Below are 72089 nucleotides of genomic sequence, written 5' to 3'. Positions count from 1 at the left end.
TGTGGCAAGGTGCTTACAGATTTTTTTTTTTCCGGTTTTTGACATTTGTCAATCCGGTTTTCTCATTTGGGGGTTTATTGCTTAATTACTTGTGGTGCAATCTTACTAAAGCTTAGTGGGTATACTGTAAAAATTTCAGAAAATTTGAAGCAATTTTAAGCAGTTTGTGTATGCCTTTTTTTCTCACAGTACCATTTTTGAAAATTGTATTTTTTTTTATTAAATAAAGTTTTTACCAAGCTTGCTTGTCTCATTACTAGCCTGTTCAACATGTCTGACATTGAGGAAACTCATTGCTCAATTTGTTTAGAAGACATTGTGGAACCCCCTCTTAGAATGTGTCCCACTTGTACTGATATGTCTATAAATTGCAAACAGCATATTTTGATTTATAAGAGTTTGGCACTGGATGATTCTCAGACAGAAGGAAATCAGGTTTTGCCATCTAGTTCTCCTCAAGTGTCACAACCAGTAACGCCCGCACAAGCGACGCCAAGTACTTCTAGTGCGTCTAATTCTTTCACCTTGCAAGATATGGCCTCAGTTATGACTACTACCCTCACAGAGGTTTTATCTAAACTGCCAGGGTTGCAAGGGAAGCGCAGTAGCTCTGGGTTAAGAACAAATGCTGAGACTTCTGACGCTTTAGCCGTATCCGAAATTCCCTCACAATGTTCTGAGATAGGGATGAGGGATTTGCTATCTGAGGGAGAGATTTCTGATTCAGGAAGGATGTTCCCTCAGACAGATTTAGATATGACGGCATTTAAATTTAAGCTAGAACACCTCCGTTTATTGCTCAGGGAGGTTTTAGCGACTCTGGATGATTGTGACCCCATTGTAGTTCCAGAGAAATTGTGTAAAATGGACAAATATTCAGAGGTTCCTGTTTACACTGATGTTTATCCGGTCCCTAAAAGGATTTCTGACATTGTTACTAAGGAGTGGGATAGACCAGGTATTCCGTTCGCTCCCCCTCCTGTTTTTAAGAAAATGTTTCCCATATCTGACACCATGAGGGACTCATGGCAGACGGTCCCTAAGGGGGAGGGAGCTATTTCTACTCTGGCTAAGCGTACAACTATACCTATTGAAGACAGTTGTGCTTTCATTGATCCTATGGATAAATAATTAGAGGGTCTCCTAAAGAAAATTTTTGTTCATCAAGGTTTTCTTCTTCAACCTTATAGCGTGCATTGTTCCTGTAACCACTGCAGCTGCCTTCTGGTTTGAGGCTCTTCAGGTGGAGACCCCACTAGATGATATTCTGGACAGAATTGAGGCTCTTAAGCTAGCTAATTCTTTTATTACAGACGCCGCTTTTTATCTCGCTAAGTTAGCGGCAAAGAATTCAGGTTTTGCCATTTTAGCGCGTAGAGCGTTATGGCTTAAGTCCTGGTCGGCTGATGTGTCATAAAAATCTAAGCTTTTGACTATCCCTTTCAAAAGGTAAGACCCTATTCAGGCCTGCACTGAAAGAGATCATTTCAGACATCACTGGGGGGAAGGGTCATGCCCTCCCCCAAGATAAGTCAAATAAGAAAAGGACCAAACAAAATAATTTTCGTTCCTTTCGAAACTTCAAGGGTGGTCCCACTTCCTCTTCCCCTGCTGCAAAGCAAGAGGGGAACTTTGCTCAATCAAAGCCAACCTGGAGACCTAACCAGGCCAAAAAGCCTGCTGCTGAAACTAAGACAGCATGAAGGGGTAGCCCCCGATCCGGGATCGGATCTAGTAAGGGGAACATTCTCTCTCTTTGCTCAGGCCTGGGCAAGAGACCTTCAGGACTCCTGGGCCGTAGAAATTGTAACCCAGGGGTATCTTCTAGATTTCAAAGATTCTCCTCCAAGGGGGAGATTCCATCTTTCTCAATTGTCTGTAAACCAGACAAAAAGAGAGGCGTTCTTACGCTGTGTAGAAGACCTTTTTACCATGGGAGTGATCTGCCCAGTTCCGAAAGCAGAACAGGGACAAGGTTTTTACTCCAATCTGTTTGTGGTTCCCAAAAAAGAGGGAACCTTCAGACCAATTCTAGATCCTAAACCAATTCTTAAGAATTCCATCCTTCAAGATGGAGACCATTCGGACTATTTCTTTCATGTAATTAGCAAGAGTCCATGAGCTAGTGACGTATGGGATATACATTCCTACCAGGAGGGGCAAAGTTTCCCAAACCTCAAAATGCCTACAAATACACTCCTCACCACACCCACAAATCAGTTTTACAAACTTTGCCTCCTATGGAGGTGGTGAAGTAAGTTTGTGCTAGATTCTACGTTGATATGCGCTCCGCAGCAGGTTGGAGCCCGGTTTTCCTCTCAGCGTGCAGTGAATGTCAGAGGGATGTGAGGAGAGTATTGCCTATTTGAATTCAATGATCTCCTTCTACGGGGTCTATTTCATAGGTTCTCTGTTATCGGTCGTAGAGATTCATCTCTTACCTCCCTTTTCAGATCGACGATATACTCTTATATATATACCATTACCTCTACTGATTTTCGTTTCAGTACTGGTTTGGCTTTCTACAACATGTAGATGAGTGTCCTGGGGTAAGTAAGTCTTATTTTCTGTGACACTCTAAGCTATGGTTGGGCACTTTTTTATAAAGTTCTAAATATATGTATTCAAACATTTATTTGCCTTGACTCAGGATGTTCAACGTTCCTTATTTCAGACAGTCAGTTTCATATTTGGGATAACGCATATGAATAAATCATTTTTTCTTACCTTAAAATTTGACTTTTTCCCTGTGGGCTGTTAGGCTCGCGGGGGCTGAAAATGCTTCATTTTATTGCGTCATTCTTGGCACGGACTTTTTTGGTGCAAAAAAATTTTTTTTCCGTTTCCGGCGTCATACGTGTCGCCGGAAGTTGCGTCATTTTTTGACGTTTTTTTTCCCCAAAACTGTCGGCGTTCCGGATGTGGCGTCATTTTTGGCGCCAAATAATGTGGGCGTCTTTTTTTTGGCGTTAAAAAAATATGGGTGTCACTATTGTCTCCACATTATTTAAGTCTCATTATTTATTGCTTCTGGTTGCTAGAAGCTTGTTCACTGGCATTTTTTCCCATTCCTGAAACTGTCATTTAAGGAATTTGATCAATTTTGCTTTATATGTTGTTTTTTCTATTACATATTGCAAGATGTCCCACGTTGCAACTGAGTCAGAAGATACTTCTGGAAAATCGCTGCCTGGTGCTGGAGCTACCAAAGCTAAGTGTATCTGCTATAAAATTATGGTATCTGTTCCTCCAGCTATTGTTTGTACTGATTGTCATGACAAACTTGTTAATGCAGATAATATTTCCTTTAGTACTGTTACATTACCTGTTGCTGTTCCGTCAACATCTAATGCTCAGAGTGTCCCTGATAACATAAGAGATTTTGTTTCTAAATCCATTAAGAAGGCTATGTCTGTTATTCCTCCTTCTAGTAAACGTAAAAAGTCTTTTAAAACTTCTCATTTTTCAGATGAATTTTTAAATGAACATCATCATTCTGATAATGGTTCTTCTGGTTCAGAGGATTCTGTCTCAGAGGTTGATGCTGATAAATCTTCATATTTATTTAAAATGGAATTTATTCGTTCTTTACTTAAAGAAGTCCTAATTGCATTAGAAATTGAGGATTCTGGTCCTCTTGATACTAAATCTAAACGTTTAGATAAGGTTTTTAAATCTCCTGTAGTTATTCCAGAAGTTTCTCCTGTCCCTGGTGCTATTTCTGAAGTAATTTCCAGGGAATTGAATAATTTGGGTAATTCATTTACTCCTCCTAAACGTTTTAAGCAATTATATCCTGTGCCAGCTGACAGAATAGAGTTTTGGGACAAAATCCCTAAGGTTGATGGGGATTCCTTCAGACCAGTTCTGGATCTAAAAATATTGAATCGTTATGTAAGGATACCAACATTCAAAATGGTAACTGTAAGGACTATCCTGCCTTTTGTTCAGCAAGGGCATTATATGTCTATAATAGATTTACAGGATGCATATCTGCATATTCCGATTCATCCAGATCACTATCAGTTTCTGAGATTCTCTTTCCTAGACAAGCATTACCAGTTTGTGGCTCTGCCGTTTGGCCTAGCAACAGCTCCAAGAATTTTTACAAAAGGTTCTCGGTGCCCTTCTGTCTGTAATCAGAGAACAGGGTATTGTGGTATTTCCTTATTTGGACGATATCTTGGTACTTGCTCAGTCTTCACATTTAGCAGAATCTCATACGAATCGACTTGTGTTGTTTCTTCAAGATCATGGTTGGAGGATCAATTTACCAAAAAGTTCATTGATTCCTCAGACAAGGGTAACCTTTTTAGGTTTCCAGATAGATTCAGTGTCCATGACTCTATCTTTGACAGACAAGAGACGTCTAAAATTGATATTGGCTTGTCGAAACCTTCAGTCACAATCATTCCCTTCGGTAGCCTTATGCATGGAAATTCTAGGTCTTATGACTGCTGCATCGGACGCGATCCCCTTTGCTCGTTTTCACATGCGACCTCTTCAGCTCTGTATGCTGAACCAGTGGTGCAGGGATTACACAAAGATATCTCAATTAATATCTTTAAAACCAATTGTACGACACTCTCTGACGTGGTGGACAGATCACCATCGTTTAGTTCAGGGGGCTTCTTTTGTTCTTCCGACCTGGACTGTAATTTCAACAGATGCAAGTCTTACAGGTTGGGGAGCTGTGTGGGGGTCTCTGACAGCACAAGGGGTTTGGGAATCTCAGGAGGTGAGATTACAGATCAATATTTTGGAACTCCGTGCAATTTTCAGAGCTCTTCAGTCTTGGCCTCTTCTAAAGAGAGAATCGTTCATTTGTTTTCAGACAGACAATGTCACAACTGTGGCATACATCAATCATCAAGGAGGGACTCACAGTCCTCTGGCTATGAAAGAAGTATCTCAAATTCTGGTATGGGCGGAATCCAGCTCCTGTCTAGTTTCTGCGGTTCATATCCCAGGTATAGACAATTGGGAAGCGGATTATCTCAGTCGCCAAACGTTACATCCGAGCGAATGGTCTCTTCACCCAGAGATATTTCTTCAGATTGTTCAAATGTGGGGACTTCCAGAAATAGATCTGATGGCCTCTCATCTAAACAAGAAACTTCCCAGGTATCTGTCCAGATCCAGGGATCCTCAAGCGGAAGCAGTGGATGCATTGTCACTTCCTTGGAAGTATCATCCTGCCTATATCTTTCCGCCTCTAGTTCTTCTTCCAAGAGTAATCTCCAAGATTCTGAAGGAATGCTCGTTTGTTCTGCTTGTAGCTCCAGCAAGGCCTCACAGGTTTTGGTATGCGGATCTTGTCCGGATGGCCTCTTGCCAACCGTGGACTCTTCCGTTAAGACCAGACCTTCTGTCGCAAGGTCCTTTTTTCCATCAGGATCTCAAATCCTTAAATTTAAAGGTATGGAGATTGAACGCTTGATTCTTAATCAAAGAGGTTTCTCTGACTCTGTGATTAATACTATGTTACAGGCTCGTAAATCTGTATCTAGGGAGATATATTATAGAGTCTGGAAGACTTATATTTCTTGGTGTCTTTCTCATCATTTTTCCTGGCATTCTTTTAGAATTCCGAGAATTTTGCAGTTTCTTCAGGATGGTTTGGATAAAGGTTTGTCTGCAAGTTCCTTGAAAGGACAAATCTCTGCTCTTTCTGTTCTTTTTCACAGAAAGATTGCTAATCTTCCTGATATTCATTGTTTTGTACAAGCTTTGGTTCGTATAAAACCTGTCATTAAGTAAATTTCTCCTCCTTGGAGTTTGAATTTGGTTCTGGGGGCTCTTCAAGCTCCTCCGTTTGAACCTATGCATTCATTGGACATTAAATTACTTTCTTGGAAAAACTTTTGGCCATCTCTTCTGCCAGAAGAGTTTCTGAATTATCTGCTCTTTCTTGTGAGTCTCCTTATCTGCTTTTTCACCAGGATAAGGCGGTGTTGCGAACTTCTTTTAAATTTTTACCTAAGGTTGTGAATTCTAACAACATTAGTAGAGAAATTGTGGTTCCTTCATTATGTCCTAATCCTAAGAATTCTAAGGAGAAATCATTGCATTCTTTGGATGTAGTTAGAGCTTTGAAATATTATGTTGAAGCTACTAAGAATTTCCGAAAGACTTCTAGTCTATTTGTTATCTTTTCCGGTTCTAGGAAAGGTCAGAAGGCCTCTGCCATTTCTTTGGTATCTTGGTTGAAATCTTTAATTCATCATGCTTATGTCGAGTCGGGTAAAACTCCGCCTCAAAGGATTACAGCTCATTCTACTAGGTCAGTTTCTACTTCCTGGGCGTTTAGGAATGAAGCTTCGGTTGATCAGATTTGCAAAGCAGCAACTTGGTCTTCTTTGCATACTTTTACTAAATTCTACCATTTTGATGTGTTTTCTTCTTCTGAAGCTGTCTTTGGTAGAAAAGTACTTCAGGCAGCTGTTTCAGTTTGAATCTTCTGCTTATATTTTCTGTTTTTTTCTTTATGAGATTTAAACTTTATTTTTGGGTGTGGATTTTTTTCAGCGGAATTGGCTGTCTTTATTTTATCCCTCCCTCTCTAGTGACTCTTGCGTGGAAGATCCACATCTTGGGTAGTCATTATCCCATACGTCACTAGCTCATGGACTCTTGCTAATTACATGAAAGAAAACATAATTTATGTAAGAACTTACCTGATAAATTCATTTCTTTCATATTAGCAAGAGTCCATGAGGCCCACCCTTTTTTGTGGGGGTTATGATTTTTTTGTATAAAGCACAATTATTCCAATTCCTTATATTTATGCTTCGCACTTTTTTCTTATCACCCCACTTCTTGGCTATTCGTTAAACTGATTTGTGGGTGTGGTGAGGGGTGTATTTGTAGGCATTTTGAGGTTTGGGAAACTTTGCCCCTCCTGGTAGGAATGTATATCCCATACGTCACTAGCTCATGGACTCTTGCTAATATGAAAGAAATGAATTTATCAGGTAAGTTCTTACATAAATTATGTTTTTACCAATGATCCAGGAAGGTCAAAATATGACCACCGTGGATTTAAAGGATGCGTATCTACACATTCCTATCCACAGAGATCATCACCAGTTCCTCAGGTTTGCCTTTCTGGACAGGCATTACCAGTTTGTGGCTCTTCCCTTTGGGTTGGCCACGGCGCCAAGAATCTTCACAAAGGTGCTAGGGTCCCTTCTGGCGGTTCTAAGGCCACGGGGCATAGCAGTGGCGCCTTATCTAGAAGACATCCTAATTCAAGCGTCGACTTTCCAACTAGCCAGGTCTCACACGGACTTAGTGTTGGCCTTTCTAAGATCTCATGGGTGGAAGGTGAACATGAAAAAGAGTTCTCTTATTCCTCTCACAAGAGTTCCATTCCTGGGAACTCTGATAGATTCGGTGGACATGAAAATTTTTCTGACGGAGGTCAGGAAATCAAAGATTTTAACCACCTGCCGAGCTTTTCATTCCATTCCTCGGCCGTCAGTGGCTCAGTGTATGGAGGTAATCGGACTTATGGTAGCAGGGCTGGGGTGCAGTCTGGAATTCCCTGAAAGCTCAGGGTTTGTGGACTCAGGAGGAGGCCCTCCTGTCGATAAATATTCTGGAATTAAGAGCGATATTCAATGCTCTTCAGGTGTGGCCTCAGCTGGCTTCGGCCAGATTCATCAGATTTCAGTCGGACAACATCACAACTGTAGCTTATATCAATCATCAGGGGGGGGGGGAACAAGGAGTTCCTTGGTGATGATAGAAGTTTCCAGGATAATCCGATGGGCAGAGGCTCACTCTTGCCATCTATCAGCGATCTATATCCCAGGGGTGGAGAATTTTCTAAGTCGTCAGACTTTTCATCCGGGGGAGTGGGAGCTCCATCCGGAGGTGTTTGCTCAACTGGTACAGCTATGGGGCACACCAGAATTGAATCTGATGGCGTCTCGTCAGAACGCCAAACTTCCTTGTTACGAATCCAGGTCATGGGATCCTCAGGCAGTACTGATAGATGCTCTAGCAGTACCCTGGTCGTTCAACCTGGCTTATGTGTTTCCACCTTTCCCTCTCCTTCCGCGTCTGATTGCCAGAATCAAACAGGAGAGAGCTTTGGTGATTTTGATAGCACCTGCGTGGCCACGCAGGACTTGGTATGCAGACCTAGTGGACATGTCATCTCTGCCACCATGGACTCTGCCACTGCGACAGGACCTTCTGATTCAAGGTCCGTTCAAAGCATCCAAATCTAATTTCTCTGCAACTGACTGCTTGGAGATTGAACGCTTGATTTTATCAAAGAAAGGTTTCTCTGAGTCGGTCATAGATACCTTGATTCAGGCTCGAAAGCCTGTCACCAGGAAGATCTATCATAAGATATGGCGTAAATATCTTTTTTGGTGCGAATCCAAAGGCTACTCATGGAGTAAGATCAGGATTCCTAGGATTTTATACTTTCTTCAAGAAGGATTGGAGAAAGGATTGTCAGCTAGTTCCTTAAAAGGACAGATATCTGCTTTGTCTATTCTATTGCACAAGCGTCTGGCAGATGTCCCAGATGTTTGGGCTTTTTGTCAGGCTTTAGTTAGAATCAAGCCTGTGTTTAAACCTGTTGCTCCGCTATGGAGTCTAAATTTAGTTCTTAATGTTCTTCAGGGGCTTCCGTTTGAACCCATGCATTCCATAGATATTAAGCTTCTATCTTGGAAAGTTCTGTTTTTAGTTGCTATCTCTTCAGCTCGAAGGGTTTCTAAATTATCTGCATTACAATGTGACTCGCCTTATCTTGTTTTCCATGCTGATAAGGTAGTTTTGCGTACCAAACCTGGGTTCCTCCTTAAGGTTGTTACTAACAGGAATATCAATAAGGAGATTGTTGTTCCTTCTCGGTGTCCTAATCCTTCTTCTAAGAAGGAACGTTTATTGCACAACTTGGACGTGGTTCGTGCTTTGAAGTTCTATTTGCAGGCAACCAAAGATTTTCGTCAATCATCTTCTTTGTTTGTTGTCTTTTCTGGAAAACGTAGGGGTCAAAAGGCTACGGCTACCTCTCTTTCCTTTTGGCTAAAAAGCATCATCAGTTTGGCTTATGAAACTGCTGGACAGCAGCCTCTTGAAAGAATTACTGCTCACTATACTAGAGCGGTGGCTTCCACATGGGCTTTTAAAAATTATGCTTCTGTTGAACAGATTTGTAAGGCTGCGACTTGGTCTTCGCTTCATACCTTTTCCAAATTTGATACTTTTGCTAGAAAGGTTTTGCAAGCTCCTCTCTTGTCCCTCTCTTCATCCGTGTCCTAAAGCTTTGGTATTGGTATCCCACAAGTAAGGATGAATCCGTGGACTCGGTACATCTGGCAAAAGAAAACAGAATTCATGCTTACCTGATATATTTCTTTCTTTTGCGATGTACCGAGTCCACGGCCCGCCCTGTCCATTCAAGACAGATAGTATTTTTAATTGAAAACTTCAGCCACCTCTGCACCTTATAGTTTCTCCTTTTTCTTCCTTGGCCTTCGGTCGAATGACTGGGGGGTGGAGTTAAGGGGGGGAGCTATATAGACAGCTCTGCTGTGGTGCTCTCTTTGCCACTTCCTGTTAGGAAGGATAATATCCCACAAGTAAGGATGAATTCGTGGACTCGGTACATCGCAAAAGAAAGAAATCAGATAAGCATAAATTTTGTTTTTTCTCAATGTGGTGATGTTTCCACCTCTAAACCAATAGCCGTGTTTGTCATATGACAGTGTTCTGTATACTAGCACGGCATTTGTTTAGCGGTGGAAACGTCACTTCATTGGTAGGGTGCGCTGTGCCATGGGTAGCCAGAACCACTTACTGAGGCTGTAGTACAGACAGGGTAAGTTTATCACTCATTACAGAAAATTCACTTTATTTTTAGTGATGGTAAATCCTAGTGTTTTTTTAAACCTTCAGATTTATCATCACTTTAAAAATTAAATAAAAATGTGTATTTTTACTTTTTGCCTACTTTTTTTGGTATTCAAAATATTTCTATCATGTATAGGAAGAAACAGCTGTTAAACATGTTAATTATAATATATTATAATTCTAAAACAAGCATTTCCTGTTTAACAGCTTTTTATACAGGTTTAACCTTTTTAGAAAAATAAAGAAAAAATAGTTTCCTTTTAAAGGGGCATGAGTCAACTTTCATGATTCAGATAGAACAGGCAATTTTAAGAGACTTAAATTGATTTATATTATCACATTTACTTTGTTGTAAATAAACTGTGTATATATATATATATATATAGGTTTTGTTTAACCCTTTACAGGGATGCAATAATTTAAAATACTCAAAAAATATTTATGTACTTGTATGACCCTTTAACATTTGTACTACATTAAAAAAAAAAAAAAAGTTGGAAGTATCCATATACATAAAATCACATTTTATTCAGATGTTCGTTTCTTAATACAATACCATTCATCCACTTTGTCTCTTACATAGAAATATCAAAAATACATGTAAACAACTGCAAAATGTAAAACTACATAAAAGGTTTTAAAATGGCTATGAAGGATTTAACAGATTCTGATGAAGCTTTATAAAAATACATAATCTGTATAGCAGCACTTTCATGTTCTTTAGTAAATAGGACAGCTCACAAGCATTTCAATTTGTTACAAAGACAGTAGTCTATTTAAAATCCATTGATAGATTAGAAGCAGAATCAATCTCAACTGCGATTGCTTAAGATGCAAGGAAAGTGTCCACTGGAAGGCATAGAACATATTATTCACAGTTTGCTTATGAACAGCTGTATCTGTTCCTTAAAGGGACCCAATATAATTATGTTCATCAACAACACCTACAAACATTCAAAGTGAGTTGTATGTATGCAAACAAAATACTGCATTATGGTCGGGTAAATACAACATTTTAGACACTTCGACTTTTAATGCTCTTGGCAACAAGAATTTTGAAAAACAAACAATCAAGGTGTGTATATATATATATATATATATATATATATATATATATATTTATATATATATATTTATATTCTCTATACCCCACATGCACTCTCACTGCCAGGTAGTCAACTCACTGGACTGCACTCATTGGATTTGTGAAATAAAAATAGATTTATTTTGTTATCATAGTGACGTTTCAGGATCCATAGACCCCTTCCTCAGACCAAACAAATATATATATATATATATATATATATATATATATATACATACACATACATATATATACACACACATACACATACATACACACACAGGTATACCCCGCTCATACAGTGTGTTAGGGACCCACTGTAAAGTGAAACAAGACGGTTTTAGCTTTCTTTTCACTTGTCATTGTGTTTAAAGACTTGAACACATGTTTGAACTAACTTATATTAGGAGTGCAATAGCGCTATGTTTAGTTTAACACTAGCATAGCACAGTGTTCAATGAATACTGTACCTGTAAAATAGTGACAATTACTGTAGTAAAATTTGCCAGACTATAGCACGGAGACACAGATCGCATTGTAATGCTGTAAACAGAGTGAACTAAGCATAACAAAATGGTGCCAGTCACTTTTCTCACAATGATTACAGCACTGTTTCAAAATTCTTGGAAGTTTAACTTCAGCTCCGCGAAGCGCTGTAAAGTGAGGTATATCTGTCTGTGTGTGTGTGTATGTATATATTTATATAAACTTTCATGGTTCCAACAGAACATGTGATTTTAAGAGACTTCGCAATTTACATCTATTATCAAATTTACTTTCTTCTTTTGGTATCCTTTGTTGAAAGAGCAACAATGCAATTCTGGTAGCTAGCTGCTAATTGGTGGCTGCACACCTTATTGTGCTCAGCTCCTACGACCCACTAGTGCATTGCAACTCTGGAGCCAGCTTTAACTTTATTTTTAACCCCTTTACTAAGGTTAAACACATACATACATGCAAGCAATACTAAAATAATAGGTACATACATTATAATTCATTGAGTCAAGGCAAATAAAAATCTGCAGTACATAAACTTAAGGTGTAAAGGCACTTTGTTGTAAGAGTCTATAGCAAACATCAGTGCACAAATAGGAAACTTTACATGGATTCATAATGAAGCCAAAATATTCATTTCAAATCTGCATTTGTTTTCTTCAATAGCCCTTAATTCTTAGTGTTTAATATACAAATCTATAAACCATTTTCAGTGCAGTTTCAAGATTTGTTGAAAACTACTGCACAGTCAAATACATCATCAACAAATTTGTGAAACATGATGGTTGGTTTTGAGGCTTGCAGAAAAGTGGGAGGTACTGTCAATCTCTAAATGGCAAAGTGCAATAATACACAGCAGGAATTTCTCCAACATAGGTGTGTCCGGTCCACGGCGTCATCCTTACTTGTGGGATATTCTCTTCCCCAACAGGAAATGGCAAAGAGCCCAGCAAAGCTGGTCACATGATCCCTCCTAGGCTCCGCCTACCCCAGTCATTCTCTTTGCCGTTGTACAGGCAACATCTCCACGGAGATGGCTTAGAGTTTTTTTTAGTGTTTAACTGTAGTTTTTATTATTCAATCAAGAGTTTGTTATTTTAAAATAGTGCTGGTATGTACTATTTACTCAGAAACAGAAAAGAGATGAAGATTTCTGTTTGTATGAGGAAAATGATTTTAGCACCGTAACTAAAATCCATGGCTGTTCCACACAGGACTGTTGAGAGCAATTAACTTCAGTTGGGGGAACAGTGTGCAGTCTCTTGCTGCTTGAGGTATGACACATTCTAACAAGACGATGTAATGCTGGAAGCTGTCATTTTTCCCTATGGGATCCGGTAAGCCATGTTTATTACGATGGTAAATAAGGGCTTCACAAGGGCTTATTAAGATTGTAGACTTTTCTGGGCTAAATCGATTCAGTTTTAAAACATATTTAGCTTTGAGGAATCATTTTATTTGGGTTTATTGATATTATAATATCGGCAGGCACTGTATTAGACACCTTATTTCTCTGGGGCTTTCCCAAAGCATAAGCAGAGTCTCATTTTCGCGCCGGTGTGGCGCACTTGTTTTTGAGAGGCATGGCATGCAGTCGCATGTGAGAGGAGCTCTGATACTTAGAAAAGACTTTCTGAAGGCGTCATTTGGTATCGTATTCCCCTTTGGGCTTGGTTGGGTCTCAGCAAAGCAGATACCAGGGACTGTAAAGGGGTTAAAGTGTTAAAACGGCTCCGGTTCCGTTATTTTAAGGGTTAAAGCTTCCAAATTTGGTGTGCAATACTTTTAAGGCTTTAAGACACTGTGGTGAAAATTTGGTGAATTTTGTACAATTCCTTCATGTTTTTTCGCAATTGCAGTAATAAAGTGTGTTCAGTTTAAAATTTAAAGTGACAGTAACGGTTTTATTTTAAAACGTTTTTTGTACTTTATTATCAAGTTTATGCCTGTTTAACATGTCTGAACTACCAGATAGACTGTGTTCTGAATGTGGGGAAGCCAGAATTCCTGTTCATTTAAATAAATGTGATTTATGTGATAATGACAATGATGCCCAAGATGATTCCTCAAGTGAGGGGAGTAAGCATGGTACTGCATCATTCCCTCCTTCGTCTACACGAGTCTTGCCCACTCAGGAGGCCCCTAGTACATCTAGCGCGCCAATACTGCTTACTATGCAACAATTAACGGCTGTAATGGATAATTCTGTCAAAAACATTTTAGCCAAAATAAACCCTTGTCAGCGTAAGCGTGGCTGCTCTGTTTTACTGAAGAGCATGACGACGCTGATATTAATATCTCTGAAGGGCCCCTAACCCAATCTGAGGGGGCCAGGGAGGTTTTGTCTGAGGGAGAAATTACTGATTCAGGGAACATTTCTCAACAGGCTGAACCTGATGTAATTGCATTTAAATTTAAGTTGGAACATCTCCGCATTCTGCTTAAGGAGGTATTATCCACTCTGGATGATTGTGAAAAAATTGTTTCCTATGGTCGACCCCAGAAAGGACTTATGGCAGACAGTCCCCAAGGTCGAGGGAGCGGTTTCTACTTTAAACAAACGCACCACTATACCCATAGAGGATAGTTGTGCTTTCAAAGATCCTATGGATAAAAAATTAGAAGGTTTGCTTAAAAAGATGTTTGTTCAGCAGGGTTACCTTCTACAACCAATTTCATGCATTGTCCCTGTCACTACAGCCGCATGTTTCTGGTTTGATGAACTGATAAAGGCGCTCGATAGTGATTCTCCTCCTTATGAGGAGATTATGGACAGAATCAATGCTCTCAAATTGGCTAATTCTTTCACCCTAGACGCCACTTTGCAATTGGCTAGGTTAGCGGCTAAGAATTCTGGGTTTGCTATTGTGGCGCGCAGAGCGCTTTGGTTGAAATCTTGGTCGGCTGACGCGTCTTCCAAGAACAAGCTACTAAACATTCCTTTCAAGGGGAAAACGCTGTTTGGCCCTGACTTGAAAGAGATTATCTCGGATATCACTGGGGGTAAGGGCCACGCCCTTCCTCAGGATCGGCCTTTCAAGGCGAAAAATAGACCCAATTTTCGTCCCTTTCGTAAAAACGGACCAGCCCAAAGTGCTACGTCCTCTAAGCAAGAGGGTAATACTTCTCAAGCCAAGCCAGCTTGGAGACCAATGCAAGGCTGGAACAAGGGAAAGCAGGCCAAGAAGCCTGCCACTGCTACCAAGACAGCATGAAATATTGGCCCCCGATCCGGGACCGGATCTGGTGGGGGGCAGACTCTCTCTCTTCGCTCAGGCTTGGGCAAGAGATGTTCTGGATCCTTGGGCGCTAGAAATAGTTTCCCAGGGTTATCTTCTGGAATTCAAGGGACTTCCCCCAAGGGGGAGGTTCCACAGGTCTCAGTTGTCTTCAGACCACATAAAAAGACAGGCGTTCTTACATTGTGTAGAAGACCTGTTAAAAATGGGAGTGATTCATCCTGTTCCACTAAGAGAACAAGGGATGGGGTTCTACTCCAATCTGTTCATAGTTCCCAAAAAAGAGGGAACGTTCAGACCAATCTTAGATCTCAAGATCTTAAACAAGTTTCTCAAGGTTCCATCTTTCAAGATGGAAACCATTCGAACTATTCTTCCTTCCATCCAGGAGGGTCAATTCATGACCACGGTGGATTTAAAGGATGCGTATCTACATATTCCTATCCACAAGGAACATCATCGGTTCCTAAGGTTTGCATTCCTGGACAAACATTACCAGTTCGTGGCGCTTCCTTTCGGATTAGCCACTGCTCCAAGGATTTTCACAAAGGTACTAGGCTCCCTTCTAGCGGTGCTAAGACCAAGGGGCATTGCAGTAGTACCTTACCTGGACGACATTCTGATTCAAGCGTCGTCCCTTCCTCAAGCAAAGGCTCACACGGACATTGTCCTGGCCTTTCTCAGATCTCACGGCTGGAAAGTGAACGTGGAAAAGAGTTCTCTATCCCCGTCAACAAGGGTTCCCTTCTTGGGAACAATTATAGACTCTTTAGAAATGAGGATCTTTCTAACAGAGGCCAGAAAAACAAAACTTCTAGACTCTTGTCGGATACTTCATTCCGTTCCTCTTCCTTCCATAGCTCAGTGCATGGAAGTGATCGGGTTGATGGTAGCGGCGATGGACATAGTTCCTTTTGCGCGCATTCATCTAAGACCATTACAACTGTGCATGCTCAGTCAGTGGAATGGGGACTATACAGACTTGTCTCCGAAGATACAAGTAAATCAGAGGACCAGAGACTCACTCCGTTGGTGGCTGTCCCTGGACAATCTGTCTCAAGGGATGACGTTCCGCAGACCAGAGTGGGTCATTGTCACGACCGACGCCAGTCTGATGGGCTGGGGCGCGGTCTGGGGATCCCTGAAAGCTCAGGGTCTTTGGTCTCGGGAAGAATCTCTTCTACCGATAAATATTCTGGAACTGAGAGCGATATTCAATGCTCTCAAGGCCTGGCCTCGGTTAGCGAGGACCAAGTTCATACGGTTTCAATCAGACAACATGACAACTGTTGCGTACATCAACCATCAGGGGGGAACAAGGAGTTCCCTAGCGATGGAAGAAGTGAACAAAATCATTCTATGGGCGGAGTCTCACTCCTGCCACCTGTCTGCTATCCACATCCCAGGAGTGGAAAATTGGGAAGCGGATTTTCTGAGTCGTCAGACATTGCATCCGGGGGAGTGGGAACTCCATCCGGAAATCTTTGCCCAAGTCACTCACCTGTGGGGCATTCCAGACATGGATCTGATGGCCTCTCGTCAGAACTTCAAAGTTCCTTGCTACGGGGCCAGATCCAGGGATCCCAAGGCGGCTCTAGTAGATGCACTAGTAGCACCTTGGACCTTCAAACTAGCTTATGTGTTCCCGCCATTTCCTCTCATCCCCAGGCTGGTAGCCAGGATCAATCAGGAGAGGGCGTCGGTGATCTTGATAGCTCCTGCGTGGCCACGCAGGACTTGGTATGCAGATCTGGTGAATATGTCATCGGCTCCACCTTGGAAGCTACCTTTGAGACGAGACCTTCTTGTTCAGGGTCCGTTCGAACATCCGAATCTGGTTTCACTCCAGCTGACTGCTTGGAGATTGAACGCTTGATTTTATCGAAGCGAGGATTCTCAGATTCTGTTATCGATACTCTTGTTCAGGCCAGAAAGCCTGTAACTAGAAAGATTTACCACAAAATTTGGAAAAAATATATCTGTTGGTGTGAATCTAAAGGATTCCCTTGGGACAAGGTTAAGATTCCTAGGATTCTATCCTTCCTTCAAGAAGGATTGGAAAAAGGATTATCTGCTAGTTCCCTGAAGGGACAGATTTCTGCCTTGTCGGTATTACTTCACAAAAAGCTGGCAGCTGTGCCAGATGTTCAAGCCTTTGTTCAGGCTCTGGTTAGAATCAAGCCTGTTTACAAACCTTTGACTCCTCCTTGGAGTCTCAATTTAGTTCTTTCAGTTCTTCAGGGGGTTCCGTTTGAACCCTTACATTCCGTTGATATTAAGTTATTATCTTGGAAAGTTTTGTTTTTAGTTGCGATTTCTTCTGCTAGAAGAGTCTCAGAATTATCTGCTCTGCAGTGTTCTCCTCCTTATCTGGTGTTCCATGCAGATAAGGTGGTTTTACGTACTAAACCTGGTTTTCTTCCAAAAGTTGTTTCTAACAAAAACATTAACCAGGAGATTATCGTACCTTCTCTGTGTCCGAAACCAGTTTCAAAGAAGGAACGTTTGTTGCACAATTTGGATGTTGTTCGCGCTCTAAAATTCTATTTAGATGCTACAAAGGATTTTAGACAAACATCTTCCTTGTTTGTTGTTTATTCAGGTAAAAGGAGAGGTCAAAAAGCAACTTCTACCTCTCTCTCTTTTTGGATTAAAAGCATCATCAGATTGGCTTACGAGACTGCCGGACGGCAGCCTCCCGAAAGAATCACAGCTCATTCCACTAGGGCTGTGGCTTCCACATGGGCCTTCAAGAACGAGGCTTCTGTTGATCAGATATGTAGGGCAGCGACTTGGTCTTCACTGCACACTTTTACCAAATTTTACAAGTTTGATACTTTTGCTTCTTCTGAGGCTATTTTTGGGAGAAAGGTTTTGCAAGCCGTGGTGCCTTCCATTTAGGTGACCTGATTTGCTCCCTCCCTTCATCCGTGTCCTAAAGCTTTGGTATTGGTTCCCACAAGTAAGGATGACGCCGTGGACCGGACACACCTATGTTGGAGAAAACAGAATTTATGTTTACCTGATAAATTTCTTTCTCCAACGGTGTGTCCGGTCCACGGCCCGCCCTGGTTTTTTAATCAGGTCTGATAATTTATTTTCTTTAACTACAGTCACCACGGTACCATATGGTTTCTCCTATGCAAATATTCCTCCTTAACGTCGGTCGAATGACTGGGGTAGGCGGAGCCTAGGAGGGATCATGTGACCAGCTTTGCTGGGCTCTTTGCCATTTCCTGTTGGGGAAGAGAATATCCCACAAGTAAGGATGACGCCGTGGACCGGACACACCGTTGGAGAAAGAAATTTATCAGGTAAACATAAATTCTGTTTTTTAGCCTATGCTACATGTTCCATATTAGTGTCCTATTCTATTCCCTTTGGAGATAAAGGATGAGTAAAGACTGCAGTGGAGATGGTGATCAGAAAAGTCAAATTTATAATAAAATATAATTCACATCTGTATGAGATTCTTAGATGTGAACTGCTAATGTTAGGAATTAAATGTATATCATATTCTATGTACATTTAAAATAAAAAATTAGTCAAAAGAAGAAAAATATATATTCCAAAGTTTTTAAGACACAACACATCCTGTATCATCACAATGGCAGATCTAGTTACTAAACAGGAAGGGATTTTTATAGATAAGCTAATTTTACTGTATTTAATTATTCTGTGCACACTATGAAGGTCAGTTTGTCCAAAAAACGCAATGCTGCACTGTTCTAGCATATCTTGTTTAGTTTGGTGTAAGTATATATTTTTTTTATCAAACGCAGTAAATCAACTATTTTGACAAACTACAGAACTGAACACAGATTGTTGAACCCTTGGGTTGTTTCAGCCAAGGCCTAAACATTCTAAATCTGTGGGGTTTCATGGAGATATGGTCCTAAAGTAAGATACCTGCATAATTGTATTTTAGATATACAGTTCAATCTAAAACTGGCCTGGTAGGAGTTCCACCAGTTATATTGTTTAAATAAATAAAAAAAACTAAAGGACAGGTCAAAAACAAAGCTTAGGAGGTCAAGGTGTGACCTTCCAGTGCCTTTTACCTGGCTCCTTCATACACTATTTAGTTGTGTCTTAATATTTAAAATATTTTGCAGAACTCTCCCTGGTACAGCGTGCTGCCTTGGAATACTTATATGTAGAGCATATTTTCTCTTGTGAAGTATTTAGCTGCCATAACACTCTACACTCCTGCCTTTCTCTATTGATACAGACAAGAGTGCTTACCCATGTGTTCTATCAATACAGCTAAATATGGTGTTCAATTTGGTGTGTAGATGTAGGGATTTGACACTTATAAAAGCATAGACAATTCTATAAATGCTTTAATATTGCTTAGGGGCACAGATTGATTCTTGTAGAAATTCTGAACTGCACAAATTAAGTGATTGAGTCTAATTAGAGATACATCCTTGTTTGACAAGGCATATAACTAAATACAGCATGAAATCTCTCCCTACTAGTATAAGAAAGAGAAAAGCAATCTTTGTTATATGATTGCAAGGCTCAGCCCAATCACACTTAGGTGTAGTTTATGGTTTACTATCAAGTTATAGATTACAGAATCCTCACAGGTTCTGAAGGAGAAACAGTAGAAGACTTCTAATAATGTGATTGCAATTGCAGAAACCTCATAGGTTATCAAGCAACTTGTTGACATGGGAGGAAGGCCACCTCTACAAAATGAGCAAGAGTACATACCAAAAGGAAAGATAAGACGGACAAACTCAGCACATCATGAATCTTGGCATAATAATAAAGTCTGAACATGTAGTATTTGAAACCATTATAGTAATCTGTAAAAAGACCAATGGAAGCTTGTTATAGCTATGAAATAACCTCTTTGTTATAAGGAAAATTATTATATGGACACAGTTGAAATCATTCACTGCTATAAATACTTATATTCTTCTTTACTCTGCAGGTTTTAACAATTTACAACGTGGTTTTTAATTCACCGATTAAAGTTCCACAGAAAAATCACATGATCTCTATATTAATAAAAGAAAGATTGTGTATTCAATCTGAAGGTAAGAAACCTGGCTTTGAAGACTTGTAGGTTTATTAAAACAGGATAAAGTATGCAGGTTTATCCAATAAATTATCAACAATATTTATTTAGAAAATTAACACTTCACAGAATCTGTCTGAGCCACCAATAGTCCTTTATCAAGATATTCATGGTTATTGTATCATAAAAATTGTTTTAGTTATAAGAACTGCACAATTAAAATGACAGTTTTGGTTTGTATTGGTATCCAAATCCCAGAATCATTAGCAAGTCCTTCATTTTAACAGATTTCTACTGTCAAGTGAGTGCTGGTACTTGTGTTACATGTAATAATGTAAGCTTCTTAAATTCCAGTCCTTGAGGCCCACTATTCAAGATAACAGTGGGAAAATCAAATTATCAAAAATTAAACAGCTGATTAGATCACAGAAAAAAATATTGTAAGTCTCACATTAGGAACCAATTCAAAGTTTCTAAAACATGAACATTTCTATGTATAATAGGAAGATATTTTCTATCAAAATGTCACCAGTAACCACCTCCCATTGTAAGGTCTTAAACATCAATTGCAGATGGTTGAACTGGGAGTAGCAAGGGACAGTACAGCAAGCACGGCCACTTTCTTTTCCTGCTCTGTTCAAGCAAGCTTATGCACAAGGTCAGTGAAATATCACAGCAAAGTGTAACCAAGATGTAATGAGGCTGTTTATTTTTAAAGATGCAGTTGAAAGTAAAAAAAAATGAGCTGAATGGTAACTACTCAAGACTGGTTTCTTTGATCTTAGTTTTAAACAAAGAATTATCCAGGTATACATCAGACTTTCTCAGAGTTCCATCAGGAATAAAGGAGAATTTATGAGTAACGTGTCCCTTTAAATGTAAGGCATCAACGTGAAGCTTTCCATATTGCTTCCAAAAGAACTATAATTTGCATATGTAGGTCTCAGCTGAGAAAAGTTTTCAACACAGCATTCCAGTCAGTACTGTAGTCCAACCTGCACAATCTATTGGTGCGCTACAAATAAATGAATCCAGTAATCTGAAGTGGCAAAGTTTTGTTATACTTATGCAAGTGGTTGGTGCTGCTTTATATTACATTATTTTATAAACTGATTTATAGTGAACAACAAAAAATGGATACAATGTAATCATTCCTTTGTTCATACCTGTAGAACTGCACAAAAGCATTTATTGTGTATTTGCACAGAGTCTCTCATAATCTTGTACAAGACCCTGGTAAATATTTTTCTAAGCATGAACAAAGACGACGTTTTCAATATATGAATAAAATTAATTTAGCATTTTACCTCGTATGGTATTCCTTGTTTACATAACATGTTATATAAGTCAATTGTACTGCGATTAATATGGGATCCTGAGAAAAATATTTGATCATTTCTTCCTCTCTACTTGTTTGTGTTTTTCCCTATTTAAAAGTCCCATCTTGGCTTTAAACTACCGTAAAATAAGACAAATCTGAATATAACAAAGGTGTACAGAAAAAAAAAAAAATATGTATAACAAATTGCCTCTCTTTGCTACAAAATAAGAGCACATGCCACACATTTGACACAAACTTCTCACAGATATCTGATGCAGATCCAAAAATAAGATGAGCAGTTGGCTGGTGTATTCAAAGATCTGTCCAAGTAAAAAGTCAATGGAAGACATTGCATAAAATTGTATATAATACCAGCTCCACCTATCTCATGTCCATAATATGAAAGCTGTGCTACGTCCGGATCTTGCGTTTATCATCAAAAAGGCTTTTTAGCAGGTATACTTGGAGGAAGGCCACACTAACCATCACCCCAAGATTCACAGCTGACCAGAGGTTTACTCTATCAAGGTTGCTTTCCTGCAGGTTACGGTCACGAGCCTCAAAGGCCCGAATTAATGTCTGCATCTGCATGCTGCGTTCCAGCTTGGATTTCATCCCCTCAATAGACTCCTAAAAAGAAGAGGGGGAGGGAGGGAAGAGTTTGTAGCTAAACAAATTAAATAGTAGAAGTTGTAAAAATGGCAAAATAAAATTTTCTTGCAGAAAAAAAAATATATAGAAAAGAAAAGGCTCCAACTCACCTTTATATCTTCAAACTTAATATCTAGGAGCTCATCAGGTTCCACTACCTCTGACCAGTTTTCTGGTTCCTCATCACCTTGTGGATTATCAAATATCAATTCAAAGAAAACTAGCTTCTCTGAGATGGTACTGAATGAGTTATCAAAGCAGATCATGTAGTCACCAACTTCTGTGGGCTCCACACTAGATAGACAGGAATAAAGAGTATAAATACCATTGTGTGATATAGATAGATATATAAAAAATATAAATAAAACAGTCCATTACTTTGTTGAAATAAAAAAAAAAAAAAGTATTAAAAAAAAATAAAATAAAGGGACATAAAAACATAATTTATGTAAGAACTTACCTGATAAATTCATTTCTTTCATATAGGCAAGAATCCATGAGCTAGTGACATATGGGATATACAATCCTACCAGGAGGGGCAAAGTTTCCCAATCCTCAAAATGCCTATAAATACACCCCTCACCACACCCACAATTCAGTTTAACGAATAGCCAAGCAGTGGGGTGATAAAGCATCAAAGGAAATTTGGAAATAATTGTGCTTTATACAAAAAAACATAACCACCATAAAAAGAGTGGGCCTCATGCCAATATGAAAGAAATGAATTTATCAGGTAAGTTCTTACATAAACTATGTTTTCTTTAATGTAATTGGCAAGAGTCCATGAGCTAGTGACATATGGGATATCAATACCCAAGATGTGGATCTCCACTCAAGAGTCACTAGAGAGGGAGGGAATAAAAACAGCCATATTCCGCTGAAAAAAATGAATCCACAACCCAAAAAAATAAGTTTATTTTCATTTTGGAAAGAAAAAAAAAAAAACTTAAATCAAAAGCAGAAGAATCAAACTGAAACAGCTGCCTGAAGAACTTTTCTACCAAAAACTGCTTCTGAAGAAGCAAATACATCAAAACGGTAAAATTTAGTAAATGTATGCAAAGAAGACCAAGTTGCCGCTTTGCAAATCTGATCAACTGAAGCTTCATTCTTACAAGCCCATGAAGCGGAGACTGATCTAGTAGAATGAGCTGTAATTCTCTGAGGCGGGGCCTGACCCAACTCCAAATAAGCTTGATGAATCAAAAGTTTCAACCAAGAAGCCAAGGAAATAGCAGAAGCATTCTGACCTTTCCTAGGACCAGAAAATAAAACAAACTGGAAGTCTTCCTGAAATCTTAGCTTCCACATAATATTTCAAAGTTCTTACCGCATCCAAAGAATGTAAGGATCTTTCCAAAGAATTCTTAGGATTAGGACACAAGGAAGGGACAACAATTTCTCTACTAATGTTGTTAGAATTCACAACCTTAGGTAAAAATTGAAAAGAAGTCCGCAAAACTGCCTTATCCTGATGAAAAATCAGAGAAGGAGATTCACAAGAAAGAGCAGATAGCTCAGAAACTCTTCTAGCAGAAGAGATGGCCAAAAGGAACAACACTTTTCAAGAAAGTAGTTTAATGTCCAAAGAATGCATAGGTTCAAATGGAGGAGCCTGTAAAGCCTTCAGAACCAAATTAAGACTCCAAGGAGAAGAAATTGGTTTAATAACAGGCTTAATGCGAACTAAAGCCTGTACAAAACAGTGGATATCAGTAAGTATAGCAATCTTTCTGTGAAATAAAACAGAGCGGAGATTTGGCCTTTGATGGAACCTGCAGACAAACCCTTATCCAAACCATCCTGAAGAAACTGTAAAATTCTAGGCATTCTAAAAGAATGCCAGGAGAGTTTATGAGAAGAACACCATGAAATGTAAGTCTTCCAGACTCTATAATAAATCTTTCTAGAGACAGATTTACGAGCTTGTAACATAGTATTAATCACTGAGTCAGAGAAACCTCTATGACTTAGTACTAAGCGTTCAATTTCCATACCTTTAAATTTAATGATTTGAGATCCTGATGGAAAAACGGACCTTGAGATAGTAAGTCTAGCCGTAACGGAAGTGGCCAAGGCGGGCAACTGGACATCCGAACCAGATCCGCATACCAAAACCTGTGTGGCCATGCTGGAGCCACCAACAACACAAATGATTGTTCCATGATGATTTTGGAGATCACTCTTGGAAGGAGAACTAGAGGTGGGAAAATGTAAGCAGGATGATAACACCAAGGAAGTGTCAGTGCATCCACTGCTTCTGCCTGAACATCCCTGGACAGGTATCTGGGAAGTTTCTTGTTTAGATGAGAGGCCATGAGATCTATCTCTGGAAGCCCCCACATCTGAACAATCTGAGAAAACACATCTGGATGGAGAGACCACTCCCCTGGATGTAAAGTCTGGCGGCTGAGATAATCAGCCTCCCAATTGTCTACACCTGGGATATGTACCGCAGAGATTAGACGAGCTGGATTCCGCCCAAACAAGTATCCAAGATACTTCTTTCATAGCTTGGGGACAGTGAGTCCCACCCTGATGATTGACATAAGCCACTGTTGTAATATTGTCTGTCTGAAAACAAATGAACGGTTCTCTCTTTAGCAGAGGCCAAAACTGAAGAGCTCTGAGAATTGCACAGAGTTCTAAAATATTTATTGGTAATCTCGCCTCTTGAGATTTCCAAACCCCTTGTGCTGTCAGAGATCCCCAAACAGCTCCCCAACCTGAAAGACTTGCATCTGTTGTGATCACAGTCCAGGTTGGCCGAACAAAAGAAGCCCCTTGAACTAAATAATGGTGATCTATCCACCATGTCAGAGAGTGTCGTACATTGGGATTCAAGGATATTAATTGAGATATCTTTGTATAATCCCTGCACCATTGATTCAGCATACAAAGCTGTAGAGGTCTCATGTGAAAACGAGCAAAGGGGATCGCGTCCAATGCTGCAGTCATGAGACCTAAAACTTCCATGCAAGTCTATTGTTGACATATAATGTCCTTGCTGAACAAAAGGCAGAATAGTCCTTATAGTCACCATCTTGAAAGTTGGTACTCTTACATAACTATTCAAAATTTTCTGATCCAGAACTGGTCTGAATAAATTTTTCTTTTTTTGGTACAATGAATAGGTTTGAGTAAAACCCCAAACCTTGTTCCTGAGTAGGAACTGGCATGATTACCCCTGAAGACTCCAGGTCTGAAACACACTTTAGGAAAGCCTGAGCTTTTACTGGATTTACTGGGATACGCGAGAGAAAAAAAAAATATTCACAGGAGGTCTTACTCTGAATCCTATTCGATACCCTTGAGAGACAATGCTCTGAATCCAATGATTTTGGATAGATTTTATCCAAATAACCTTGAAAAACCTTAATCTGCCCCCTACCAGTTGAGCTGGAACGAGGGCCGCACCTTCATGCGGACTTGGGGGCTGATTTTGGTTTACTAAATGGCTTGGATTTATTCCAATTTGATGAAGGCTTCCAATTGGAAGCAGATTCCTTGGGGGGAGGATTGAGTTTTTGTTCCTTATTCTAACGAAAGGAACGAAAACGGTTAGAAGCCTTAGATTTACCCTTAGGTTTTTTGTCCTGAGGCAGAAAAACGCCCTTTCCCCCAGTGACAGTTGAAATAATAGAATCCAACTGAGAACCAAATAAATTATTACCTTGGAAAGAAAGAGATAGTAATCTAGATTTAGATGTCATATCAGCATTCCAAGATTTAAGCCACAAAGCTCTTCTAGCTAATATAGCTAAAGACATGGATCTAACATCAATTTTGATATCAAAAATGGCATCACAAATAAAATGATTAGCATGTTGCAGTAAGCGAATAATGCTAGATATGTCAGAATCAAATTCTTGTTGCGCTAAATTCTCCAACCAGAAAGTTGATGCAGCTGCAACATCAGCCAAAGAAATTGCAAGTCTGAGAAGATGACCTGAATATAAATAGGCCTTCCTTAGATAAGATTCAAGCTTCCTATCTAATGGATCCTTAAAGGAAGTTCTATCTTCCATAGGAATAGTGGTACGTTTAGCAAGAGTAGAAATAGCCCCATCAACTTTAGGGATTTTTTCCCAAAACTCTATAGATTTAGCTGGTAAAGGATACAATTTTTTAAACCTTGAAGAAGGAATAAAAGTACCTGGCTTATTCCATTCCCTAGAAATCATATCAGAAATAGCCTCAGGAATAGGAAAAACCCCTGGAGAAACCAGAGGAGGTTTAAAAACATTTAAACGTTTAGACTGAATGTCAATAGGACTGGTTACCTCAATATCCAAAGTAATTAACACTTCTTTTAATAAAGAATGCATATACTCTATTTTAAATAAGTAGATTTGTCAGTGTCAATGTCTGAGGAAGGATCTTCTGTATCAGATAGATCCTCATCAGAAGAGGATAAATTATTATCTTGTTGGTCATTTGAAATTTCATCAACTAAATGAGAAGTTTTAAAAGACCTTTTACGTTTATTAGAAGGTGGAAATGCAGACAAAGCCTTCAGGATAGAATCAGAAACACATTCTTTAAAATTTACAGGTATATCATGCACATTAGAAGTTGAAGGAACTGCAACTGGCAATGTACTTTTACTGATGGATACACTATCTGTATGTAAAAGTCTATCATGACAACTATTACAAATGACATTCAGCGAAATAATTTCTACAATTTTACAACAAATGCACTTAGCTTTGGTAGAACCAATGTCAGGCAGCAATGTTCCAGCAGAAACTTCTGAGACAGGATCAGATTGAGACATCTTGCACAATGTAAGAGAAAAAAACAACATATAAAGCAAAATGATCTATTTCCTTATATGACAGTTTCAGGAATGGGAAAAAAATGCAAATAGCATAGCCCTTTTATAGAGTAAAAAGCAGGAGGCAAACATTCATGGGGTATTGAAATAATGAAAAGTTTGGCGCCAAGTATGACGCACAACGTAATGTAAACTTTTTTGGCGCCAAAAATAACCGGAAATGACACACTCGCGTCACTAATGACGCAGCCGTGTGAAAGGTCTTGGCGTCAAGTATTTTATTTATTTTTTTGTGCCAAAAATATTTCTGCGCCAAGAATGACGCAATAAAGTTTAGCATTTGACGCACCCGTGGGCCTAATACCACCCGCAATTTGCAAGAAGTAGTCAATTTAAAAAAAAAAAAAAAAAAAAAGACTAAACCCCAGGTAAGAAATTAATTTCTTAAAAAAAAAAAAAAAAAAAATTTATATTCCCCAAATATGAAACTGACAGTCTGCAGAAGGAAATACATGAACCTGACTCAAGGCAAATATAAGTACAATACATATATTTAGAACTTTATATAAATGAATAAAGTGCCCAACCATAGCCGAGGTGTCTTAAGTAATAAAAAACATACTTACCAAAAGACACCCATCCACATATAGCAGATAGCCAAACCAGTACTAAAACAGTTAGTAGAAGTAATGGTAATTTGAGAGTATATCATCGATCTGAAAAGGGAGGTAGGAGAAGAAATCTCTACGACCGATAACAGAAAACCCATGAAATAGACCCCCGTTAGGGAAATCATCGTATTCAATAAGCGATACTCCCTTCACGTCCCTCTGATATTCGCTGTACTCTGAGAGGAATCGGGCTTCAACAATGCTGAGAAGCGCATATCAACATAGAAATCTTAGCACAAACTTACTTCACCACCTCCATAGGAGGCAAAGTTTGTAAAACTGAATTGTGGGTGTGGTGAGGGGTGTGTTTATAGGCATTTTGAGGTTTGGGAAACTTTGCCCCTCCTGGTAGGATTGTATATCCCATATGTCACTAGCTCATGCACTCTTGCCAATTACATGAAAGAAAACAAATTTATGCTTACCGGATAATTTCCTTTCCTTCCTGGCAGGGAGAGTCCACGACTTCATTCCTTACTGTTGGGAAATACAACACCTGAGGAGGCAAAGACACCCCAGTTAAAGGCTTAAATATCCCTCCAACTTGCCCTATCCCCCAGTCATTCTGCAGAGGGAACAAAGAAAAGTAGGAGAAACATCAGGGTATAAAAAAGGTGCCAGAATAAAAAAATTAAAAAAAAGGGAACAACCCAACAAAAAATAAAATTACGGGCTGGGTCGTGGACTCTCCCTGCCAGGAAGGAAAGGAATTTATCTGGTACGCATAAATTATGGTTTTCCTTCCATAAGGCAGGGAGAGTCCATGACTTCATTCCTTACTGTTGGGAAAACTATACCCAAGCTCCAGAGGACACTGAATGTATAAACTGAAGGGAACAAAGAGGTGGACCCTATTCTGAGGGCACCACAGCCTGCAAAACCTCTCTCCCAAAAACTTGTAAAATTTAGAAAAAAAAAAAAAAAAAAAAAAGTAGTGCGAGGACCAGGTAGCCCCCTTCCAAATCTGATCCATAGAGGCCTTGTTCTTAAAAGCCCAGGAGGAAGCCACTGCTCTAGTGGAATGAGCAGTTACCCTCTCAGGAGGCTGTTGCCCCGCTGTCTCATAAGCTAAGCGGATGACACTCCTCAACCAGAAAGATAGGGAAGTCGTAGTAGCCTTCTGCCCCTTATGCTTCCCCATATAGATGACAAACAAAGAGGAAGATTGTCTGAATGCCTTAGAAGTCTTAAGATAGAACTTCAAGGCACGAACCACATCTAGATTGTGAAGCAAGCGTTCCTTCGCTGATGGAGGATTAGGACACAAGGCAGGAACAACAGTTTCTTGATTAATGTTACGATCCAACACCACCTTAGGGAGGAACCCTAATTTAGTACATAAAACTGCCTTAGCATAGAAAAACAAATAAGGGGAGTCACATTGTAAAGCAAAGATCTCAGAAACTCGCGCAGTGGCAATATCCAGCAAAAAAAGAATCTTCCAAGATAACAATTTAATGTCAACAGTATGCATAGGCTCAAAAGGAGCCTGCTGCAAAAACACTAAGAACAAGATTTAGGCTCCAAGGCAGAACTACAGATCTAAACACAGGTCTGATCCTAGTCAGTCTTAACAAAGGACTGCACATACGGAAGCTCAGCCAATCTCTTCTGCAGTAACATCGACAGGGTCGATATCTGTCCCTTCAGGGAACTAGCAGATAGACCCTTCTCCAGTTCATCCTGGAGAAAAGATAAAATTATGCCAGGAAAAAAAAAAAAAAATAACGCTCTTCACACCAGTACAAGCAAGTTCTCCACACTTTATGGTTGATACGATGAGCAACTGGCTTACAAGCTTGAACAAGAGTGTCGATAACACTCTCAGAGAACCATCTTTTGACTAAGTGTTCAATGGACGAAGGAACCCTGTATCAGGAGATCTCTACAACAAAGTAACCTCCACTGATGAGATGAGGACATCTCCACCAGATCTGCAAACCACGTCCTTCGAACAATCAGAATCACTGATGCTCGCTCCTGCTTGATGCGAGCCACCACACGAGGGAGAAGCGGTAATGGAGGAAAAAGATATACAAGTCTGAACCTCTATAGTACTGATACCGCCTAAGGATCCCTCAACCTGTACCTGGGTAGCTTGGTATTGAGGTGGGATGCCATGAGATCTCCGGTGTCCCCCACTCAGCAAACACCTCAGGGTGGAGAGACCATTCCCAAAATGTGGATCACTGACAGCGTACATTTGTCAGTCTCCGCCCACTCTAGTATCTGAGATACTTCATTCCCCTCTGATGGTTGATGTATGCAACTGAGGTTATATTGTCTGATTGGAATATGATCAACTGGGATGAACCCAGAAGGGGCGAAGCCTTCAAGGCATTGAAGATTGCCGGAGTTCCAAAATATTGGTCTGAAGGGAGTACTCCTCCGGAGTCCACAATCCTTGCGCCTTCTTGGCACCCCAAACGGCTCCCTAGCCGGAAATGCTTTTGTTCGTAGTCACAATCTCAAGAAGCACGTGCCTTGGGACAGATTGTCCAGCACGATCTGTTGAGACATATCTGAATGGTCGCTGTTCTATTGTCTCAGCATGCATAGTTGTAAGGGTCTCAGATGGAATCTGGCAAAAGGAATGATGTCAATACAGGACACCATGAGTCTGATCACCTCCATACACTGAGCCAGAGGTCTCAAGGAGGTCTGGAGGGCAAGACATGCAGAAGTTAGCTTGCAATGTCTCCGATATCCATGAGAATATTCCTCACAGATTAATTCTAGTATTGTCCCCAGGAAATTCACCCTTGTACTTTGAGTAAGAGAACTCTTTTCCAAATTTATCTTCCATCCATGTGATCGAAGAATACTAAGAAGGGACTCCGAAATGTTCTTCGGCTAGACGAAAAAGATGGTGCCTGTACCAAAATATTGTCCAGGTAAGGCGCTACTGCAATATCTTGTGTTCTGGCAATGGCTAGAAGAGCCCCCAGAACCTTCTAAATATCCTTGGAGCAGTAGCTAGGCCAAACTGAAGAGCTATGAACTGGTCCAGAAAGGCAAACCTCAGGAACTGAAAATGTTCCCTGTGTATCGGGACGTGAAGGTATGCATCCTTCAGGTCTATGGTGGTCATAAACTGTCCTTCCTGAACCAGAGGAAGGATTGACCGTATTATCTCCATCTTGAAAGAGGGAACACTCAAACTTAGGCACATTAGGTCCAGAAATGGACGAACAATTCCCTCATACTTTGGAACCACAAAAAGGTTTGAATAAAACCCTAAACCTCTTTCTGCTGAAGGTACCGGGACAATTATTCCTTGAGAGGAGAGATCCTGTACGCAACCTAAGAAGACAGCCCTCTTTTCTAGTCTTGTAGACAGACTGTAGAGTAGAAATCTGCCCCTGGGCGGATGAGACTTGAATGCTATCCTGTATCCTTAAGATACAACCTCCAGGACCCAAGGATCTTATACATCCTGGAAGCAAGCATCTGAATAAAGAGACAGTCTGCCCCCTACTCGATCTGATCCTGGAACATGGGCCGCCCCTTCATGTTGATTTGTTCTCGGCGGGCTGCTTAATCTGTTTGGACTTATTCCAGGACTGAGCCGGCTTCCAAGTGCTCTTGGGCTGCTCGGACTTGGATGAGGATTGCCGTCGTGATTTGTCAGAACGAAAATTAGACAATTGCCGTCCCTTAGGCCTATTTTTTTTTATCCTGCGGTAGGAAAGCACCTTTCCCTTTCAGTAATCGTAGAAATAATGGAGTCCAGCCCTGAACCGAATAAAATCTTCCCCTTGAAAGGAAGAGAAAGGAGTCTGGATTTAGAAGTCATATCCACAGACCAAGACTTTGCATTTATGGGAATAATCTGATATTTGCGTCACATATGAAGGAGTTAGCAATTCTCAGTGCTTTGATTCTCTCTTGAATATTCTTGAGGGGAGTCTCCACCTCAATGAGCTCAGAGTGTCGCACCAGTAAGTAGAAATAAAAACACTATGTTGAAACATCTTCCTCAGAAAGGTTTCCATTTTCTTATTCATAGGCTCTCTAAAAAGAAGACCTATCCTCCAGAGGGATAGTAGTACGCTTAGCCAGTGTAGAAAAAGCGCCATCCACCTTAAGGATGGAGCCCCACAAATCTAATTGAGAGTCAGGGACCGGGAATCATTTTTTTTAAAAAGTAAACAAGGGGGGAAAAGAAGTTCCTATTCTTTCCCATTTGTTACTAATAATGTTCTCCATCTTAACTGACACAGGAAAAGTCAGAGGGACCTTCCTATCTTCATAAACCCCATCTAATTTAGGGATCTTAGGTTCATTAGCGAGTGTAGCCTCTGGAACCTCTAGCATAGACAGAACTTCCTTTAATAAAAAAATGGAGATACTCTATTTTAAATCTAAAAGGAGTGTTCCTCCGCTGAAGGCAGTTTAGAAAGTCTCTGACTCAGAAAGTTCACCCTCTGAAGCTACAGAGGTTAACTCATCCTCGGATAGCTGGGACATAGTAGCTAAATCCGACAAATATTTAGATGACTCTAGGTCAGAAGAACTATGTTTAACCTTTCTCTTGCGTTTGCTAAAGCAAGGTAAAACACTGCCGATTGTAACTGCGCTGTAAAGTCCGCCGGAAAAAATCCCCCTTTCAGGTGGATTAGTTGAGCCGCTGGGAACTGCATGTGGAGCGGGTAGTGTAGAAATGGTAGTATAGTCTCGGGACCCAGATTCCTGAGAGGTAGACGGCTCAGAGAGGCTAATAGCGCTATGAGTATTAGTATTAGGCTTGTCTCCCTTCTTAGATTTAAGAACAGTGCTTAGGCAAATGGAACAAAATTAAGCACACAGGCAAACCACAGCCTCCTCACAATATAAACAGGAATTATGAATCAGTACAGAAGGAGCAGAACCTTCTAATGTAGTATCAGAGTCCTACATAGCTAAGATATTCACAGAAACAAAAAGTAAATGCTTTTATTTAAAAAAAAACAAAAAAAAAAAAAAACACACGGCACCTTTATAATCCTAATGGCTGGGGCACTCACCACCTCCTAGACCCAGACAGCTAACAGTGAGAACACTCTCCTTATGAGTGATATCCGCAGAAGAATCGTAGGAAATGAAAAGACAGCAACCGGTCATGTGGAGCGTAGGACAGGACTTCCCCTGCTATGAAAAAGGTGCTAAGCTATTATGAGCTGCGCAACATTTAAAAACGAAAGTGAAACCTGTTTGTTCCAAGCCAAAAAGCACACAGTCTATGAGCCAAAAAAAAAAAAAAAAAACTCACATTGAAGCAGTTATAAATAACCCCTATCTGTTCAAATAATCTGTCTGAAGGAGAGATTAACCCTTGATCCTATTGAGGCATAAAGGAGCCACACTGTGACCCTGCATAGAAAAAGTGTAAATATAAACTGTCTTACCTCCAGGATCCATGCTGTGGAACAGGCACAGCCTCTCAAGTGTGACAGTCTTGCAGAGACGCTTCTGACATGGACTGCGTGTGTAACAGCAAGCAGTGAAACTCGTCAACACCGATTGCTCAGGAGCTGTTAGCGACAGTCTGGATGGGTTCGCAGAAAAACTTTCCCTGCATCTCCAGACTAATTTTCATCAATACTCTAAGAGGTTTATAGGATTACTTAAAACTCCAGTCCTTTCTTGAAGGGAACATACCCATTAGAGGAATATCCACATCTTCTGACACTTCTCTGCCAACTACTCTAGTGACGAAAGGCAAAGAATGACTGGGGGATAGGGGAATAGGAAGGATATTTAAGCCTTTGGCTGGGGTGTCTTTGCCTCCTCCTGGTGGCCAGGTGTTTTTATTTCCCAACAGTAAGGAATGAAGTTGTGGACTCTCCCTGCCTTATGGAAGGAAAACAAATTTTTCTTTTGCATGATGTACCGAGTCCACGGATTCATCCTTACTTGTGGGATATTATCCTTCCCAACAGGAAGTGGCAAAGAGCACCACAGCAGAGCTGTCTATATAGCTCCCCCCTTGTCATTCTCTTTGCCAGCTCTAAGCAGGAAGGGTAAAGTGAAAGAGGTGTTAAGCTGATAAGGTGGTTTTTGCGTACCAAGCCTGGGTTCCTACCTAAGGTTGTTGCCAACAGGAATATCAATCAGGAAATTGTTGTTCCTTCTCTGTGTCCTAATCCTTCTTGTAAGAAGGAACGTCTGTTGCACAACTTGGACGTGGTTTGTGCTTTGAAATTTTATTTACAGGCAACCAAAGATTTTCGTCAAACATCTTCTTTGTCGTCTATTCTGGAAAGCGTAGGGGTCAAAGGCTACGGGCGACTTCTCTTTCCTTTTGGCTGAAAAGCATCATCCGTTAGGCTTATGAGACTGCTGGACAGCAGCCTCCTGAAAGGATTACAGCTCATTCTACTAGAGCGGTAGCTTCCACATGGGCTTTTAAAAATGATGCTTCTGTTGAACAGATTTGTAAGGCTGCGAATTGGTCTTCGCTTCATACCTTTTCAAAATGTTACAAATTTGATACTTTTGCTTCTTCGGAGGCTATTTTTAGCAGAAAGGTTTTGCAAGCAGTGGTGCTTTCCGTTTAGGTTCCCGTCTTGTCCCTCCCTTCATCAGTGTCCTAAAGCTTTGGTATTGGTATCCCACAAGTAAGGATGAATCCGTGGACTCGGTACATCATGCAAAAGAAAACAAAATTTATGCTTACCTGATAAATTTCTCCCTTTTGCGATGTACCGAGTCCACGGCCCGCCCTGTCTATTCAAGACAGATGGTATTTTTTATTAAAAACTTCAGTCACCTCTGCACCTTATACTTTCTCCTTTTTCTTCCTTGGCCTTCGGTCGAATGACTGGGGGGGTGGAGTTAAGGGGGGAGCTATATAGACAGCTCTGCTGTGGTGCTTCTCTTTGCCACTTCCTGTTGGGAAGGATGAATCCGTGAACTCGGTACATCGCAAAAGAAAAATTTATCAGGTAAGCATAAATTTTGTTTTATCTTTCACGATTCAGAGAGAACATAGAATTTTAACCAAATTTCTTATTTAATTCTTGTTTTCTTATCCTTTGTTGAAAAGCAGGAAGGTAAGTTCAGGCGTGTGCACGTGTGAAGCAGTTTTGCAACAATGTTATACATAAGCAAGAGCATTAAATGGCAGCACTATTTCCTGTCATGTAGCACTCCAGAAATGTGCACGCTACCTAGCTAGATATCTCTTCAACAAAGAATGACATGAGAACAAAGCAAAGTTGATAAACGTAAAACTGGAAAGTTGTGTAAAATTGCATGCCCTATCTGTATCATGAAAGTTTAATTCTGACTAGACTGTCCAAAAAAAAAAAAAAAAAAAAAAAAAAAAGGGAAGAAGAGAAGGGGTAATATTTTAAATACATATAACTGCACAAGTACTCAGACTGCATTTTTATTTATTTAACCACTTCATGCCGTTAGGACATTCCATGCCGTCCTAACAGCCCTGGGCTTTAACGACGTTAGGATGGCATGGAACGTCCTACCTTATATGGCGTCCTTCAGCCTCCTGCTTTTAGTTAATGAAAAATCAAACTGGGGGTGCGTGTCTAGCAGCATAGGCAGTGCCCTTTGATTCGATCCCAGCCTTGAAATCATATTATCGCATCGACGTTCGCGGGATTTCAATTTTTCAGCAAGTGTTTACATCAGAACTTTGTTTCGATCTAAGCACTTGCATCAAGGCATGAAAGGGTTAAAGAGCGAAGAAAAGGGAAATTTTTTTTTTTTTTAAAAATGCATTAAACCATTAGTGCAAGTAAACAAAAAGCAACATATGATAAGTATGAAGCTCTCACAATAAAGCCTTGCTAGAGTTACTCACGTGTGGACACCATCCGACCGCCGCCTCTCCATAATAAGCAAAATTCCTGAAGGAGTAGTGAGGGAAAAATCAACATCCAGTCCAGCACCACCAATAACCTAACCAGATAATGAAGAAACAATGAGTAAAATTCAATTGCACTGCATATCGCAGTGGAGCAGTGAACACATTTAAAATTAGCCAAGAAATATAATATAATATATATAGCGCAACAACCTTTAAGCAAGCAATGTTTTATGTAGATATAACCCTTTGCTTGCACAAATACTACTAATGGAATGAGAAAACTATGAAAAGATGTACCTATGTTATTTATGCAGATCCAAAATAATATACATACAGGATCTCAGCCCCCATTTTCCGATTCCTACATAACTATTAAAACACATCTCATACATTAAACACAGTAGAATTGCCCCATCAACAAAATGCAATAGCACTTACTATGAGAATATTTGTGAAAATTTTCATGTGCTTATTTTTCCTACCCCTGATTCATGTGACAGCCTCAGCCAATCATGAAATGCATATACATATATACTGAACTCTTGACATGCTCAGTAGGAGCTAGTGCTTCAAAGTGTGAATATAAGAAGACTGAATAATTTGTTAACGGAAATAAATAGGGAAAAAAGTGTTTTAAAATTGCATTTTCTATCTGAATAATGAAAGAATAATTTTGACTTTACGGTTCCTTTAAATGTCCATTATAGTCTAAAAAATTAAAAAAAAAAAAATCACTCTAATTAGTTAATTTTGACTTGTCCTCGTGTCCTTTAATAGCACAGAGTAGCTAGCAAATCAGATTTTGCTTTTGCATTGTAATCATTTTTCACGTTCCATTCTCACATGTGTAGTCTATTATCTTCTTAGGATAGTAAAAACTATGGAGAAAGTTTCCAGAGGCTCCTCCTACTCCTTTATTATCACCCCTCCCCTGACCCTTATTTCAACGTTCCTTCCAGACAACAACTACATTAAAGGGACAATTAAAAAAATATATATTCCCTTAAAAGAACAGTATACACCAATTTTCATGTAACTGCATAGACACTACTATAAAAAAATAAGATGCACAGATACCGATATAAAATTCCAGTAAAACTGTTTAAAGATGTACTTAGAAGCTCTCAGTTTAGCTCTGTTGAAAAGGTAGTTGGAAAGCCCACTGCAAGTGGGAAATAAGACCCTCCCCCTTCTTTTGCATATAAAAAGACCCTTTACACAAACAGGAGCAAGCTGGAGTAGGTAGCTGACGGTATTCCCATAAACCTTTGGGGCTTGGTTAGGAGTCTGAAAATCAGAGCAATGTTATTTAAAAATAAGCAAAAAAAATAAATAAAAATAAACAAACAACCTTATGGGCTATATAAGTAGATCTACAAAACATTTATGCAAAGAAAAAAAAAAAAAAAAAAAAAAAAAGTGTATGATGTGCCTTTAATGTATTTCCAATGACTAGTTATGGCAGCGCTGCAAAGTATAGAATGTATGAGAAATTGCATTTGGCTTTATTTGTATATATGAAATAGCTGGTTTTGTGCTTTAAAACCACAGCCTATTAATATGGGTTGAGCTTCAGGTAATATATCGGTTATCCCTTTATGTACACACACACTTGCTTCCTTATCTTATATTTGTCTGTAAGGCAACGCTCAATACTTAGAGAAATCAATGGAAAAAGTATAATTTTATTAAAAATCTCTTCCTCATCCCACCTGTAATGTAATTTATTCTGCTGGCTGTGTTTACATTGCCTGGACTTAAAGGGACACTGAACCCAAATTTTTTATTTTGTGATTCAGATAGAACATGAAATATTAAAGCAACTTTCTAATTTACTCCCATTATCAAATTTTCTTCATTCTCTTGGTATCTTGATTTAAAATGCAAGAATGTAAGTTTAGATGCCGGCCCATTTTTGGTGAACAACCTGGGTTGTTCTTGCCGATTGGTGGATAAATTCATCCACCAATAAAAAAGCTTAGATGCCTTATTTTTCAAATAAAGATAGCTAGAGAACGAAGAAAAGTTAATTAGAAAGTTGCTTAAAATTGCATGCTCTATCAATCACGAAATAAAAAAAAATTTGGGTTCAGTGTCCCTTTAAGTCTAGACGCTTTCAGTATAGGTGGGGATACCACAGGCTAAATCAGCTATTTCAAATGCCAAAATAAAAAGGTAAACAATCTACTTGAACAATTGAATACACTCCAGCAGGTAAAAGATCATTGGGAACAAATTAAAGGGGAGACATTTTTTGGGTAAACTGTCCCTTTCACTAAATGGCTTGTAACACCAGTTCCTGTTTTTCTAGGTTTACATGAGTATTCCTGCAGGCAAACTGTTTATTGTTAACTATGATGTGGCCTGGCTCTATTTGCCTTTAGGGAAGTAAAGCTCAATAACACTAACACAGGAATTACTGGCTGACTAAGAATGTATCAGTGGTAAAATCTCTGAAGTCCTTCTTTCAGGACATAAAAAAATATATATGAACAAGGTAGATTCAAGATAAGCAAAGAAAAAAAAAATTCTGGCCATAAGATTAGCATTCCCCATAATACTGTATTTTGTTACTCTGGAATAAGGATCAGAGATTTGGGCTGAACGGTTATAGATTGGCTGCTAGTTATTAGCAACAAATGAGGCAGTATAAAGAAAAAAAAAAAAAAAAAAGTGTCAGTTCCTGTATAGGCAAACAAAAACATAACATAAATGTTATCTGAGAAATAATAAAATTTATGAAGAAGTCTAGATTTTTTTTTTAAACCCATAAAGGGCTTCTTTCAAATAAGAATGCTATACATTTTAAAATATTGAAATCTAAATCTTAAGGGACAGTAACGTCAAAATCAAACTCATGATTCACATTTTAAATAACTTAATTCTGTTATATAATTTGCTTTGTTGTCTTGGTATCCTTTGTTGAAAAGCATACATACTGTAGATATGTTCAGGAGCAACAATGCATTACTGGGACCCAGCTACTGATTGGTGGTTGCACATATATGCCTCACCTGATGTACTCAGCTAGCTCCCAGTACTGGATTGCTGTTCCTTCAACAAAGGATACCAATAGAATGAATCAAATTTGATAATAGTACTAAAAATTGTAAAGTTGTTTAAAATTGTACCCGATTTATTTAAAGAAATAATAAAAAAAAACACAGAAACAAAAATTGGATTCATGTCCCTTTAAGCACCATGCTCCAGGGGGAAAAAAATAAAAAAAATCACTGCACAATCATAAAGAATAAATCAATCTTTATCCTGCCTAGTTTGTTGGTTCTCGTTCTAAAGTTGCCTATCTACTCTGCACACAAGTTTGCAATGTCATTCTGCATATTGATGCTTATTTTCAAAAGGATATATATTTTTTATTTATTAAAAGGGACATTAAAGGGACATGAAACCAACATTTTTTCTTTCATGATTTAGAAAGAGAATGCATTTTTAAACATATTTCTAATTTACTTCTATTATCTAATTTGTTTTATTCTCTTGATATTCTTTGCTGAAAAGCATATCTAGATATGCTCAGTAGCTGTTGATTGGTTGCTGCACATAGAAGCCTCATGTGATTGGCTCACCCATGTGCATTGCTTTTTCTTCAAATAAGGATATCTAAAAAATGAACTAAAATAAATAATAGAAGTAAATTGTAATGTTTAAATTTGTATGTTCTTTCATTCATGATTCAGATAGATTTTGGGTTTAGTGGCCCTTTAAACCCAAAAAAATAATTTCATGATCCAGATAGAGCAGTGATTTTTAACCTTTTTTTAATCCTATGGCACACCACCATCCCAAAATTAAAAAAAAAAAAAAAAAAAAAAAAAAATCACACATTGTAGCCTAATACAGCATATATATATATATATATATATATATATATATATATATATATATATATATATATATATACACATACACACACATACTGTATGTATTGTGCTGTTATGCCATGCCTCCTACAAACTACCCCTGCACTGGGAGTAAAAAACAAGCAAAGTTTAAAAAATATGTCACACTGTTGTCAGTCTGCCACGGCACACTGGCTGAAAAACACTGAGATAGAGAATACAATGTTTAAATCGTTTCCAATTTACTTCTATTATCAAATTTATTTCATTCTCATGTTATTCTTTGTTGAAGAGATACCTAGGTAGGTAGCGTGCACATGCCTGAAGCCCTACATGACAAGAAATAGTGCTGCCATCTAGTGCTCCTGCTAATGTATATCATTGTTGCAAAACTGCTGCTATATAATGCTGCAGTCACATGCACACTCTTGAGCTTTCATTTCTGCTTTTCAAATAAGGATAACAAGAAAACAAAGAAAATATGAGAATAGAAGTAAATTAAAAAGTTGTTTAAAATTTGATGTTCTATCTAAATCATGAAAGAAAAAAAATTGGGTTTTATGTCCCTTTAATTTTAAAGGAATAGAATTTTTAAGACCAATGGTAACACTCTGCATACACATACAGTATAACATATCATTAACTAAAGGGCCATCATAGTTTAAATATTACATGCTCTATTTTTTCTAATTTGTTTTCATACATTTTAAGACTAGCAACCCTGCACCTCTATGTGTTTAAACCCAGAAATTGGGTTAAACACATAGTAGACGTACTGCTTGGGGTCCACAGAGCACTGCTGCTCCTGTGTGGAAAGTGCCGCTGTCAGAACCAGCAGCAATAGTCGCAGAATTGTTTTTTCAGTAGCCAAACTTCACACATCACTTATCTTATTTTGGAGGAGCCAATCAGGGCTAGAGTAATTTAATTTAACAACTGCAAAAGCAATGCAGTTTTTGCTACCAATTGAGGCCAATTTAGTAAAGATATGTAGCAGAGTTAGCATTAAGAAGTCTGCAGTGTACATTTCTAAGAATTAGAAAACTCACTTTTCATTCAATGACATGAAAGGGGGCAAAATAAATAAGGAACGTATACCACATGGTTGTTTTGCAACACATAATCAAACATTTTAATGTTACAGTCATAAAGGTATAGGAAATCCAAAATAAAAGTTGCACGATTTAGAGCAGGGTTCTTTAAACTTTTTTTTACCAAGACCCAGTGCCATAACAACACATACCTTCGCGACCCTTTTTTTATGCTTGGTCTGAAACTTTCTGAAGTAATATAGAACAAGATAGCTGCAATTTTTTGCAAAACGACTAAAACGTGTGCGTACTTTATTCCTTATTATAGTCAAACTTGAAAGTGTTGTAAAATGTAATAAGACACACGCACACTCTTATACAACACACACTACAGATGCATTCATATAACACATACGCACACCACACACTACAGATGCATTCATATAAAACACATACGCACACCACACACTACAGATGCATTCATATAACACATACGCACACCACACACTACAGATGCATTCATATAACACATACGCACACCACACACTACAGATGCATTCATATAACACATACGCACACCACACACTACAGATGCATTCATATAACACATACGCACACCACACACTACAGATGCATTCATATAACACATACGCACACCACACACTACAGATGCATTCATATAACACATACGCACACCACACACTCATACAACACACACTACAGATGCATTCATGTAACACATACGCACACCACACACTCTCATACAACACACACTACAGATGCATTCATATAACACATACGCACACCACACACTCTCATACAACACACACACTACAGATGCATTCATGTAACACATACGCACACCACACACTCTCATACAACACACACACTACAGATGCATTCATATAACACATACGCACACCACACACTCTCATACAACACACACTACAGATGCATTCATGTAACACATACGCACACCACACACTCTCATACAACACACACACTACAGATGCATTCATATAACACATACGCACACCACACACTCTCATACAACACACACTACAGATGCATTCATGTAACACATACACACACCACACACTCTCATACAACACACACTACAGATGCATTCATATAACACATACGCACACCACACACTCTCATACAACACACACTACAGATGCATTCATGTAACACATACGCACACCACACACTCTCATACAACACACACTACAGATGCATTCATGTAACACATACACACACCACACACTCTCATACAACACACACTACAGATGCATTCATATAACACATACGCACACCACACACTCTCATACAACACACACTACAGATGCATTCATATAACACATACGCACACCACACACTCTCATACAACACACACTACAGATGCATTCATATAACACATACGCACACCACACACTCTCATACAACACACACTACAGATGCATTCATGTAACACATACGCACACCACACACTCTCATACAACACACACTACAGATGCATTCATATAACACATACGCACACCACACACTCTCATACAACACACACTACAGATGCATTCATATAACACATACGCACACCACACACTCTCATACAACACACACTACAGATGCATTCATATAACACATACGCACACCACACACTCTCATACAACACACACTACAGATGCATTCATATAACACATACGCACACCACACACTCTCATACAACACACACACTACAGATGCATTCATATAACACATACGCACACCACACACTCTCATACAACACACACTACAGATGCATTCATATAACACATACGCACACCACACACTCTCATACAACACACACTACAGATGCATTCATGTAACACATACGCACACCACACACTCTCATACAACACACACACTACAGATGCATTCATATAACACATACGCACACCACACACTCTCATACAACACACACACTACAGATGCATTCATATAACACATACGCACACCACACACTCTCATACAACACACACTACAGATGCATTCATATAACACATACGCACACCACACACTCTCATACAACACACACTACAGATGCATTCATATAACACATACGCACACCACACACTCTCATACAACACACACACTACAGATGCATTCATATAACACATACGCACACCACACACTCTCATACAACACACACACTACAGATGCATTCATATAACACATACGCACACCACACACTCTCATACAACACACACACTACAGATGCATTCATATAACACATACGCACACCACACACTCTCATACAACACACACACTACAGATGCATTCATATAACACATACGCACACCACACACTCTCATACAACACACACACTACAGATGCATTCATATAACACATACGCACACCACACACTCTCATACAACACACACACTACAGATGCATTCATATAACACATACGCACACCACACACTCTCATACAACACACACACTACAGATGCATTCATATAACACATACGCACACCACACACTCTCACACACAACACACACTACAGATGCATTCATATAACACATACGCACACCACACACTCTCATACAACACACACACTACAGATGCATTCATATAACACATACGCACACCACACACTCTCATACAACACACACACTACAGATGCATTCATATAACACATACGCACACCACACACTCTCATACAACACACACTACAGATGCATTCATGTAACACATACGCACACCACACACTCTCATACAACACACACTACAGATGCATTCATGTAACACATACACACACCACACACTCTCATACAACACACACTACAGATGCATTCATGTAACACATACGCACACCACACACTCTCATACAACACACACTACAGATGCATTCATGTAACACATACGCACACCACACACTCTCATACAACACACACTACAGATGCATTCATGTAACACATACACACACCACACACTCTCATACAACACACACACACTCTCCCATAACACACACATAAGTCGTGACCCAGTAAACATGGTGTTGCAACCCAGTAATGTGTCCCGACCCATGGTTTGAAGAACCCTGATTTAGAGTATGTAATTTTAAGACACTTGAAAAGCACTTCTATTAAGAAATTGTTGAAGGAATGGAATTTTTCTTAAAGTTAATACATTTTAAACTTCTTATATCTAAGCAAAACACGTCTCTTATCATTAGATCACCAGATGTGTTAAGCTAGGGCCCCCATAGTGTATCGCTGCTCTGGAGAGGACTTTACAGGAGTTAAAATGGACATGAAGCCCACATTCTTTTCTCTTTCATAATTCAGATAGAGCATGTGGTTTAAAATAATTTTCCAGTTTATTTCTATTATCTAATTTGTTTTTGTTTTTTTAAATATACCTAGGTAGTCTCAGAAGCTGCTGATTGGTGGCTGTATATATATATATATATATATATATATATATATATATATATATATATATATATATATATATATATATATATATATATATATAGATGTAAATTGAAAAGTTGTTTAAAATTGTATGTTCTATCTGAATCATTAAAGGGACATGAAAACCTTTTTTTTTTTTTCCTTTCAACAGTTATATTCAAGCAATAGTGCAATAATAAAATGTTCTGTCATATTAGAGCATTTTATTTTTTGCATGTTTATATCCCTTTACAGTCCCTTTAAGAATAATGGAGGGAGTGGAATTTCAAACAGTATTTTACAGCAAACTAATATTAAAACGTAACCGTTTATTTTGCTTATTAAACATTACCAACGTAACGCCCATTGAAATACGAGATTCGTATTCATGGTTATAGTTTTCATTATTCTGATAATTTACTGATATTTTAAGGATTCACAATCTGATTAAGAGCGATTTGGACATTAATAGCAATTTTAAAGAGATATGAAACCCAGTATTTTTCTTTCATGATTCAGAGAGCATGTGTTTTTAAACAACTTTCTAAATTTACTTCTATTTATTATTTTGCTTAAAAGCAGGGACGTAAGCTTAGGAACAGGCCCATTTCTGTAGCACTAAATGGCAGCAGTTATCCATTTGCAAGAGCCCTAGATCTCAGCACTATTTCCTGCCATGTAGTGCTCCAGATGACTACCTAGGTATCTCTTCCACACAGAATATCATGGGAATGAAGAAAATTTGATAATAGAAGTAAATTGGAGACTTTTTTTAAAACGGTCTGCTCTGTCTAAATCACAATATAACATTTTTGGGGTTCATATCCCTTTAAATAAACCATAAAAAACTAGTTTATTTTTGTAAAATTTATTGGACAAAACAGGTAACAGGCACTGTGAAGCCCATCAATGTTTGAAGTAGCCATCTAGCCCAGTCTCAGATTTACTTATCTAACAGCAAAAAATGTCCCATTCAAAATAGAGAATGACAGTACACAGGCTAACTCTCATGGGAAGTCAGAAAGGTGCAATACTGAATACCATTTGGTGTAATGCTGAGGCACTTATGCTGTGTATATGCAATTATTTGCTTACTGGTCTATAGCAGTTCACAGCTTATCCATTTTTTTATTACATTTGTTCATACTTGGGATATACTCCTAAATACTCCAATGCTAAAGATGGCAATCCTTCCATGCCCAAAGCCTTTAGATTAGTATATATTAAAGGGACATAAAAGTGGAAAAAGAAAATGTTCTAATATGTTACATACAAGCAAAAATGTAATAACATTCTCCACCTATGAGTTTAAGCTATAAAAATGGGTTAAACATACAGTTAAAGGGCCACTGTAAGTAAATATTTTCTATGCCTGTTACTAACTACCCCAAATGCGCTTTTTATCAATAGCATTTCATTAACATTCTCTACCGTATATCAGAAATCTTGTCTGCAAATTTAATTGTTTTCCAAACCCACTCCGTGGGTATCCTTTGCTCTGTGCCAATCCGTTTACAATACCTAGGTTTCAAAATGGGGCTTTAAACACAAAGTTATTGGTTTAAGTATTTTGAACATGCAGTGCTGAAAATAGTGGGCAGGATAACGTGACATCATCGGCGAATAAAAGATATAACTTTTAGAACATTATGAAACTTCGTTTTGGAGAAAATATAGGTCAGTAGGTTTTAATATTTTCTATGCCTGTTACTAACTACCCCAAATACGCTTTTTATCAATAGCATTTCATTAACATTCTCTACCGTATATCAGAAATCTTGCTGCAAATTTAATTGTTTTCCAAACCCACTCCGTGGGTATCCTTTGCTCTGTGCCAATCCGTTTACAATACCTAGGTTTCAAAATGGGGCTTTAAACACAAAGTTATTGGTTTAAGTATTTTGAACATGCAGTGCTGAAAATAGTGGGCAGGATAACGTGACATCATCGGCGAATAAAAGATATAACTTTTAGAACGTTATGAAACTTCGTTTTGGAGAAAATATAGGTCAGTAGGTTTTAATTAATGTTTATTAACTTTAATATGTTAGTTGTTTAGCTTAAAAATTATAACAGAAAGTAATCCTTTAAAGTCAGCTAAACGGCAGCATTGCACTACTGAGAGCTAGCTGGGCATATCTGGTGAGCCAATGACCGACAAATGGGTGTAGCCACCAATCACTAGCTAGCTCACAGCAGTGCATTGCTACTGTTGAGCATATGCACATTTGTTTTACACAAAAATGATACCAAGCGAACAATTTCAACGAGTTTTAAAATGACATGCTTTATCCGAATCATGAAAATCAAATTTCGACTTTCATGTCCCTTTAAGAAAGTGGTTCTCCGGATTTGTCAAGCCCTGAGTTTTATATACATGCACACTACAGTTGACACCAGTAGTCATGTGGAAAAAAAAAATTGTTTTGAGACTAGGTTATACTAATGGGTTTCTAAAATGGTAACTTGAATACCTTGTTATAATTTACTTTTTATGCTCAATTACAAAATAGGTTACTGTATATTATAGCAATAGATCTTGATACAATACAGTCTAACAACTCTGGTAGCAACACCCTGTAAAGACTTTGGCCTCAGTCTATGCCCATCTATAGATTTAAAATCAGTGTTTATAAAAATATTATAATTGTAATAATAACCTATTATAATATGCAGCTATAATTTAATATCGGTGCACTGAATTATTCACACAAAACGCATTCTTTATTTTGTAAAAAGTTATGAAAATATAAGGAACTACAAAATCCATCAATTTACTGGGCTTAGCATGTAGAGAGATTAGTTAATTTTTAAAAAGCTCTGAATAATGAGAATGATGTATCATCAAGTGATAAGGGTCATGTGTTGGAAAGTCTAGGAGCTACAGTAGCCTAAATTCCTGTCTGCCCAACACCAACAGGAAAGACAGAAGTGCAACGTAAGCCCCCACTGGTGTAAAATGCACATTCCAAACCTATAAGGCATCTTAAATAAAAATGCTGTTATAACAGTTTAGATACATAAGGCTGTAAAGGCATTTTATATAAAAAGGCTGTTATAACAGTAAAGACAATGCTGTAAAGGCAATTTATATATGGCTGTTATAGCATTCAATTGTAACTAATGTTTTATACAACATAAATAACATATCAAAAAGTTCATTACAACGATAACAAAACCGAACATAAATAGAACCCAATTGTAGCCTTATATAGCTTAGTGTGATGCTCCCCACTCTGTGCGTGTCACTCACCTGGTACTCCACCTCCATGCTGCCATTGTACAAAGCGGTCTGATAGAAGCACTCCTGTCTCCCTGCTGGCAGCAGGAAAGTGAGCTCGGAATCCTGCGGCTGCACAAAAGCAATAGTGCCAAGGGGCAGCAGGAGAAGACCGACAAGCAAGGAAGCCATGGGAGCAGATATGAAATCAATAAATCACCGAACAAGCTTCAGTAGGACACTTCTCCATCTGATTAGCTACTGAAACCATCACTCATGTCACGCTAGACACCGCCCACTCGCCACTCAGTGCTACATTTTCATCAAAACACCGCCCTACAGCTCACCTCCATGTAAGGGAATCGAGCTGACCTGTACCAATCAAATGGCCGCACCAAAGGACCGCTGTTGCTACAGTTACGTTACTTATATAGCTGACTTTAAATTGCCTGATACTTTAGTATTTATGATGCTCAAAACTCCCTCAGTTAATGCTATTTTTTTCGGTTTTATAGGAGGGGAATTTACGACGTTTGTTATGAGAACCCGGAAGTTGTTTTTTGTGTGTGTATTTTATTCCACAATGGTATTTGAAACTGTATTCCACACAGTTGTGTGCTAGGTATGCTTTTATGCATAGTTCACTTTCTCCATCCCTTTATGTTCAGCAATCAGGGGGGTAATTGTTCCTTAAATTAAGTCACTTAACCGTATAGCACATACATACTTTAAGTGCTAGTTTCAGTCACTATAATGAAACAACTTTGCAATATACTTGTATTGTTTATTTTGCCCCCTTTTCTTTTGGAGCGAATCATTTAATTTAAACTTTAAAGCATGTCTCCAAAGCATGCTGCTTTATAGTAAATCTTTCCGGTTTTGAAAATATAGTTCTTTAGACAAACATTATATTAATCATACCGCCACTATAATTTTTTGAAAAAGTTGGTAATATGTTTTTAATTTTATATTGCAAATATCGACTATTTACTATACCTGCTCCTCCCACAGTCTACTTCCTTATTTTCATCCACATTACGTATACAGCGGTCCCACCCGCTGTTTACGTATCAGCAATGCGCGCTCCCGTTCCAGTTTGCCATTGCACATGCGTTAAATATAACGATTTTTATATAGTTGTGTAAATCATAATACTAATAACTTTGTATATAAATATGAACAGTATTGGTCAGAAAAATAATGCAATATAATTACAGAAAAGGAGCCCTTTGACAGATCAACTTACCAAGCGGTAAAATAATTCAGAAATGACAGGACTCCGTAAAGAAATGTATTGCGCATGCGCGAAATGTGCACGAGCTTACGCTACTCATCTGGGAACAAGAGTAGAATGCAAGTGCAAGAAGAATTTGTGACGTCAACATAAGGGGTTGGGTCCCTCTGTGGTTAGAGCCGTTATTGGTTCTGAAGACTTCAATGCAAATGAGAACGACTGAGTGCAAGTGCCGGGTGGAGGATGGAAATAACGGGAAAAAACACAAATTATTAAAAAAAACAAGGTATATACGAAATGCATAATAAATTGATGAATGAAACTCCAGTTTTTTTTATTAACAAACGTTAAGGATAAAGTTAGTCATGAAGCGGACTTTACATTCACGTTAAGCCCTTATCCTCCTCCAAACTGAATACTGCCCTTTTTGCTCTCTGCTCCTCCCAGTTCCAATCTCTCTCCCCTCAAATTGCAGTTTCCCAGGTCATCTTCCTCTCTTCAATGTTCCTTCCTTTCCCTGATGAAATCCCTCAACTTGATCAAAAACTCGCCATCATGTAGATGAATCACACAAATTATTTTTGGGGCTTTTTTGAGTATTATATTAAAATTCATGTGTCTACTTCACATACAGTATCCTGCATATAAATTTGCCTGTCTAAAATTCTTTGAGGGACATTGCAGTAATGATAAGACGTCTTAGATAATCTCATCAGAGTGGAGAGCTTTAGATGATCGGTTTGCTAAATCACACATTGCCTTCAAAAGCCCTTTTCTACAATTCTATTTTTTTCTGAATGTATCATATATTTTAAAACAGGGGTGCTCAACCTTGGTGCCTCCAGAGATTTTGGAACTACAATTCCCATGATGCTCAGATGCTGTGTGTCATGAGATGCAGGACATATGCAGGACACAGCAATGATGGTACAACTCTATTTTATTACAGAGCATAGCAATACACATCCAGACAGGTTGATTGTACTAAAACTAACTGCGACACAGACACCGGACCTAAGCCCCGCCCACCAGCTAGTGACATCACATCCTGCTATCATCACATCTTCCCCTTTTTCAAAGGCAAAGCATACATTCGCATATATTAAATAACAAGGTACACCAACAGGGTATACAACAACATTTTGTTTTAGAACATTATAAGAACAGATAGATTAGAAAACATGAACAAATAAATTACATCCTGACTTGGACATCGGGGTAGACTACCCTAGTCCACAGTGACCATGGGATTATTCTGCCCATACTTCCGGTCACTGTTCTAGCTAAAGTCAGTCCCTGTATCGGGCCGGAAGCCTCACCACTCTTCCGCTTGATGTAACTTTGCATGAACTGTCCTCTGATACAGAAGATGGTGAACAAGAGTCTGCTGGAGGCAAAGATATATCCCCGCTATGATCTTGCTGAGGGGAAGGCACCTCTCTTAGAACAGGAGATCCCACCGGCGGTGGTACTGAGGTATCCGGTTCCAGACTCTCAGGTACAGGCTGAAGATGTCTTCGGTTACGGCGTGTAACCGTCCCTCCCTCTGTAAGGACTGTGTAAGACCTTGGTTCTGGAGAGCGGCCCACTACCGTAGCAGGCGTCTTCCATTTCTTCTCATCATCCAGTTTAATTCTGACACTTTGGCCCGCTTTCAGTTCCTGTAAAGGCCTGACAGAATGTCTCCTGTCGTAGAAGAAACGATAACCCTTTTTGGCCTCTTCATCCCTCCTAAGGACTTCGTCCCGAGGAACAGGGCCAGGCGGCTTGAAGACACCCACTGAGGGTAAAGTGGTGCGAATCTGGCGTCCTAGCATCAGCTGTGCCGGGCTAAACCCGGTGGCTTGAATGGGCGTCGCCCTGTATGGCAAGAGGGCTAGGTACGGTTCAGATTGCTTTAGGATGAATTTTGTTGTTTGAACTGCCCTTTCAGCCATTCCGTTGGCCTGCGGATAATGTGGACTTGACGTGGAATGTACAAAATCATATTCCCTGCTGAAAGCACTGAACTCTGTAGAAGCGAACTGCATGCCATTATCACTCACCAGCTCCATTGGAATGCCCCAGCGGGCGAACAAGCTCTTCAGGCGAATGATAACGGCCTGACTTGTGATATCATTCAGGGGTGCTATTTCCAAATACCTGGAATAGTAGTCGATAACAACAAGAAACTTTTTCCCGTGCAGTTCGCACAAATCAGCAGCTATTTTCTGCCACGGCCCCGCAGGCAGCGGAGTAGACATTAAGGGCTCCCTTCTCTGAGTAGGCCGGCGTTCCCGGCAAAAGGCACATTTAGACACGTGATTTGCAATGTCGGAGCTGATCCCAGGCCACCACACAGCTGTAGCTGCTCTTTCTCTGCACTTTGTAATGCCTAAGTGGCCATCGTGAATCCTGTTTAACATCTCCTTCCTCATGCTGACAGGAATTACAATACGGTCTTGGAACAGCACCAACCCCTCCAGCTCCGTGAGCTGTGACCTCTCTGGCTGGTAAGCATTTAAAGACATCCAGGCTGCCCGGCTCTCGGGCCAGCCATCTCTTATGTACCTTATAACTTCTTGCAGATCTGTGTCCAAATATGTCTCTTTCTTTATCTCTTCCAGTTTCCTTGAAGAAATGGACTTAGAGGCCAGAACTGAATCAACATACACTTTTACATCCGACTCTGTGGAGGATTCTTCAGCAGCAGCCAGCGGGAGCCTGGACAGTGTATCTGCCACAACCAGCTGCTTCCCCGGCACATGCACTGCCTGAACATTGAACCTGAGCAGTCTCATTAAAAGTCTCTGGCATCTCAAGGGTGTTTTGTCGATGTCATAAGAATTGATAAGAGGGACTAGCGGTTTGTGGTCAGTTTCCAGACTAAATTTCTCCAAACCCACTAGATAACGCTGAAAGCGCTCACAGGCCCAAACTGCAGCCAGGCACTCTTTCTCAATTTGAGCGTATTTTGACTCCGCAGCCGTCAGTGTGCGGGAACAGTAGGCGATGGGCTGTAGTTTGTTGTCATTCAGCTGCAGGAGTGCAGCCCCCAACCCATAACTGCTTGCATCGGCACTAACCACAGTCTTTTTTGAAGGGTCGTAGAACCCCAGCACTGGGGCAGACCCCAGCAGGGACTTAGCATGCAGGAACGCTTTTTCTTGTGAGGGTCCCCAGACCCAGGCAACATCTTTCTTAAGCAACTCTGTGATAGGGTGCAAAACTGTAGATAAATCCGGAAGAAACTTGCCCACGTAATTTACAAGGCCCAATATCTGTCTCAGCTCATGTACATCAGAAGGGCTTTTCATCTGTTCGATAGCCCGAATTTTCTCGGGGTCCGGCTTGATGCCATCCCCGTTGATGATATGCCCAAAGTAGCATAATTCAGTTTTCCTAAAATGACATTTTTCTTTATTCAGCTTCAGCCCAGACTCTTTGATAGCCTGCAGCACACAACTCAAACGCTGATCATGCTCCTCCACTGTAGACCCATACACTAGAATGTCGTCCATGACGACTGCTGTGCCCACGTGGCCACTCAGGAGAGAACTCATTTCCCTCTGAAAGATCTCAGGAGCGGAGGATATCCCAAAGGGAAGTCTGCAGAAACAGAACCGACCTACCGGAGTGATAAAGGTAGTCAGTTTGCGGCACTTTGGATCCAGGGGGATCTGCCAAAAGCCGCTAGAAGCGTCTAATGTGGAAAAGAACTTCGCCCCAGCCAACTTCGGGGCTATATCTTCCAATGTCGGCAGCACAAATCTCTCCCTCTTCACTGCCTCATTCAACCTTTTCAGGTCCACACAGATGCGCACCTTTCCGTTTTTCTTTGCAACTGGAACAATGGGGGCACACCAATCAGTTGCTTCAACAACCTCTTCAATAACCCCCATAGACTTCATGCGCATGAGCTCTTTCTCCACTTGAGGCATGAGCGGGAACGGAATTCTACGAGGAGTAGAAATACTATACGGGACTGCGTCACTTTTAAGTGCTATACGGACAGGTTTGCAGCTCAGTAGGCCCAACTCGCCAAACATATCTTCAGAGATCTCATTCACTCTGGCCACGAGGCCCAAGTCACAGGCTGCTTTTCTGCTCAATAAACTGTTAACACACTGACCTCGGATCACATGCACCCACATGGTGAACTTCCTTTGTTTGTACTCACAGCTGGCAAGAAATTTCCCCACACAATCAATGCGGCCACCAGGACTATGAACATTTGTAGTAACCTTCGCCAGCTGGGGCTGTCGAGGCAGTTTCATAAATTCAGCAAAAGACATTACAGTGATATCAGCTCCTGTGTCAATCTTAAAATCAACATTGGCTCCCATTACAGTAAAGGTAACTTTCCAATCTTCCTCTGAGCTTGTCCGTTCCACAACAGACCCCACAAAAGACACTTCCTGACCCTCCTGGTCACTGTCCACCTGCATCTCCTTAATGTATTCAGTTTTACACACCACTTCAAAATGGCCTATTCTGTTACATTTTCTGCATCTTTTATCTCTGGCCGGGCATATAGCACTCTGATCATGAGCCCGGTAGCACCGTGTGCATCGGCCATGTTGCGCCCATCCACTTCTAGGCCTTTCCAGTACTTTAGATCTACCGCTCACACTGTGCCTTTCACTAGTAATTTTCCTAGACTGTTGCACTTCATCCACAATACTCTCAGACCTCAGATCAGCACTTTGCTTTTTCACCAGTTCACTCTGGCGGGCCATCCTAATAGCCCCGTCTAATGTTAAATCAGGCTCTAACTGCAGCTTCAGGGAGACTTCAGCATCTGCAATTCCAATAACTATTCTGTCTCTGATTTGCTCTTCTTTAGCAACACCAAACTCACAGAATTCAGCTAATTCATACAGGCTGCGCACAAATGACTCCACAGATTCTCCCACACGCTGATTACGTTTGTGAAAACAAGCTCTCTCATGAATCACATTTCTTTTGGGCACAAAGTGGGCACTGAGTTTATCCATAACTATATCAAAGTTAACTTCTTCCCCTTCTTGGAAAGTAAAAGCATTGAACACTGGCTCTACATCTTTCCCCATAGAGTATAAAAGAGAATTAACTTGTACTTCACCACTCTCCTTGTTCAGTTTGGATGCAATCCTGAAGCGCTGAAACCGCTGACGCCATGTGGGCCAAGCTGCAGGCTGAGAAAAGTCAAAAGGCTCAGGTGGGGTAAACTTTGACATCGTTATCATCAGAAACAGAAGCGTAGTCCAGAACTTCTGACACCATGTCATGAGATGCAGGACATATGCAGGACACAGCAATGATGGTACAACTCTATTTTATTACAGAGCATAGCAATACACATCCAGACAGGTTGATTGTACTAAAACTAACTGCGACACAGACACCGGACCTAAGCCCCGCCCACCAGCTAGTGACATCACATCCTGCTATCATCACACTGTGCATCATGGGAAATGTAGATCCAAAACCTTTGGAGCACCAAGGTTGAGCACCCCTGTTCTAAAGAATATTTCCTCTACACCTCTCTTGAAGAGCTTCTTCAAGGATTAAATCATTTCAGGTTATTGCCCCTATGCCACTGGGATATGTCACCTTTGGGTCCAACTCTTAAATAGTACATAAGCACATACCCATACACTCACCAACCCTTAAAGGGACAGTAAAGTCTAAATTAAACTTTCACAATTCAGATAGAGGGTCAACTTTCCATTGGACTTCTATTATCTCTTTTAATGTGTTCTTTTGATATCTTTGTTGAAAAGCTCTCTATAGATGTGCATGTATGTATGTATGTATTTACACTAAAGATGATCTATAAGAAAGGAACATTTCACTTAGACACATTAAAAATAAAAGTACTTTTTATCCTTATCTTAAATAGTACATAAGCACATACCCATACACTCACCAACCCTTAAAGGGACAGTAAAGTCTAAATTAAACTTTCACAATTCAGATAGAGGGTCAACTTTCCCTTGAACTTCTATTATCTCTTTTAATGTGTTCTTTTGATACCTTTGTTAAAAAGCTCTCTATAGATGTGCATGTATGTATGTATGTATTTACACTAAAGATGATCTATAAGAAAGGAACATTTCACTTAGACACATTAAAAATAAAAGTACTTTTTATCCTTTTCAAACATGTTCCAAAGTGATAGATATCTTTCAAAAAACAGTGGAGATCAAACTTCGAGCCCTTAATGAAACAATCTCTAAAAAAGCAAAAAAAAGCACATTCAAATTTAACTATTAAAGAAACAGTAGCTCTGAAAGAGCTGTCTAAAAACGAGGATATTATGATAAGACCTTCGGATAAGGGAGGGAATGTGGTCGTTCTTAATAGGACAGACTACATTTTTGAGGCTAAAAGACAATTGGCCGAAAAAGATGTATACAACAAATTAACAGAAAATCCAACAAATAGATTTCAGAAGGAATTATCAAATATCATTAAATTTGCACGTTATAATGGCATTATCACACAAACTATTGAAGAAAAACTAACTGTGCTTCAACCTGTCACACCGATATTTCACCACTTTCCAAAAATCCACAAAAAATCTGCTGTCCCCTCCTGGCAGACCTATTATTGCAGGTATTGGGTCACTAAACAAAGCTTTGTCAGAGCTTGTAGACACCTTTCTGCAACCATTGGTCCGTCAATTGCCTAGTTACTTCAAAGATACCACCTCTCTTATTAATAAAATCAGTAATACTAAATGGGAAGCTAACTACAGATTAATGGTGTTGGATGTTACTTCATTGTATACATCTTTTGAACACCATAGGGGTCTTACTGCTATTGAATTCTTTATGGATTCAGCTTGTAACTTTGAGGAAGTGACCAAAACATTTTTACTAAGAGCAATTGAATATCTTCTAACGCATAACTTCTTCATGTTCCAATACTGCAGGCAATACCCTACTTAAATATGATTCTTGTCATCCACGACATGTACTTAGAGGCATCCCTAAGGGAGAGTACATACGTATCAAAAGAAACTGTAGCAAAGAAGAAGAATATCAGAAACAGGCTGAAGAAGCGACTAGCAGATTCAAACAAAGAGGATATAGGGATAGTCTATTACAGGTAGCGAAGGAAAGTTTAGACATTATTCCTAGGGAGCAACTGTTAAGGTACAAATCGGAAAAGTTTAATAAAACTAGTGATAAAACCAGTAAGAAACTTAAATTTATCACCACATATAGTGTTGAGTATAATAAGATATGTGATATAGTTAAAGAATCACTTCCGATTCTCTATTCAGATCCTGTCATTAAACAAATCCTGAAATCTGGATGTGACTTCAACCCTAAAAGAGCTAAGACTTTAGCTAATTACCTGTCTCCTTCAGACATTAGACCCATCAATAACAAATGCTAGCTTTCAAGGAAACAAGGTTTCTTTAAATGCAGACGCCCAATCTGCAAAACTTGTAACTTTGTGAAGGAGGGAGATAAATTTATCTCTAGCACTACTAGCAGAGAGTATGGCATCAGGTACTTTATAAACTGTGCTATAACTCATGTTGTTTACCTGCTCACATGTGAGCTTTGCAAGAAACAATATACAGGGAAAACTAAGAGGTCCCTCAAAGATAGGTTTTTGCAACATCTAAGGTCCATTGAAGATGTAGACAGTGACACTCCAGTGTCAAGACACTTTAAGTTATAACATAATTCTAATGTATCTTCTCTTACAATACAGGGTATTGATCACATTACCAAATGGAAAAGGGGAGGCAATAGAGAAAAGCTCCTTAATAAGAAAGAGATCTATTGGATGTTCTCACTTCAGACCAGTGAACCAGAGGGCTTAAATATAAGACGAGACTTAGATGTCTTTACCTAAAACCTTAGAAATATATTAAAAATATAACCCCTTGTTATGAAATAAGTATACAAAATGACATCTAATGCTGACTTAATGGGGTTTTTGTTTTCTCTAAGTTGAATATCGGCTTTTTTATTAATAGATTCTGTCCACATTAAAAATACATTGTTCATTTAAGCATTCCATCTCAGAGAAAAGGGAATTAATATATTGTATTTTGTTTTTTTCTTCTCTAACAGGAGGATGTATTCATATGGGAAGTAATCTTTTCCTCTATGCATAACAATGTGGTAACATACTATTTATGTAAATATTTGCGATCTGCTCAAAATGTATATTTGTTTTGTGCGTCTTGTGTATTTCCAGCCCTATTGGCTCTATTACTCTTTAGGCTATAAAATGAAATGCCTTTCTGTGCTCAGATTATATGACTATAAGGTATATTCCACTGGGGGAGGGTTTTTTTGCTCTAAATGTCTGTGTCCAATCAGGTTAAGGTTCAAAGTTTGTTCTAATTAATATGGCCTTAAAAGGTGTATGAGCTGATCTCCAGGTAAGCAGTGAACAAGTGTGCATGCGCACGAAACGCGTCTGAATGGAGATCAGCTCATCTGCCTGATTGTTTGTGTAATTGCTGGCTTTTTACTGGGATGTTTTTTCTAAATCTTTTTAATGTACAAAATAAAGTTTGGATATTTTTTACATACTACGCTGCTGGGAGTCTCTTCTTTCGATGACTTTACATATATGTTGGATTGGAGCCTTTTGTGAAGCTTGAGCGCTACTTTATTCTTGTTGTTTGCATATTTACAGACATATACACATATAAACCCATAAATACATGTGTACACATATATAGACATATATATATAAGTGCATTGGAGCCCTTTGTATGTATGTAAATGAATGTAAATGTATGTAAATGAATGTAAATGAAGAAAACATGTAAAAGTATAATTATGCAATATTCATTTTTAATAATGGTTGTTACTATGTATTTACTGTAAATATTTCACATTCCAATGTTCTGCACATGGCAGATTATTTTCTAAGTGTTTCTTAATAGATATTCCTATATATATATATATATATATATATATATATATATATATATATATATATATATATATATATATATATATATATATATATGTATATATATCTACCTATATATAATCATGTGTATACAGATATAGGTATAGATATATATTGCACAAAAAACATCATAATATATATGTAGAAATATGTATTTATTTATGAATGAATAGAGCATTTTCTTCTAAGTGAAGGACATTGGAATGTGAAATATTCATATGTTCATGTCAGGTTAGCGCACATGAGAATAAGCGGTTGGGTTTGAGTAGGGTGTTATATTTCCACTTTTATCTCCATCTAGTTCTGTGGGGGTATGCAATATTCTAACTTCGTCTTTTTGCGGTCGTTGGGTTAGTGCGCAAGTATAAACAGGTTTACTTTCAACTGATAATACAAGCGCAACCTGCGGAGCAGAAAAAAATTACTTCTAGTGCAATTAACCCTCGAGTGGGGGCATTAATTAGCACGCCACTTGTAATCTGGCCGTTAATGGGCCACTGGATTATGTAACCAATGACAGTGTGGAATATAACAGTATTAAGTCTGGAGTCAGCACTTTAAACTGGAATTGAAAACAAGCACAATTTTTAGAATTAAATTACAGGAAAGGAGACAAAAAGCTATGAAAATATATTGCAAAGTTTCTTTACTTAAAATAATTAATTTTATATTGTCTCAAATTGTTTATTCATTTTTTTAACCATGGCTTACACTGGTTATTTGTGATGTTTGCTGATAACCGTGCAGATGGTACTTGCTCTGGAATACACCTTGAGGATCAGATTATGGGTTTGATTCTCATATTTCTGATCCTGTTTATTGGCAGTTTTTCAGATCCGGATCCATGTTTTTTAAGTTTTGATTGATCACAATAATATATACAACAAATACAGAGAGTGCAATATATATCCCCCTAATTAGAAACTGGCCTCTCTTGGACCACCAGGAATGTAAGTCAAACTGGAATGGAGAAGCTTTGGGGAAAGAATAGAAGGGTTTGCTCTTGGACCCTAGTAGATATCTCAGTTTAGGAGTAACTATGTAGTCTGGACCCAATATAAATTGCAAAGAAGAGGCCTATAGATTATAGGGTATAGAGTATAACGTCTATGTTATATCAGTTGAGTGGTAAGCAAGTATGTATACATATATCTTATTTAAAAAGAAAAAGTGTAATAAACCCTCCAGTTGTATAGCAAAGATCTGAAAACTGTATAGAGCTGTTTTATGGTGGGTTAGAAATATAAAGCATAGATATTTCTTTCCTAAGATATTGGGAGTCCACGGCTTGAGTAATTACTGTTGGGAATATCTCTCCTGGCCAGCAGGAGGAGGCAAAGAGCACCACAGTTAAACTGCTAAGTATCACTCCCTTACCCACAACCCCCAGTCATTCTCTTTGCCTTCGGTGCATGGATGAGGTGAAGTTTAGGTGTCTGAAGAAAAATTTAGATTTCATCTACAAGCAAGTTTTTGGGTATAGCCGTATTCCACGTCATTCCTTGCAGTCGGGTAGTGGTGGCTTTAAAGCAGTTAGGAACTTGTAAAGAGGTACTTACTGCGTTTTCCTAACAATTGCTGCCCTAGTTTAGAAAGCCAGAGTTGGCTACTCTGTTCTTTCTTTTTCAAAGGTCTCTGTGAAGAACTGTGTCCTCTCATACCTTGTAACTGTCTACATTTTGGACGGCGGAGCAGGTAAGTGCTTTTTCTTCCAGTTGGGGAGACCATGCACTTAACAAATTAAAAGACACTGCTTTTTTATTGGGACATAGATAATCTTGTTGTATGGGTTACACTAGGGCATGAAGCAGGCACTGTAGCACGTGTGAGACTAACATTTAAACTCTTTTAAGGGTAAAATGTTTTTATTAGGCTTTATTTTATGACACATATTTACTTGATAAAACAATACAATTAAACTGAAAGGAAGGCTGAATTTTTTATTTCAGCAGTTTATTCATTTCCCCTTTGCTTTAAAATATAGCGATGCAACATTTTAAACTGTCAGGTTTGAAAAACCGGATATTTCTGGTACTCAGTGTACCAGGAAGTGGTGCCTCTCTGTGTTGCAGCAGTAATTTGAGCTCGGCAGTTGCAGTCACATGACCGGCTTTACTTCATAACGTTTCTGAGGAAAAAGTTGTTTTTCTCCATTTCTGGGTGATCCAGTCTTAATTGGTAGCGGTAAGGCACCTCAGTATTTGAGGTGTGGGGTTGCCTGAGGGGTATTTTAGAAGTTTATTTGATGTTTATTAAATGTTTTTTCTTAACTTTTCTTACATAATTTTAGCTGGGGATCAATCCTAATTTGGGATAAAATTTAAAGTATATTTTTTCCTTGGCTTATTTGAATTGAAAATTAAAATCTTTGAAACTTATCTGTACAAGTTTATTTACTGTTTTGATTTACAACATGTCTGATATGGAGCAAGAGCCTGCTCTCATGAATTCATGCTTATTATGTTTAGATGTACAAATTGCAGCTCCTATGCAATTTTGTTCTTCATGTGTCAAGAAAACCTTGCAAAATAAAGGTAACATTTTTGCACCTAATGTCTCTCAGGATGATGCTGTTTAAATAATACCTCAGCTTTCTCCTGCTACGTCCCAAGCCTCAATGGTGTCACATGCAGTGCTCTGCGGTTCCTCAATAACTGCTAGAGGAGTTTATTTAAAAGCAGAAATTGCATCCCAGGTATCTTCATCGGTATCTGCGGCATTAGCTGCCATTCCCAGATTACAAGGAAAACGCAAGAGGAAATCTAGAAATTCAGAAAATAAGGTGCCTGTCCTCAGTTCTGCTTCCCAAATTGCCCTTTCTCATAAGTCTGATGAGGAAGATACATCAGGACTTTCTGAGGGTGAAATCTCAGATTCGGACATTATAATTCCTTCTTCTGAGACTGAGGTGGTATCCTTCAGATTTAAGTCTGAACACCTTTGTGTATTGTTAAAGGAGGTTTTAGCTACTTTAGATGACTCCGATACCCCCTGTCGTTGTCACTCCTAAGAAAGCTAGTAAACTTAATAGTTTTTTTGATGAACCTTCCACTTCGGAGGTTTTTTCCTGTGCCAGACCATGCTAGGGAGATTATCTCACAGGAATGGGAGAAACCAGGGGTGTCTTTTTCCCCGTCTCCCATTTTTAAGAAAATGTTTCCAGTTGAGGACTCTATTAAAGACCCTTGGTATACTGTACTTAAAGTTGAAGGGGCCATTTCCACTCTGGCTAAGAGAACCACTATTCCTATTGAGGATAGCGGCTCTTTTAAGGATCTGATGGACAAGAAGCTGGAGGCTTATTTGAAAAGATTTATGTTCATCAAGGTCTCCAATGGCAACCTGCGGTGTGTATTGCCACCGTGACTAGTGATAAGTGATTCTTATTGGTTCGACGCCTTGTCTGATTCTCTTCAAGTAGAGACTTCCTTGGATGAAATTCAAGATAGGTTTAAAGCTCTTAAGTTGGCTAATTCCTTTATTGCAGATGCCATTTTACAGGTTGTTAGACTAGGAGCTAAAATTTCTAGTTTCGCTGTCCTAGCCCACAGGGCGTTATAGTTTAAATCCTAGTCTGCGGACGTTTACTCTAAAGTCAAGCGTCTGGCGATTCCTTACAAGGGCAAAACCTTGTTTGGACCCGGTTTGGCAGAAATTATCTCTGATATTACTTGTGGAAAAGGGTCTTTTCTACCTCAAGATCAGAAGAATAGCCCTAAAGGAGGTCAGAGTAATTTTATTCCTTTCGTAACTTCAGAGGAAAGCCTTCCCCTTCTTCCAAGCAGGAACAATCCAAGTCTTCTTGGAAACCCAATCAGTCTGGGAACAAGGGGAAACAATCATAGAAACTGATTACAAATCAGCTTGAAGGGCTTGCCCCCGATCCAGGATCGGATCATGCGGGGGCAGACTTTCTCAGTTCTCTCAAGTCTGGATACGAAATGTTCCAGATCCCTGGACTGTGGACATAGTATCCCATGGTTACAAATTGTAACTCAAGACTTTTCCTCCCAGAGGCAGATTCCATCTCTCAAGATTATCTGCAGACCAGATAAAGAGAGAGGCGTTCTTGAAATGTATACAACATCTTTCCTCCCTGGGAGTAATAGTTCCAGTGCAGGAACAGGGTCTTGGGTTCTACTCCAACCTATTTGTGGTTCCCAAAAAAGAGGGAACTTTCCGTCCCATTCTAGACTTGAAGTGTCTAAACAAGTAAGTTCCATCCTCCAAGATGGAGACTATACACTCCATTCTTCCTTTAGTACAAGAGGGTCAATTAATGACAACCACAAACCTAAAGGATGCGTATCTTCATGTTTCTATTTACAGGGACCATCACAGAATCCTGAGATTTGCCTTTCTGGACAAACATTTATAGTTTGTGGCCCTTCCATTTGGTCTAGCCACGGCTCCCAGAATTTTTTCAAAGGTTCTGGGGGCTATTTTGGCAGTGATCCGTTCTCGTGGAATTGCTGTGGCACCCTACCTGGACAACATATTGGTTCAGGCGCAATCTTTTCAACAAGCAAAATCTCACACAGAGATATTGTTGTCTTTTCTTCGTTCCCACGGATGGAATGTGAATCTGGAAAAAAGCTCCCTTTCCCCTGCTACAAGAGTAGTGTTCTTAGGAACCATAATGGATTCTCTATTGATGAAGATTTTTTCTGACAGAGATCAGGAAAAACAAAATAATTTTCTCTTGCCTCTCTCTTCATCCTACTGCTCATCCTTCAGTGGCTCAATGTATGAAGGTAATCGGTCTGATGGTGGCTTCTATGGACAATCATTCCTTTTGCTCGATTCCATTTGAGAGCTCTCCAGATGTGCAAACTCAGGCAATGGAATGGCGACCATGCGGTTCTATCTCAGAGAAGTTAGATCAGTCGTCAAGGGACTCTCTCCCGTGATGGATTTCTCAGGAACATCTGTTTCAGGGCACATGCTTTCGGAGACCTTCCTGGGTGATCGTGGCAATGGACACCAGCCTGCTGGGCTGGGGAGCAGTCTGGAACTCGTTAAAAGCTCAGGGCCTTTGGACTCGAGAGGCGTCTGCTCTTCCCATCAACATCTTGGAGTTGAGGGCTATTTACAATGCTCTATTGACTTGGCCTCAGTTGTCCTCAGCCCAGTTTATCAGGTTCCAGTCAGATAACATAACCTCTGTGGCTTACATCAATCACCAGGGAGGAACTCGGAGTTCCTTAGCCATGAAGGAGGTTACTCGGATTCTTTACTGGGCAGAGACCCACAATTACTGTCTATCTTTTTTAACCCTGGTTCACATATTATAAGTGCATATTCCCCTACAAATCTTTATGTCTGGTATGTGCATAAGGATTCCATTTTAACCCTGCTTCACATATTATAACTGCATATTCCCCTACAAATCTTTATCTCTGGTATGTGCATAAGGACTCCATTTTAACCCTGCTTCACATATTTTAACCCTGCTTCACATATTATAACTGCATATTCCTCTACAAATCTTTATCTCTGGTATGTCTCTATTACCTTAAAAAAAAAAAACTTTCTTTTCTCTGTCTTCCAGTTTGATAAGAAAGGTGTCAACTGCAATGTTTGCTTATGCCTTGTTTGATCCTGCTCTAATTTATGACCTTTGCTAATTAGAAGCATGTGACTGTTATTACCTTTAAATTGAATATCCTCAGCTTGTTACATCAAGCTTAGCTTGTAAGATCAGTGCAGCATTGCATGTGTGCAGTTCTCTAAGTGTGCTAGTTCATAAGTGTAGAGAGAGTTATAACAACGGAGTTAAACAAAGGAGTGGACAACAGAGATAAGTACTTTTCAAATTTCACAATTAAATGCAAACATGCTACACTTTCTAATATCTTTATTAACCTTTTCCTCCCTTCTCCTTAAAGTCACAGCTATTCCATTCACAAACAGCACTCAGAACATTCATATTTCTCCTTCTCTTCTACCTTCCCCTCTCTACAACACACATGAACTCTATTCCTATCTACATCCCTCAGCCAGCCATGCTTCACTGATCCTAAACTTAAACACTCACATAAGACACATTCTCATCTCCTTTCGCTCACCATCTTTCTTCTTCTTGCAGCTGGGGATGTCTCCCCTAACTCAGGTCCACCCTCTGCTTCCCTCAGATCACTACCCCAAATGACACCTCATACACCTTGCACACGTAACCCTCTAAACCTCATTAACTGCACCTCTATTAGTACACCCCAATTCTCGTGTGCTCTTTGGAATGCACGCTCGGTATGCAATAAGCTTACATCTATTCACAACCTATTTATTTCACGTTCACTTAACCTGTTAGCCCTCACTGAAACTTGGCTTTTCTCCTCTAACACAACTGCTCTAGCCTCTCTGTCCTATGGCGGCCTGCACTTCAGTCACACTCCCGGTCCTGTAGACAAACAAGGAGGAGGAGTAGGAATTCTCCTGTCTCCACACAGACTTCAACATACCCCTTAATAAGCCTAACACGCCTGCTGCTTCTAAACTTCTATCACTTACCACCTCTTTAGGCCTGTCCCAGTGGACAACATCTCAAACACACTGTGAAGGCAACTCCATAGACCTGGTCTTCACAAATCTCTGTGCTGTTTCCAACTCCCTTAACCTCCCCTTTCCTCTCTCTGACCACCATCTACTAACTTTCTCTCTTACTCTACCTGCTACATATCTGTCAAACCGCTCGTTTTCAGTTTCCTTTAACAACATATCTTGTGATCCTATGCCTCTCTCAGTTGGAGTACCACAAGGCTCTGTCTTGAGCCCCTTACTTTTCTCTCTCTATACATCCTGCCTTGGAAAACGTATAGCCTCCTTTTAGATTCCAGTACCACTTATATGCTGATGATACCCAAATCTATCTTTCCTCTCCTGATATCTCTCCCTCTTTACTCAACCAGATTTCTGACTGCCTCTCTGCAATTTCCTCTTGGATGTCTTCACGCTACCTCCAACTCAATCTGTCCAAAACTGAGCTGCTTCTTATCCCCCTCTTCGAGACATCCAACACCTGACATTTATCTGATGGTTGGAGACTATATTCTCAACACCTCACCACAGGTCCGCTGTCTTGGGGTCACACTAGACTCAGAATGCATATTCAACCCACATATACAAGCGCTTACCAAATCCTGCCGTTCACACCTACGCAACATTTCCAAAATTCGTCCCTTCTTTACTCAAAAAACTACAAAAATACTTATTCATTCCCTCATTTTGTCACGCATTAATTATTGCAATCTACTCCTAAATGGCCTTCCAAAACACCGCCTCTCCTCCCTCCAATCTATTATGAATGCTTCTGCTAGACTCATCCACCTAAGTCGACGATCTACATCAGCTGCTCCGCTCTGCCAATCTCTACACTGGCTCCCCATACACTCCAGAAGTATTAACCCTAACTTACAAAGCACTCAACAGTCTAACTCCCAACTATATTTCCTCTCTCATCATGAAATATTCCCCATCCCGTCCTCTTCGATCAACCTTGGACCTACGTCTCTACACTCCTGTTATCTCTACGTCCCACTCCCGCCTCCAAGAATTCACACATGCTGCTCCTGTCCTCTGGAACTCTCTACCCCGCTCCATAAGACTGTCTCCAACCTTGTATAGCTTCAGACGCTCCTTGAAAACTCACCTATTCAGAGAGGCTTACCATCTCTCCTCTATCCTGCATCCGAACCAAACTAATACATGTACATGAACTGCCTGACTCACTGCTGCAAATACAACCGATGTAACAAGCTACCCCAACCTTATGTCTCTGCACCCTAAACCTATAGACTGTGAGCCCTCCGGAGCAGGGCCCTCTTCCTCCTGTACTAGATTTGTTTAGTTTTGTTATGTTTTGTATTTTATCACAAATCTTTGTCATTGTATACCCCTATCACTGTACCCAGCGCTACGGAATTTGGCGGCGCTATACAAATAAATGATAATAATAATAATCTGCCATCCACATTCCAGGAGTAGACAACTGGGAAGTTGATTTTCTGAGCAGACAGACTTTTCACTACATCCAGAGGTGTTTTCCAGCTTAGTCCTCAAATGGGGGGTGCCGGAGTTAGATCTGATGATGTCCCGTCAGAACGCCAAGCTTCCAAGGTATGGTTCAAGGTCAAGTTATCCGCAGATCATTCTGATATATGCTCTGGCAGTTCCTTGGGTTTTCAGGTTGGCATACCTGTTTCCTCCGTTTGCTCTCCTTCCACGAGTCATTGCTGGTATCAAACAGGAGAGGGCGTCGGTGATTCTAATAGCTCTTGCGTGGCCTCGCAGGATCTGGTTTGCAGACCTAGTGGAGATGTCATCTCTCCCACCTTAGAGACTACCTCTGAGGAAGGACCTCCTGATTCAGGGTCCCTTCCTTTATCCAAATCTCGTTTCTCTGAAGCTGACTGCTTGGAGATTAAACACTTAATTCTGTATAAGTGTGGTTTTTCTGAGCCGATCATTGAGACCATGATTCAGGCTCGCAATTTGGATGTTGTACATACTCTTAAATTCTACTTACAGGCGACTAAGGAATTTCGCCAGTCCTCTGCCCTCTTTGTCTGTTTCTCTGGGAAACGTAAAGGTCAGAAAGCTACTGCTACTACTCTTTCTTTTTAGTTACGAAGTGTAATTCTTTGGCTTATGAGACTGATGGACAGCAGCCTCCTGAGTGAATTATGGCTCATTCCACAAGAGCTGTTTCCTCTTCTTGGGCTTTCAAAAATTAAGCTTCTGTGGAACAAATGTGCAAGGCTGCAATTTGGTTTTCTCTACATACTTTTTCCAAATTTTCCAAATGTTATACTTTTGCCTCGGCTGAGGCTTCTTTTGGGATAAAGCTTCTTCAAGCGGTGGTGCCTTCTGTTTAGGATTGCCTGTCTTGTCCCTCCCTACTTATCCGTGTCCTCTAGCTTGGGTATTGGTTCCCAACAGTAATTACTCAAGCCATGGACTCACCATATTTTTGGAAAGAAAAACAAAATTTATGCTTACCTGCTAAATTTATTTATTTCCGGATTTGGTGAGTCCACGGCCCCACCCTTTATTTTAAGACAGTTGTTCTTTTGACTATAACCTCAGGCATCTCTACACCTTGTGTTGCTCCTTTTTCTCCATTTCCTTTTGGTCGAATGAGTGGGGGTTGTGGGTAAGGGAGTGATACTTAGCAGTTTAACTGTGGTGCTCTTTGCCTCCTCCTGCTGGCCAGGAGAGATATTCCCAACATTAATTACTCAAGCCGTGGACTCACCATATCCGGAAAGAAAGGAATTTATCAGGTAAGCATAATTTTTTTTTTGTGGTATAGAGTTAGTCTGTTGCTATGTATCAACTACTTTCATGGTCCCTTGAGAAAACTATAAGTATATTAATCACAATTTATAGGTTATCAACCTGGATTCAATGGTCACAAAGTTCTAGAGCTAATTGGAGTTTACCTAAAGTAATATAAGAGCATTTAAGTTGTACATTATACTCCAAGCTGAGCTGCACTTATCTAGCATGTTTCACAATCTTGTAAAGTACAATGAGGGACCTGGAATTGCAGATCATATTAAATATAACTAATATAATAGTGAAAGAAAATCTTAATGTCTTTTTCTAGAACACAAGAAAACATGATAGCCTATGTTATCTAACAAACTAGAGATTCTAGAAGAGATCAGCACCTAGTACTTCTAGCCTACCACATGTCATTTAGTTACTCAATATGAAACTGAAGTATATAAACAGTCATTATATAAATGTACATTTTAGTTAGAAATATCTCTATACTTTGAACTGCTAACTTTAGCAGGTTGGATTATCCCTCTGATGAAGTGAGCTGAGACGCTCACGAAACGCGTAAAGACATGTGAAGCACGTTTCGACGTCATATCTGGATACACGACACAACGCTAGGCGTTCACACGCCAGCGGTTTTCTAAACAGTACTTAGTAACAATGTTCAGCACTTGTTCTAGCACATTTGTTTATTAGTATTTGTTTATTTGCACTTGGCAAATTAGCACTTTAGCACATATGTAACAGGAATCGCCAGTTACTTGCTACGGATTTTAAGTATATATTTTTTAAGCATTTACATGTATTTTTTAACATTTCCATGAATTTTAGCCTTTCTATTCATTTTTTATGAATTTTTGATTAATTTTTAATCCACCAATTTTAATTATACAAACCGAAATAAAAGTTTTTTCATTTTAGCCATCTATTTCATGCTCTAGAATAAAGAGGAATACCCCCCTCAATCGACGCTCTGTCCACACATACAGAGTAGTAACAGAAGGGGTGTCCCACACAACTTTTTCTAGTCGGCTTTTCACTGGGCATATAAGGGGAACAATTCCTCCAGAGAAGAGAATAGGATTCGGCTGGGAGTACTACATCACATCGCTGACCACTTACCCATGTAGTCTTAACAGGTGAGCGGATCATTTTCGCTATTATTTGATACTATTCATTGTTTCACTCATTTGGGTATATTTGTATTCCTACATGCACATGAGGATTTCCACTTTAAAGGCGCTGTTATAAACACCCTTTTGCAGTCAACGAAAACTTTTTTTTCACTAAGGAGGAAGTGAGATACCCATAATAGTAGCCACATATAGGATCTCTCATAGTGACCCGTTCTCCAAGTCTCCTATTCAGGCGCCACGCCAAAACCCAAAGTATATATATATATATATATATATATATATATGTGACAAGTGATTGAACTGTGTCCTGTGTATATATATATATATATATATATATATATATGAGAGTGCTGTCCCCTTTTGTGTTTTGTATATATATATAAATATATATATGTTATATGCACTTTTAATTTGTTTCACAGTATTCACAGCCAATTTCAACTGAGCATGTGTGCATCTCGTAGCAGGAACAGCAAAATCTGACACAACTTCCTTGTCAGAATCTGCTGCCTCTGAGTGCGCATGTTGCTGATTTGCATAATTGCATTACACATATTACTTTTTAACATATGTTGAGTGCGATTACGTAATACAGAGCATGCGCAGTCAGAGGTACCAGATTTTGACAAGGAAGTTGTGTCTGATTTTGCTGCCCCCGCTACGAGATGCGCGCATGCTCAGTTGAAATTGACTGAATACTGTGAAACAAATTAAAAGTGCATATAATATAGATATATATATATATGACACAGTTTAATCACTTGTCACATGTGTATATATATATATATATATATACAGGGCACAGATTATGATAGAACACAGGGAATAATAGAAGTGTGGTGTGCAGCTGCAATTAGTGGCCTTCTAATTACTGAAAAGAAATGGGAAAGCTACATATGTCTGCTATTTCTGAACAAAGAGGATCCCAGAGAACTTTTATAACCATTGGTGCCATGATTGCACAAGCAGTATGTAAATAATTTCAGTGAGAAATGCAAAGTTTGTGAAAAAATTAACCATTTTTTTTTAATTTGATTGCATTTGGCGGTAAAATGGTGGCATGAAATATACCAAAATGAGCCTAGATCAATACATTGGGTTGCCTACTTAAAATATTTATATAGTTGTGACAGGTAAATAAAAAACAAGGCTATATTTCTGTTTAAATGGAGTGATAGCAAAAATGCTGAAAATTTTCCTGTGTATTGGGCAAGTTTTTCTCTGAATGTCCCGGCAGTGAAGGAGTTAAAGGGACAGTCTAGTCAGAATTAAACTTTCATGATTCAGATAGGGCATGTCATTTTAAACAACTTTCCAATTTACTTTTATCATCAAATTTGATTTGTTCTCTTGGTATACTTTGTTGAAAGCTAAACCTAGGAAGGCTCATGTGCTAATTTCTAAGTTCTTGAAGGCCGCCTCTTATCTGCATTAATTTTTACAGTTTTTCACAGCTAGAGGGTGTTAGTTCATGTGTGCCATATAGATAACATTGTGCTTACACCCGTGGAGTTTCTTATGAGAGGGCACTGATTGGCTCAAATGCAAGTCTGTCAAGAGAACTGAAATAAGGGGGCAGTCAGCCGAGGCTTAAATACAAAGTAATCACAGAGGTAAAATGTATATTAATATAACAGTGTTGGTTATGCAAAACTGGGGAATGAATTGGTAATAATGGAATTATCTATTTTTTTTAATCAAAATTCTGGAGTAGACTGTCCCTTGAAGTAATATTTGAATTTACACAGTATTATAAATAAGAGGACAGCGTATAAGATGGCAACTATGCATATGACTTTAAAGTAAAAAAATAAAGTTAAAATAATGTTTAAGAAGTAGTCATTCTCTGAGGGTCACAGCTACACCTATCTAGTGCAAGTGAGGCTAAAGTTGCAGAGAACAGCGCCCTTTAAAGAGTTAAGACATTGTAAGGATAAACTTCAAACTGTGTTTCCATTCCAAGTCATGTAAACATATTAAAGCCATTGGGGGGCAAGGATCGGTCTATCATAGATTAGGCTGCATGTCCTCTGTCCAGTTCTTGGTGAAGTGTAATGGTAGCAACTAAGGGCCTGATGATCTAAGGGTCTCTGGGCTGGCGAGATTATTAAAGAATGCCGGCCAATACTTCTATTTTTCTGGTTGAATGATCTAAAGCCACTTTTTACAATTAAAACAGGGCTAAGAGGTGTATACTGAAGTCATGTATGGTAAGTAGATGCATACATTACAAAAGTGCAAAATAAACTTAATATTTTAAAAATCTTAGAAAACGAATTATTAAATTAACACAAAAATATCCAGGAAAAAATTGTATTGTTAAGGTGCGTCAAAATTCGTAACAAAATTATTTTCCAAAAATTGGATTTCTTTCTTAAGACACGGTGAGTCCACTGAATCATTAATTACTGTTGGGAATATCACTCCTGTCCAGCAGGAGGAGGCAAAGAGCACCACAGCAAAGCTGTAAAGTATCACTTCCCTTCCCACAACCCCAGTCATTCTCTTTGCCTCTAGTGCAAGGAGGAGATGAAGTAATTAGGTGTCTAATAAAGATTCTTCTATCACGCCCCACATTAACAGCCTTTTGGTCAGAGGGCATCCTCAAAATGTCCGAGATCCTTCACTCCCATATCCCGGTTAACCCGGAGATCCTCCTCTTCCTGAGATTGCCTAAAATTCAAAGTCAGGCCCATCTGGCCCTTTTGCTAATTATGATTACTAGTGCAAAGAGACTAATTCCAAGAAAGTGGAAGACCCGCTCGATCCCCAATATGGGGGAGTGGCGCCTTCAGGTGGAAGAGTTGTTGCTTCTGGAAAGATACCATTATCTCAAAAACCACATGTTGGATAAATACGAACTTTTGCTAGCAATCTGGCATGGTTCGATATAAAGCTCCTTGACTCAGGAGAAGTGCTGTAAGGTTAGGGTTCTTCCCTGTGCATACCCCATTCCCTCTTTTTTTTTTTTCTCCCCTCTCCCATTCTTCCCCCTTACTTTTCTATCCTTTCTCTTATCTGGTATAAACATCTCACCGCTCTAATACATTATTTCTATAAAATGTTTCAACAAGTATGTTTGTAAACTTGCGACTCAGCTTAGTTCTGGGGGCGTGAGTACATTGCAATATGTAGTGTATGACCTTTTATATACCACTAATATGTTTGATCCTTACCACATTTGCCCTGTATGTTTATGGTGGTATCACTGTTTTTGTAAGCTTATTCTTCAATAAAAAAATATTAAACAAAAAAAAAAAAAAAAAAAAAAAGATTCTTCTATCACAATTTTTTTGTTTTGAAGTCAGGGCAGGCTTGCTCTGATCTTCCATCTCAGTCTGGGGTTAGCCATACTCCACGTCAGTCTCTTCAGTAGGCCAGTGGTGGCTTTAAAGCAGTTAGGAACTTGTGAGGTGGGTCTGGCTGAGTTTTCCTAACATGTTGCTGCCCTGGTATAGAAAGCCTGAGTAGGTTTACTCTGTTTCTTTCTTTGTTTCACAGGTCTCTGTGAGGAGCGGCATCCTCTCATGCCGGGTGAGCTGTCCTCCTGCCAGACGGCTAGATGCGGGTAAGTGCTTGGTCTTCTATGTTTGGGGGACATGCACTTCTGAAAAGTTTTTATACTGCATTATGCTGGGACATATATATCCTGAGTCAGGATATCTTAGGCAGGACTCAGGCACTTATTGTGACTTAAGGAGCCTAGGGGTTAATACTTTTTGGAAGTATCCCTGACTTGTTTTTGTCCTTGTACTTTATCTCGACATTTATTTTATTAATGGGCAAGTTGAATTTTATGTGGCTATGTTTGTATAGAGGTAAATTATTCTCTAGTAATCGAATAGCTGAAATAGCATAGGGTGAAGCACTTTGACAGTAAACAGACAGGCTCCTAGCATAGACATCAGAGTCCTAGAGGTTCTGACAGTACGTACTTTTTTTTTTTTTTTTATATATCTTTCATAAGAATGGCACATATTTGTTTTTGCTTGTCCTAGAGGTCTGACATAGCATGAATACGAGTAAAGGGAATAAGCACTTAGGTTTTGTTTTTTTAGCAAGTGTTTGCTGAATTTCCTTTAGGCAGTGTGAGACGCGCAGTTTAGTTTAGTTGCGTGCTCTTTCTATGGGCTATGTTTGTTCCCGCCCTCTTCTTCTCTCTGTATGGCGGATAAGCTCCATTTTCTTCCGAACGGAGCGATGTTCTGAGCAGAGCATGTGACACCCCCTCCTTTTGCTTCTCCGTTAGAACAGAGCTATGTGTCCATAAATGTGGAGATTTGTCATGCTATGGAGCTGTGTTAAGCTACTGTGTGCTTAGTGACACGGTTCTACAATAATCTGGTGGCCTTTAGAAGACGTTACATATTTTACATTATGGCGTTCAATCTCTAATATTCTTTTATTTATAATAATTTTATATTATTCATATTTTAGATTTTTGTTCATTTAAGAAAAAAAACATTACTTTTAGGAATAAGACTTTGAATAATGTAGGCAGGGGTTGTATTGACCATGCAAAAGGATTTGAGAATTCTAGAAATATTCTACGTGCAATGTGCACAAATGCTCACAGTTTAGTAAGTAAATTACCTGCACTTACTGCAATAATGATTCAAGATAAATTGGATTTAGTAGCTATAACAGAGACATGGTACAATGACTCTCACGACTGGGAAACAGTCATACCTGGTTACATCTTGTTTAAAAAAAATAGAGTAGGGAAAAAAGGGGGCGGAGTGAAAGACAATATTAAAGTAACTGAAATTGTAGAAAAAAATGACAATGTAGAAAGTGTTTGGGTAACTATAGAAACAGGTGTTTAGAATAGGAGTAGTATATAGACCACCATTACAGGATGAAGCATCAGACAATTTATTCATTGATGAAATAGTCAGAATTACAATGAAGGGCAATGTTATAGTAGTGGGGGACTTTAATATGCCTGATGTAAACTGGGAAGTACCTGTTGCCAAATGAACTAGAAGTAAATATATCCTGGAATCTTTACAAGGGGAATCT

The 72089-nt window shown here is 39.2% G+C and overlaps 1 protein-coding gene across 1 annotated transcript; it reads right to left on the bottom strand.

Moving 5' to 3' along the window:
- Positions 1 to 19756: 19756 nt before the first annotated feature.
- On the bottom strand, positions 19757 to 46781 carry TMED1 (transmembrane p24 trafficking protein 1). The gene is made up of 4 exons (XM_053717897.1): positions 46533 to 46781; positions 34948 to 35045; positions 21806 to 21989; positions 19757 to 21674 (listed from the first exon to the last, which is right to left on the bottom strand). Exons 1-4 carry the CDS (start codon positions 46689 to 46691, stop codon positions 21456 to 21458), a joined length of 660 nt encoding a protein of 219 aa, XP_053573872.1. The 5' UTR covers positions 46692 to 46781; the 3' UTR covers positions 19757 to 21455.
- Positions 46782 to 72089: the final 25308 nt, after the last annotated feature.

This window comes from Bombina bombina, chromosome 6 (assembly GCF_027579735.1).
Source record: "Bombina bombina isolate aBomBom1 chromosome 6, aBomBom1.pri, whole genome shotgun sequence".
Classification (NCBI taxonomy): Eukaryota; Metazoa; Chordata; class Amphibia; order Anura; family Bombinatoridae; genus Bombina; species Bombina bombina.
This window is presented reverse-complemented; position numbering and strand designations above follow the sequence as displayed.

Bases quoted from the DNA above. Each gene is read 5' to 3' on its own strand.
- TMED1 (XM_053717897.1), bottom strand. From the start codon at position 46,691: ATGGCTTCCTTGCTTGTCGGTCTTCTCCTGCTGCCCCTTGGCACTATT. The intron at 35,046-46,532 runs GTGAGTGACACG...TTATCTGGTTAG, and splicing joins GCATGGAGGTGGAGTACCAG to GTTATTGGTGGTGCTGGACT. The intron at 21,990-34,947 runs GTGAGTAACTCT...CTGTCTATCTAG, and splicing joins CGGTCGGATGGTGTCCACAC to TGTGGAGCCCACAGAAGTTG.